General features: G+C 42.0%; 1 protein-coding gene across 1 annotated transcript; it reads right to left on the bottom strand.

The window, feature by feature from the left end:
- Window positions 1-5,129: 5,129 nt before the first annotated feature.
- Window positions 5,130-46,233, bottom strand: KL (klotho). The gene is made up of 5 exons (XM_044249573.1): window positions 45,415-46,233; window positions 15,337-15,847; window positions 14,115-14,383; window positions 7,948-9,049; window positions 5,130-7,403 (listed from the first exon to the last, which is right to left on the bottom strand). Exons 1-5 carry the CDS (start codon window positions 46,231-46,233, stop codon window positions 7,066-7,068), a joined length of 3,039 nt encoding a protein of 1,012 aa, XP_044105508.1. The 3' UTR covers window positions 5,130-7,065.
- Window positions 46,234-65,232: the final 18,999 nt, after the last annotated feature.

Raw genomic sequence — 65,232 nt, 5'->3', positions numbered from 1 at the left:
TTTTATCTGTTTTGCTGCTCTGTGGCTTACCACTCCTGCCCCTGTAGATTGAAATGTTTTATTTTGAAGCCTTTGGGCTACTTACTGGAGACTCATAATAACCATAATTTAAGATGAAAAAAAATAGTTATAAAACCTTCATGTCTTAAATGTAACAGCATGGCCTTGAAACACTGTTGAAATCTTGAAACACTCACAGTCTGATAACCTGGAGCTAAAATAGCCAAAGCTTTGAGTCACATGATCGAAACTGGCTGAAAAGTCTTAGGCAACATTTATGCTCAAGGCCATAATTAGATAGTAACTGCTATAATAGTGAAAGAAAACCAAATTTTACAAATTAATCAATTGAGATTTTAAACAGAAGAAAACCCACAAAACCATTCAGCCTATTCTAGCAATTTATTAAGTGCAGGGTTTCAGTTGCCAATAATTTATAAAAAATAAACAAGCTCATTAAAAGTTAATTCATTTATACCATAAAAGAAGCATATGGAAAGATTACTACCAAAATTAGAAACTCAACCCAGGAGTTTTGAATCACACAAAAATTTAATTAATGGGTCTGTAATTATTTACCAATTCAGCAACAAATATACAAATTTCAGTGTTTTTTTTTCTGTGTCATTAGATTGTTTCAAAAGAACAGATGGTACAAACATACCACTATAGGAACATCTTCTGCCAAATGATCTTCAGGATGCTCTCCATTCAACATTCACAAAATTCGGATCCAAGAAAATAACCCGATATTGCTAAATCACTGTGGGAATCAATTTTTTTTAGTTCGGTTTTACCAAGGGCATTCCGTGACGATGTATATTCAAAGTCACAAATAAAATAACAAGTGCTTCTGGAGGAGTCGTATTGACTGCCACAGTCCCCGGTTTTATGTTACTGAGCTCTGAATGTCTGATGAACAATAAATCCTACACATTTTAAGAGAAAGTGGAAATGTCCAGGAAAAAAACGGGTCTAGGGGCTCTAGACCCGTTTTTTTCCTGGACTCATATTTACTGGATACTTAGTATGTTCAGCACTGTGCTCTGGTTGACATTACTCCTATTTCAAAGATAAGGAAATTGAGATCCAGTGGCATTTACAAGGTGGGCCCACCAACTCCCACCCCTCTGCCTTTCTGACTCAGTGAATAGGTAGGTTGAAATTGTTTTCTTCTCTAACCTATTGGGTTGAAACAAAGTCTGGTCTATCAGTCACTAAGCCTTTTCTGTTGTGTAATAATTATGTCACAGTACAGATTTCACCTTCTTCTTGTGTCCTATCACAGACATTATGGTATTTCCACCCTTTACTCAAGGTTCTTTGTGGTTTTGCTTGACCCCTTTCTCCTTGATATCAAACAACGGGTATTTACCACAAAGGTATGAAACAAAGATGTCCCAGGAAATTTACTGGAACAAACAAAACTCTACCAATATTTAATGGTTATAAAAAATGGAAAAGCAAAATGGATCTGAGAAGAAAAAAGCTACATATTCTCAGAAACTCTAAGCATTTTAAGATGACATAAAGGAATTCCTTCTAGAAGATGAGTCCCCTGGTGTTTATTTGCACAGAAAGAACTTAACCCGATATAGAAAAATTCTTGCAAATAGTATGAATACTGACTGGTCAAGGACAGTGTGAATAGGAAGAAAGAAGTTACAGGCCTCTCCCTTTGTGATTGTTCTGGGGGTGATGATTTAGGATAGCAGTACTACTGCCTTGTTACTCAGAAAGACAGGTTATCAACGGTAATCACATGGAAGCTCGTGTTCTTTCCTCTGAATACATAGAATTGAGCCATTGTAGCATCGAACACACAGAAGTATCTGATTCTTGACCGTCAGTCTTTCTTAAAATGCTCTCTGGAGAAAGGTGATGTCAGGGAGCTAATTCTGTTAATTCATGTATTCCGTCATTCAGCCATAATTTATTTAACTCATCAACATTTGTTGAAGAGTATTTTGCATAAGATAGCGGGCTAGATACTGAAAATCAAAACAAAACAAAAAGACATAGCCTCTTCTTTCCTTCTAGAACCCGGGCTCTCTGTCAAGGTTGGTCCATGTCATCTAAATTAACGTTCTCCTTCCCAGACAGAAATTTTGAGCAACATTGTTCAATATTAAATATTAAATATTAAATGGAGATGCTATAGGACAATATAATTGCTCTATTCACTCAGAAGAAAGGCATTTTGAGAGAAAAAATGGGATAGATTATGTAAAAACAAAAACAGTTTAATTCTACCACTTGAATTTGATATTCAAAACTAGTTCCAGAATTCTTCATTCCACATAGAATTACTTTTTGCATTTAAATTCAAGTTAGTTAACGTATAGTTTATTAGTTTGGGGGTAAAGTTTGTGATTCATCAGTTGTATATAACACCCAGTGCTCATTACCTCAAGTGCCTGTCTTAACGCCCATCACCCATTTACCCCATTCCCTACCCACCTCCCTTCCAGCAACCCTTCATTTGTTCCCTAGAGTTAAGAGTCTCTGTTTTTATCCTATTTTATTTTCCCTCTCTTCCCCTAGGTTCTCTGTCTTGCTTCTTAAATTCCATATATCAATGAAGTCATCTGGCTTACTTATTTCACTTAGTAAAATTCCCTCTAGTTCCATCCATGTCATTGCAAATGGCAAGATTTCATTCTTTTGATGGCTGTGTAATATTCCATTATATATAAATGGAATATTACACACACACACACACATATATATATATATATATATATATATATATATATATCACCTCTTCTTTATCCATTCATCTGTCAGTGGACATCTGGGCTCTTTCCATAGTTTGGCTATTGTGGACACTGCTGCTATAAACACTGTGGTACATGTGCGCCTTTGAATCACTACTCTTGTGTCCTTTGCATAAATACCTACTAGTGCAATTGCTGGGTCTACAACAGTTCTATTTTTAACTTCTTGAGAAACCTCCATACTGTTTTTCAGAGTGGCTGCACCAGCTTGCATTTCCACCAACAGTGTAGGAGGATTCTCCTTTCTGAGCATCCTTGCCAACATCTGTTGTTTCCTGACTTGTTAATTTTAGCCATTCTGACCGGTGTGAGGTGGTATCTCATTATGATTTTGATTTGTGTTTCCCTGATGATAAGTGATGTTGAGCATTTTTGCATGTGTCTATTAGCCATCTGTATGTCTTCTTTAGAGAAATGTCTTCTTGTGTCTTCTGCCCATTTCTTGACTGCATTTTTTGTTTTTTGGTTGCTGAGTTTGAGAAGTTCTTTATAGATTTTGGACACTAGATCTTTATGTTTTGTCATTGCAAATATGTTCTCCCATTCCATAGGTTGCCTTTTAATTTTATTGTTTCCTTTGCTGTGCAAAACTTTTTATACTGATGAAGTCCCAATAGTTCACTTTTGCTTTTATTTCCCTTGCCTCTGGAGATGTGTCTAACTAGCAAGGAATTGATATGGCCAAGGTCCAAGAGGTTGCTGCCTGTGTTCTCCTCTAGGATTTCACCCATTTTGAATTTATTTTTATTTTCCTACATAGATGTTTTAAAATATTTGTTTTAACCAATAGTTTAGCTTAATTATAAATTTCCTTGTCAGTTATTTCCATGTACTATAGAGCTCTTTTAAGAAGTTCATTTTTCTAACTTATTAAATATTTTGGGTATCTTATTATGCTATTAAATAACTTAGCAGAGCAAGGCTTTCTTTATAGACCTGCACTGTCCAATGGAGCAGCCATTAAGCCACATGTGGCTATTGAGCCCTTACAGTCTGGCTAATCCAAATTGAGCATCAGATGTACCACACAGGTAAAACACACACCAGACTCCCAAGACTTAGTATAAAAAAAAGTATGTAAAAATCGTCATCATTTTGATATTGATTACATTGAAGTTATGGTATTTTGATTATGTTGGGAAAATAATATATAGCATTAAACTTTATTTCTCCTGCACTTTTTAATTTTTTTAATGGGACTACAGAAAATTTAAAATATGCAGCTTGCACTCCCTTTCTATTGGACAGCATTGTTATAAATAGTATAAAGGTAAAACCTCCAAGGCATTAATAGATTCTAATTACTGTCTGTGGAAGACCAAAAATAAAATGAAAAATGTCTTTAATGAATCTGAAAAACCATCCTTCCAAACCCAGGCAAAAGGAAGAAGGCATAAGCACATGTGGTACACCTGGATCCAAAGCAGGGGCTGTGAAAGTAGAGCAAATACAAGTGTGGCAGAAATTAAGCCAAGAGGCCTCAGGAAACAACAGTTTACCACCTAATGTCCCTTTACACTTGACCGCACAACCTAATAAGAGATGCAGGAGCTCCAGGGGAACTGTCTCTATATAAGAAGAAAGGAAGGAAGGAAGGAAGGAAGGAAGGAAGGAAAGAAAGAAAGAAAGAAAGAAGAAAGAAAGAAAGAAAGAAAAGAAAAAAAAAGTAAATCGGTGAAATACCCAGGACTCGCGAGGGGAATATAAGAACTGACATGGAGGGCGCCTGGGTGGCTCAGTGGGTTAAGCCGCTGCCTTCCGCTCAGGTCATGATCTCAGGGTCCTGGGATCGAGTCCCGCATCGGGCTCTCTGCTCAGCAGGGAGTCTGCTTCCTCCTCTCTCTCTGCCTGCGTCTCTGCCTACTTGTGATCTCTCTCTGTCAAATAAATAAATAAAATCTTTAAAAAAAAAAAAAAAAAAAGAACTGACATGGAAGGAGGGTGGTGTTCTGACAGGAAGTCCCGCCTCCTGCCCCAACTCCCTCCTCCCTCCTGGGGTCTGGACAGACCCAAGGGGTGCCACCCCTCCTTTCCTGTGGTGGGAGCCACCGACCTCCTCCTAAAGTCCAAGGGTGCTCGACCTTAGCATGCTGCTCTCAATATAACTGGGTTGGCTGGTTTTAAGATGTCATTTCTCTTTGAGGCTTTGGTGTCTATTTTGTCTTTTTCAGCTCTTCCTCTATTTTGCTTTCTCTGTGTCTGAAAGTCTCAGCTCAACCACAGGGATGGGCCTGGGGCACCCTCCATCCCTCCCATCTTTCAGCCTTGCTGTCAGACCCACCACTCATATTCTGTGTAGTTAGGTCAACTCAAAAAAATTGTTTTTAAAGAAACGTGTCTGGAAGCCAGTTATATGATTATGAAGGAGGCAAAGTTACAGGCAGATTTATTACAATACTTCATCAAAACACCGAATTACTTCCATCCACACTCAAGGAAATGAAAATGATGTAGCAAGAAAATTTTTAAACATTTACAGTAATTAACAATAAATTAATCCAATCAATAGGAATGGTTAAATAAGTTGCAATAAATTCATAGAGTGGGATCACTTTACAACTAGAAATCGTGCTTTTGAAGACTAATGACAAAAGAAACACACATGATGAAAATTAATAAAGATACATGATTATTTACAATATGAGCCAACTCCATGCAAAACAAGATACATAGGCTCTATTATTGGTGGTGAGATTACAGGGCTTTTTTTCTCTTTACATATACTTTCTATGCTTTTAAATTTTTTACAATGAACATTTATTACTCTTAGAATCAGAAAAATATATATACATAGAAGAATCTATTATTCTCTAGTTTCTATTTGTAGTAAGAAGTCCAATTTTTAAAAGAGTACCAACAAAAGCTTATCTTTCATGGAAAAAAATCATACCACCTCTGAAGATGATACATAATACAGTACAGCATTTTATTATACACCATTACTCTGTGTCAGCAAGATTAGTTATGCTTGATATGATAGTGGTTTACCTTGCCTGATATGATACTGGCTTATCTATAAAACAAACACTGGGATCATGCACAGCAATAGTGAAACAGAAAGACCCTTGTCTGAAAATCAGCAAAACTTGTTTAAGGGGCATTAAAGGACAAGGCCTCATTAGCCCTTTCTAGAAATCAGTAGCATGTTTCAGTGTGAAAGTTCAAAGCAAAACTAGTTCAGAGTTAGTTCGAGAGAAGTTGCAGCCAAAATATTAAATAAACCTCAACAATCACAGAGACAAATCTTCCAGGGTTATCAGACCAAATGCTTTGGAGCCTATGAAGAATTAAAAAAGAAAAAAATTCAATTCAAAGAAATCTTGCCACATTCTAAAGAAGAGGATGAGTTATTATTTCATTCTTATTTGCTCAGGAAAGGTCACATCATTCATTGCAAGGAGTGCTCTAAAAGCAAAGGTTTATAATCAAATTAATCATAATATTGCTCATAAGTACTTTTTTCTCCTTTCCTCTTCCTAGAGCCATATAATATAATGCATTTTACAATCGGTTTATGCTTCCTGAAGAGCCCAACATCTCATGATTCATGTTTATTTTTCTGCAAACATTCAAAGTCCTCTATACGCAGACCCTTGACAGGGCCCCAGTAACCCAAAGCCCTCATGGACCGAAGGGCCTGGAGCGGGCCTTGAACGTCACATAAAATAAAGTTCTATCATTTGCTCTGCTAAACATATCATTAACCAGATACATAAATTAATATTAGCAGCATTTGCTATAAACACTGCTTTTAAAAGGAATGTTGCAGCATAGGGCCCTTTGTCATCTCACCTCTATTCTGCCATTTCTTTTTCAAGGGAAACCTGGTTCAACAGAGACCATTAAGCATATCATGGCAATTGGTTACTTGAGTATGGTTACTTGGGACTTAACTTTTATTCCAAAGTCTGCAATTATTACTTCAAGATAAACACTACATTAAGGAATGGGCACTGATAAGGTCATTCAATTCCTGTAAAAAAAAATTACAAAATTGTTCCCATTTCACATATGTTCATTAAAGGATGTTGCAGAAATCATGGCCCCTGACACTCACTGATCATCTTCCAAAAAAAAAAAAAAGAACAAACCCAGCACTATTCACATTATTCAATATTTTACAATCACATATGCTCATTTCCAAATGTCTGTCCTATGTCATATAAAATTTTCTTGAAAGTCGGATAAATGAAATCTATAGTTTTACAACACTGAGAAGTACAAATGGTTAAAAGCTGATGTATGCACATAATTATTTCAAAATAAAAGAATAGAAAAACGTCCAGGACTATTTATAACTTCTTCTGCCTTTCTTAGAGTAGTAGAAAATCAGAGAAAGAGAAATAATAAAAGCAAAAAGTAGGAAACCGATGAAAGCCAGCAAAGACTTTCGGGTATGAAAAAAGCTGCATTCGGAGCACAGGGTGAATTCCTCTGGACAAAATCTTCCCAGAGTCTCAGGACCGGGGAAGCCATTGTTGTCAATAATTTTCCTGTAATGTTTCATGGACGGTTTGGGCTCAAACTGATTTGCTGCATAATGATAGAGGCCAAACTTCGGAGCTGAGCGATCATGAAATGAATAAGCAAAGTATCCACAAAGATTGATACCATCCAGTATGTAGGCTAGAAAAACAAAAGGACAGAATGGTTGTTAAAATATTTTTGCACACAACACTTCACTCTTACACAGCATTAGGGAACGCATCATGGAAACTTTCAATACCATTTAATAAAACTAAATTAGGTTTAACCATAAAAGGCTTCTTTCATGAGAGGACAAATATTGAGCTACAGTCAGCATAGGAGGTTTTATATAATTCAACCTCCTATGATGAACTTGGGTTCAATCTTTATGCACACGAAGAAGGCATGAGCGCTGTAAACCCATCTGAGATGGGGGACAAAGGACTCCACGCTTTTACAGGCCCAGAACAGGTGTTAGGGAATTTTCCACTCTTTTTCTAGGGTCTCCCACTTTTAACTAAACTCCATTACCCCTGGGGGAGAATATAGGTCTATCTTGGACTTGTTCAGCGTGGCAGGGAACAGATAGCACTTTTCCTCGGAGAGCTAGCTACAGTGGGCGTATATGGTTGAGCGCCTATCCGGCATCACACCCTCGGGGGGCCATAGGCTTCAAGAGGCGGCTGTTTCCAGGACCCCTTACCTTTCAGAGCTTCGTTGACATAATTCTGCATGTAATACACCCTCAGCCTGTCTTGGGCTGCGAGCGGATCGTCGTCTATGCCATTGGCTATTATATACATGGGGAGGTCTCCGTACTTCAGCTTCAGCCAGTTGAGAACTTTGCGCAAGCCCCAGGGCACCACGGCCACCTGACCTGGAGAGTTGAGCCAAGTGATGTCGGTCATTTCCTGCACTTCCAGGTAATCGTTGTATTTCACTGGGTCTTCTTTTTCCCAGTCGACAAGGATGGTGGTGTAATGACTTACAGCCAGAAAGTCAAAGGAGCCCCGGATTAGCTTTTTTTCTTCCTCCGTGAAATACGGGAGAAGGAAATTGTTTCTTCGGTCGAGCCAGTCCCTCATCACACGTGGATAGTCCCCAGAGCCGAAAATGGGCTCGGCCAGCCAGCCGATGTCAAATTCCAAAACCCTCTCGGCCACTTCTTTGTCCTTTGGGGAGAAAGGGCAGGCGGGTTCGATCCAATCGGCCTGCAGGGCTATGGATATTTTCCCCTTCTGAGAGCCCCTGAACTTCTCATCGTACACGCGCCAAGCCAACGCGTGCGCCTTCAGCAGGTTGTGCCCGGCGCTGTAGGTCATGTTGCGCGTGTACGGCTCGCCCATCGTGATCCAGAACTTGACGTGGCGGCCGAGATCCCGAAAGCACAGGCGGGCGTACTCGGCGAACGCCAGGGCGGTGCGGGGGTTCTCCCAGGCGCCGTGCCTGGCCAGGGGCAGCGGCAGGCCGTGGTGCAGGGCGGCGGGCCGCCAGAGCGCCACCACCGGGGTGATGTTGGCGCGCACCAGCTCGCTGACCACGCAGCGGTAGTAGTGCAGCGCCGTGTGGTTCACCTGCGACTCGTTGCCCAGCGGCTGGATCAGGGCCCAGTCCAGCGAGAAGTGAAAATGCGAGACGTGCATCTCCTGGAGTAAGGCTATCTGTGGCCGGATGGCAGCGAAGTCCACGCAGTAGGACTTCCGCCTCTTGGTCACCACCCCGTCCACCTTAATCAGCCGCTTACTGTGGTGGACATCCCACAGGTAAACGTTCGGGTCGGTGAACTGAGACAGGGTGGTGTCCACCTGCCGGGAGAGGAGGAGGCGTTAGCTTCCCCTGACCACCCCGGGAGAGGAGTTCCGCGCGGTCCCTGCCGCGAAGCTAGCCAAGCAGGAGGAGCAGAAAGGGAGCCTTTCCAGCAGGAGGTTTAAACCATTTTTCCTCAATTGCTCAGCTCGTGAAGAAGAAAAAAAAAAAATCCACTTTTTAAAGCATATTTGCTTTACCTATAGTTCTAATTCTTGCACTGCTTCTTTAATGTTTCTTTTTTTTAGATCTGGGAGGTGATAGGTAAGGAGGGCACGTGGGGTGAGGAGCACTGGGTGTTATAAGCAACTTATCAGTCGTCGAACACTACATCAAAAACTACTGATGTTCTGTATGCTGGCTAATTGAACGTAATAATGATAATAAATGAAATAATTAAATAATTTTGAAAAGAAAAAATACAAAAAAAATCTGATTTTTTAAAAAAATCATTTTATATGACAAACCTTAATGATTCTCACACACCTCTGGTCTGTGTTAAGGAAGCAAAGTGCTTTTGAACGTTTGTATTTTAATATAAGAAATCACCAATAATACGAGATTCCTAAATTTTTAAAAAATGGACAAAAAGATGAAACATAGAATCCGAGCGAGTTAGAGTCAGAAAACACAATGATATTTAAAATCAAATCATGAATCTTAAAATCACGTTCTAAATTGAAGTTTGCTGTAGGCAAAGAACATACTAGATACGTGTAACTGTTGCTTTTTATCGGCGTTAGTGTCAAAAACATTAAATTCAATCTGATGGAGAAAGTGTTAGAGAATGTGGAAATGAGGAACAATATTGTCATTTACACATACTGGGCTATTTGAGCATAGTTTTAAAATGTTATTTTTCTGTGATGCTCAGGAGACCAGTGGTTTTCAATCATCTGATGAATTAGCCCCCAAAATGAAAATGAAAAGCAGATAGATTGTAAAATTGAACCACAAAATTCTCCCTCATGTGGAGGAAAAGGCATACTCTAAGTTCATTCTAAGGACCCACTGACTAAAGCAGTGCTCTCCTCTGAAACAGTCCTGTTAGAACAGGTGCCTGGGTTTTCCTGACCCTCGGAATACAAACAGGGGTCAAACTCTGGTTTGGAATCTCTAGCAGAGGTTTCTTTGCAAGTTGTGGCCTGAGCTGCTTGCTGCTTCTCTGGAGGGCTCAGTGCTGTGTTTATAAAGGAAAGTAATAAAACACCAGCATGTCACAGGGAAATTGCTTTCTCTGGAGAACTGTCCCTTGTAGATCACCCACGCATGCATTTCCCCTAGTACTGTGGGAATGCTGTGAGAAGTACTTTTCCACTGTGATGCACCCACAAATCTTGTTTCCTCAGCTTTGCAAGAGAAAATATTTGCATGCTCTTTTGAAGTGAAAGTGTTCATAGCTTGAAGGAATTCTTTGGATTATTCTCACAGAGCTCTGAGTTAACTAAATTTGTAACTTTTCTACCACAATTTTCCCAAAACAGCAGCTTTTATTCAGCTCATCTGCAAACAAATATGAGAGACTAAGGTATAATATCTGGGGGCGGGAGGCATTTATTTTTTGAAAATACAGGACACTTAGAAATGAGCACTTGGGCATAATTCTATCTAACCTATCTAATCTATCTAACCGTCATTAATTGGTTGACTTTTCTTAAAAAAAAAAAATGAAAAATCAAGTGGAGTCTTTCAGAAGAAATGGGCATAAAGTATGTGTTTAGTATATTATGGAAGAAATCTTCTCCTGATAGTGGCCAAGGTTAAAGAAGCTCTATGTCCCCAACGCGTAGCAGTTAAGTACCTGTGTTTTCTGTGAGCATTAGTGGTTATGGGAAAACAAACCTGTCGTCTGGGAAGTTAGGTCCAGTGACAGTGACAGTCCACATGAACAAGCCGGAGGTTAGACTTCAGACAGGTGGTACCCTTACTGGGATATTCTTTTTAAAGTTGTTTTTTTTAATTGATATTAGGAATTTATTTGTATTAGGAATTCGAGATGCTAGCCAGGAGGGAAGAAATGAATTTCCATGGTTGAAAAATTACTTCTCAGGACTTTAATATAATGTGTTAAGAGTATAGAGAAAAGCTTGTAAATTAAAACATATGCACACTCTCTTTGGGGCTGCCCTACAACAACCTTGGTTTTACTTTGCCAAGTAGGAAGTTCACTTAGGAAGGGCACTGCCAAAATAAAGCAAAGCTCAAGGGGAAAAGCAAAGAGAACAAGAGCAGTTGCAAGCTTTTCCCACTAGAGAGCTTCTGCAGAAGTTCACCCACCATGGGTTTGAGAGGGAATTAGTTTGTGTGTGGTTGGTTGTGTGCAGGAGAGACTGGAGAGGAGGGGGAGGAGGGAGGCTTCGCTACATGAAGGAGTAGGAACCCCCACAACAGATGAGATAAAAGGGCAGAGCAACCTCAGAGGAAGGGTCCAGAGCTGATGCGTGGCTGGCATCAGATCAAATTCTAACACAACCTCCCCTAAGGAGAGGAAAAAGCAATCCTCTCCCCTTCCTCATCACTGCCAGACTTCTTGCTTCTGACCAGAGTTTCTCTGCTCTCTCTCAAGGAAATAGGTCGCACCCTTAAAACTTTCTCACTACTTACCAGTTCCCAAGGCAAACACAGTCCAGGGATGGGGAACAGAGCAGGAATGAAGGGGTCCCCCACAATATCCCACAACTCCCACTGTCTGTACAGAGATGTTGGCAGAAAATTCTCTCCATGTAAAACTGAACTGCGAATTACCTGCCCAGGCTCAGGCTGCTGTCAGAAAACAGGGCAGAGCATGAGTCCTCAGGGACAAGGGATACAGAGCCCAGCTGGGAGTGGCACCTGGCAGGTCAGGAGAGAGAACGAAGACCAGGGACCAACCAACCCCCAGCAGGGGAGTAAAGAGGGATGGGGAGCTCATCTCTCTCCCTTTGTCCCCTTCCCCCGACCAGCACCCTATTTGAACCCCACCGTGGATCCCACTTCTAGGAGAGAAATTAGGAAAGGGAGGTTCTGGGAACAGAGGCTGAGGAAGAAGAGAGAAGAGGAGGGAGGAATCCTCCAAACCCAACCAATAAGGCAGAGCTAGACCTCTTCCTCCTGTGCTCAGACAACTTTGCTAACAGTGTCCCAAAGTTGTCTTTTAAATGTAAGAAGGGACTTAAGTCTGACACTGCCTTTAAACCAACTAGGTCTGCAAAAGACCTAAGAATAATATAACCCAGCAAAAAAAAAACATGTTAAGGATGGTGTTGATTTCTTTCCTTATAGGTAAAGGATTTCCTTTTGATACTTAAAAGAAAACAGCAACCCATTTCAACCAAAAGACCTTTCCTCAGATCCAAGCATTCTTCTAAATACTTCTTTTGACATGAAGGGTCACAGAATATGCTACCCCAAAATGTGACTGTAGGAGTTCAGGGCCTGCTACTCCAAAGTATGTTCCGCTGGTATACTGATTATTTTAAGCTTCAAGCACTCAAAAAATAACAAACACAGGGAAAGGCTTTCTCAGAACATCCCTTACCTGTCTAAAGACAGATGCTCCAAAAGGAACTCCGTTGTCATCAGTTCCCTCCCGGGAGTTTCATCCCCCCAGGGAAGATGGAGTCTTGTCTCAGAAGAGGAGACCAGAGGTCACCACAACACCCAGACACTTTGTCACAAGCTATTATGGTTCCCTTCTATACTTCAAAGGGCCCATTTGTCTTTCCTAAAAATTGTTTATTCTTCCCTAAGAGACCTATATCCCACCCTCACTTCTAGCCTTTTCTATTGAGATGGTATTTAAGCCAGAATTCTAAGTCACCTCAAGGAGTTACACATTTTTCTCTGAGTAACGCTAATGTATATGTATATGTTAATAAACTTCTATTTGTTTTTCTGTTGTTAATCTGTCTTTAATTATAGGGGATCTCAACTAAGAACTCAGAAGGGTAGAGGGAAACACCCAGCATGCTAAATGCCATTGCTTGTCTATGAATACCAACCTTTGTCTCTGTCTTGATCTTTTTTTTTCTTTTCCGCATAACAGAATTCATTGTTTTTGCACCACACCCAGTGCTCTATGCAATACATGCCCTCCTTAATACCCACCACCTGGCTCCCCCAACCTCCCACCCCTCGCCCCTTTAAAACCCTCAGATTGTTTTTCAGAGTCCATAGTCTCTCATGGTTCACCTCCCCTTCCAATTTCCCTCAACTCCCATCTTTATTCTCATACTGTTTAGTAGGACCCAACCATCACCCTGCTCACTTAGCACCCTACTCTGTGAACTCTGTTATATTATTTGTGTATCCAGCATCTTCCCTCAATAGACCTCTTTGAAAGCAGAAATCAACCTTACTCATCTCAATGTGCACTCCCCTCAACCAAACACCCCCAGCGATTAACAGAGGGCTTTGTACACTAAGCATCCAATAAGTGCCTACTAAAATATTCCATCAAACTCTAGAAAACAAATCCCTTTAAGATTGGAAAGTTAAAAATACTATTGAGGATTGCCTAATTGTAAGTGTTCATTAAATGTTGGTTGACCATTTTGAAGAACTTCCTTACCATTTCGATGACTAGTTCTAAAAATGAAATTTGGGGCAGTGAATCATTGGAGCAAAGGTTTTCATTGCGGAAGTGCTTCTGCAACAGCACGCAGCTCTGCCTCGGGAGAGCTCTGCCTGGTGTTCCTGCCTCAGGCTCAGCTGCTCCACTGAGATCTCAGAAAATTTGGAGTTCTGTGTTACTTCTTGTTTATGGAAGAACCCAGCTGCTTTAAAAAGCATTGAAAACCACCAAATTAAAAGGGAGTATTTTATCTTTTTACTATCTTTTCAGATCTTAAATATTCATATATTTTTAATTTGTTCCTCTTTGGGGGCTGATTTAAAGTGCAAGATGAAGCTAGGAAGATTTTTGGAGAGAAGTGTGCCATGTTCCGAAATGCCCTTAACGTGCTCACTCAGGAACCACGTCCGGCTGAAGAATGGACAATGAGCCATGACAACCTAATAAGGAAGCACTACTTACTAGTGATAGGGCTTGGTGACACTGCTGATTGGTTTTGTCAGCTGACTTACTTGAATGTAGTTGTCAACAATTCCCCAAGCAAAGTCACAGGGAAATGTCCCTTCTAGGGGTTGATTTTCAGGTAAAGGAGGGAAGCCATTTTTCTCTATCAGCTTTTGGTAGAACAAGGCTGACGATTTTGGCAACAGTTTCTTATCCTGGCTTAGAAAGTCGACATAGAAGAGCCCACGTCTGATGCTGTAGCCTCTGTGCCACTCGAAGCCATCCATAAGAGACCATGCCGTGTAGCCAATGACGTCTACCCCATCCAGCTTGATGGCTGCAAAGAGAAGAGAGGATGAGAACAACTTGACCAACCCTGACCTGAGTACCGGCCTCATGACTCAAGAACACTTAAGGGGTTTACTACTTAGGGAAATAAGTTACATATAATGCTTATTGTTTGGTAAACCAATGACCTTTCTTACTAATAGAAGGCTATCACACCTGGACAATTCTACAAATAAAAGTCTTCACAAATAAGATGATCTCCAATACATTTTTACTTGGAATATTTTTATTTCCAGTAGGCGGTCTTTGGGCCTGAGAAGATGTTTTGTTCCATTTTCTATCCTAGCATTGTGGCTGCTGTAAACTAAAATCTTTAAAAGCATGAACTATGCAATTTATTCTTCAGGAAGTGTTAGTATTCTTTTTTCTTTAAAAATTGTTCTATTCAGGGGTGCCTGGGTGGCTCAGTAAGTTAAAGCCTCTGCCTTCGGCTCAGGTCATGATCCCAGGGTCCTGGGATCGAGCCCCGCATCGGGCTCTCTGCTCAGTGGGGAGCCTGCTTCCCTTCCTCTCTCTCTCTGCCTGCCTCTCTGCCTACTTGTGATCTCTGCCTGTCAAATAAATAAATAAAATCTTTTTAAAAATTGTTCTATTCAAAACGAATAATAAGAACCCCAAAACATGTACAGAGATCTAGATACCCTGAGATTTACTTAATCCTTAATATAATCTAAAAATTTAGAGAAGTAACTCTGAAAATCAAATTATTTCACACATTACAACCCAGTTTCTCATTTCCAAAATGAGTTTTAAAAAATGAATTTAAGTTCCTCAAAGTCCCAAATGAGAAAGGTGTTACATAAATGCCTTCCTACTGTTGCCAAAATGATTTTCTGCATTACTATTAAAACTATAAATTCACACAGTTTATTACAGATCATCTGAAAGATTGTTTTTCCTGTGGATTTTGGCAGGAAATTAGAATTTTATCCCCACTCCTACCTTTTAAGGTTTCCATTATGAATTTTTTGAGGTAATACATATATTTAGCATCATCTCTCTTGGTGGTCCCTGAGACAAACCAGCCATTTTCCACAATAAATATTTGAGGGTGGTTATATTCAAGGTCAATCCAAGAAAGGAGTTGCCTCAGGCTGGGAGATTCCAATTGGCGGAACTTCATGTGAGGGTCCAATAATTGAAAACTCAAGGTTGGTCCAAAAGAAAGAGCAAAAAAGTCAGCTGTTCCCTTGATGAACTTTTTCTCAGATTCAGTAAAATCAGGCAAAAGAGATGAAAGATTATTCTTCATGCTGTCAGGATAGTCGCCATCAATGAATATGGGTTTGGCAAACCAGCCTAGGACAAAGTCAAGAGATTTTTGACATTCTTTGATGCTATGGTTGGTCATTCTTCGAGGATTGATCCAGTGGGAGCTTAGTGCAATGGATACCTGGCCTCCCTGAGTTGGACGGAAAGAAGTGTTGTAGAGATGCCAGATTTTGGCATGAGCCTATATAAAAGAGAAAAACCATGGTGAATCTATCTCTGATTGGGAGAAGAAATACAAAACATTTTTGAATCTGCAGCTCTGTTGGTATCTGTTTCTCATCAAGTCTAACCTCATGAATAACCCCACAATATAAAAGTCACCTGGAAACAATAAATTATTGTCGAGGTGGGTCAGCCCACAGAGAGCTGCTACCATGACTGGAATTGTTTCTATTATTTTTCAGTAGCCAATGGAAAATATGAATTTCTTATCTTGAATGCAAAGTGATTATTCATTCTTCAAAAAGTTAACGAAATAAGAATTTGTTATATCCTACCCTACTATTTAATTGACTTTAGATTATATAATTTTCCATTAGTAGGCTTCATGAGAAGAACCAGTCCTGCATTCTGATCACACCAGGAGTTTCTAAATAGGATTATATATATATTTTTTATCCTAAGAGACTGGGAATTTTCAAGTTAACTCAAGTTGTTGGAGTCAATTTAATATTTTGTGTTCATGCCTCACAGCTAAAATTCTAACACATGTTCCCACAATCTTTGTTCTTCCCTAAGCAGAATCAACACAATAAATTAAGGACTAACTCCAACATCTAACCTTGGCCCACCCTCTGGAACTCTGGGACAGTGCTGCTTTCCCATAGGACCTAGAGTGCAAGGTATAAGCCAAGAACAAAAATCACCCAAATGCAGCTTCAAAAAGATCAGATGTCCATTGTTAGTCAGTGTTCATCTGGGAGTTTCTTACATCAATGAAATGGGCTTTGCTTGCTTAAGATTAGCTTCATACTCCCGTAATATCTTACTGACTTCTGATAGCTTATTTTCACTTGTTTTCCTTCTATTTATAAAGACTAATGAGGATTACAGGGTTTTTCCTCCCTTTCTTGAATTAAGTGTCTCTTCACTTTTGCATTCCTTGATTTACTTCCCCTATTTTTCTACAAATGCAAATGCTGTTTATCAGCTTTTTACTCCCCTAATATATCCTCCCTGAAAAACCCCATTCCAGTTCTCTGTTTGACTCATTCTCCAAAATGATCATGCCAATTTCATCCCACTCCCTGGGCCTGAAGAAGCTCGTTCGCTCAAGATGCCAAATATCCTCTTCATCTTTCCTAAATATTCTTCTCGTGGTTCATTTCGGTGCAGGTGTCCAAGAATGATCTCATCACTGTTCTTATGAGTTCAGCCAAATAGTTCAATGGAATAAAAAACAGTTTATGTCTAACTTTCATTTTTAGTTTCTTGGTAAATATCTACAATGTTTCATTCCACTGAATATATTTTTTCATGACCCGAGGCAGCTACCCATATGCTACAAAGGAAATGGAGAATAAAAACCAAATCAGAAGAATAGTGGCCTTTGCCCAAGGGGTTCAAGAAACTGAGGCTTAGTCGTGCTGGGCTGCTGGCTTTGTGACATCTCCCACCTTTATCTTCCTCACCTCAGCCACTTGACTTCTGTCTTCCCCATTGTCAGGAAATCTCATCATGTCATTTAACAGTTAATCAGAAAAGAAAGGGAGGGGGCGCCTGGGTGGCTCAGTGGGTTAAAGCCTCTGCCTTCAGCTCAGGTCATGATCCCAGGGTCCTGGGATTGAGCCCCATGTTCGGGCTCTCTGCTCAGCAGGGAACCTGCTTCCCTCTCTCTGTGTCTCTGCCTGCCTCTCTGCCTACTTGTGATCTCTATCTGTCAAATAAATAAATAAATAAATAAACTTTACAATAAATGTAAGAGACATAAAAAACTTTGAACATATTTAAAAAAAAAAAAAAAGAAGAAGAAGAAGAAGAAGAGGGGCGCCTGGGTGGCTCAGTGGGTTAAGCCGCTGCCTTCGGCTCGGGTCATGATCTCAGGGTCCTGGGATCGAGTCCCGCATCGGGCTCTCTGCTCAGCAGAGAGCCTGCTTCCCTCTCTCTCTCTCTGCCTGCCTCTCCATCTACTTGTGATTTCTCTCTGTCAAATAAATAAATAAAATCTTTAAAAAAAAAAAAGAAGAAGAAGAAGAAAGAAAGAAAGAAAGAAAGAAAGAAAGAAAGAAAGGGAGGAGCTCCAGCTAGGCCTCAGGATGGAAGACCAGGGCACTTTCCTAACTTGGCCCAGTTGAGGCCCACAGACCCTCATGTCCTAAATCTAGCAGACATACCTTTACAGAACAAACACTGCGGTGGACAGCATAACGGTCCAGGTAAGAGTGAAAGCAACCCAAGAACTTCCTGATCTGGGTCAGTTTTGCAGGTGGCTGAAGGAAGAGTCATACAACAGAAAGGCCTACGCTAATGGGCCACTCCTCTAAACCCGGCTACTTTGACACAGCACAGAGGTTTGGCGAGGCAATGAATGCCCTGGGTCACATGGAGGTATACACATGGTCTTTAATGTCAGATACAATTCCTGCTCCATTAATTTTTTTGTGTGCCTTTAACCATGTTACCTAACGTGGGCAGGTGAAACTAACTTCCTTGTGTCTCTCACAGGGTAGTTATGAGGATTAAATAATCTACATAGAACACCTAATGCAGAGTTCGCATATGGTAAAATCTCCATGCATGCTTACTCCTTCTTTACCTAAAGGATGAGCAGCCAAAAAAGATAAGCCCAGCCCATAAAGCCTGAACACCACCTGCTGAGGAACTCAGTCAAAGAACAGCGAAGTGACGTAGTGATACCACCTGGGCTTTGGATGAGAAAACGCTTGGGTTTGGATCCCAACTCCCCCATCCATTACCAGGGTGAGCTTCAGTTACTCTGAACAGGTAGGAAATAGAGGGTGTTCTCCTGCAGGGACACGATGAGGATGAAAGGATAGGAGGCAAGTAAAACTGTCTGGTAAGTAGTTGATGATTTTAGAGAAGTATAAATTTGCAGCATTGGGAAGTTGATGATTAATTGTATGCGTCCACTTGCCTGGACTAAGGGACACCCTGCCCCCCAGATAGCTGGTAAAACATTTGTCAAGGGTTTAGCTAAGCTGTGCCATGGTATTGCTGCCTCAGCATCTGGTTTTTTTGGCCAAGTGGCCTTCAGGGACCTTAAGTGACACCAGGTTCTCCTGCAAGTGTGTGCCCCAGTCAGCAGCTTGCAGAGTCACAAGCAAATGTAAGTTCGTGACATGACCTCCCGATCCACCCTTGTGATCAGACTCCCCTTCCTCTCAGCACCTGGATGGCTTAGGGGCCCTTTAGATAGACACCCACCCCGTCTGTGGGGCTTACCAAAATCCTTTTTTTGTTGTTTGTATTGACCAGTCTGGGTCTAGCCTAGGAACCTTAATAAAGGCATGACTTTAGGTCCCGACTCTCTCTTTGTCTGCGCTCTCCCCACAGGGCCCCTTAAGGCCCTGTACTTTTTCTAGGACCTATGAGTCACAAACTCTTTATTTCAAGTTCTCTTGTGGTCAGTTGTTGAACTGAGGCTCACCATACAGCCCTGTGCTCCACTTAACAAATGTTAATTTAACAAACCATAACAGCATTATTTCTGGGTGTGTCTATGCGGGTATTTCTGGATGAGATTAGCATTTGAATTGGTAGGCTGAGCAAATAAGATCAGCCTTACCAATGTGGCCTGGCATCATCCAATGCACTAAGGAGCTGAAGAGAACAAAAAGGGGAGGACAAATGAATGGTTTGTCTGGAGAAGGCAAACTAATAGAGAAAGCATCTTGGATGTCACTTGTCTTAACCCCAGTGACACTCACCCCACCCCCCAAACCCTACTTCATCTCTTATTTGACTGCTCTCCGCAGCAGCCCAACTTGAAGGTCATCATGCATGGCAACTTCTCCAGGAAGTCCCCCACCCACACCAACCTGCCACACCCGGCTGCATGTCCCTCCTCTGGGTGCCCTCCAAGTCTTAGGCATACCTCTCTTGTATCACCTATCACAGGTGATGACACCTTCCTGCCCAGACTCCCTGGGTGTTCCCTCATCCCCTCCCTGGTATGTGGAAGTCCCAGTGTCTGTTGAACTGAACTGAAGCTTGTTTCATTCACCTCCAATCCATGTTCAGATGGTAGGTTTGAGTAATCAACTACTGTAAGGCAAAGCGTAGGAAGGTCACTGCTTAAGGTGTGGCAACAGCGAGGGATGATTAAGAGGGACATGGCTGTGTTTGTTTTTCCATTGCTTTCTAATTATTCCACATACGTTCATCTTACAAGTTTGTTATTTCAAGATTGAGATTTAATAAAGCTATTTGACAAGGACTCAAGGAAGTAATTAAGGGTATGCATAAGAATGTTCACCTACACACTATTTCTAAGAGCCAAATATTGAAAACAATTGAAATGTCCAATATTCAAAAATATTCATACCATATATGCATGTTTGAACACATTATGGTATGACTAAAGATATACTACTATTCAGACATTATAAATAATACAGAGAATATCCATTAGCATGTCAAAACTGTATCCAAAATACTAACTGAACAGAAAAGCAGGTTACAAAACAGTAAGGAGAGTTTAACGATATTTTTTTTTTAATCAAAGTAAAACACATACATAAAAACCTGGAATGATTTATAAATTGTCAAAAGAGGTTTTGTAGCAGGATTGCAGGTGGTATAATTCCCCTCAATTTGCTAATCTGTATTTTTTCATTTCCTACCATACACATGTATTGCTTTAGAAGTAAGAAAAAAACCTTAAAATTTAAGGAAGGAAAATAGCTCAGAGAAGCCAGATGGCCAGTCCTGCTGAAATGTCCATGACGGTTATATGAAAGCCATGATCTAAATAACATTTGCCTAATTGTTCTCTGTTCTGCCCTACAGTCTCTGCCTCAGTTCCTGAGTCCCAGACACAATGCACCTTGTGCGAAGGTCTGAGGTCACCGGGGCTTTTACGCCTCCATAGGTGCATCTCTCCCAAGTTTTCCAATCCCCGGTCCCTCCAGCTTCACCCCACTTCAAAACCCAGCTCAGCCATCACCCTTCCGGGAAGTTTTCCCTGACATCTTCCTTCTCTCTGCTCTTAAGTGTCCATTCCATGTGTTTCCACAGCTGACCTCTCTCAAAGACCTTCACCCTATTGTGTTGGATTCATTGAAGTGTCCAGATTATAGGGGTTTCCAAGACATTGACTGGGTCTTTCAGCTCTCTCTTCTCAGATTATAGCAAAGTGTCTGGGGCAGAATATGTATAATGAACAGATATGGAGGAATGAAGGCTGGCACTAAGAACCAGATCAAAGACTTTGGGACAGAAGCAAACATTTTTCTGATCCAGAATGGGAAAACTTTCTCCTAAGATAACCTGGGTTGTATTTTCTTTCTGAGACCTTGAAAGACAGAGAGCTTTCAGGCACACCCCATTAAGAAAATAAATTAGAAGGAATTTGGCTTGGTAGGCCTCTGAGAATAATACAGCATTGTCTCAAAATGCACTAATGACCCAATGTGGGGCATAAGACACTGGTGTGTGATATCTTCTTCACTTCCTTCCCAGCCTCAGTGTTGATTTTGAAATCTACATTCTGAAGAATCTATATTCCCTGAAATATATATGCAGAAATCCTTGAAATGATTGGAGATCAAACACAACAATATTATTTAAATACACCTAAAACGATGGGGCACCTGGGTGGTTCAGTGGGTTAAGCCGCTGCCTTCGGCTCAGGTCATGATCCCAGGGTCCTGGGATCGAGCCCCACATCGGGCTTTCTGCTCAGCAGGGAGCCTGCTTCCTCCCCTCTCTCTGCCTCTCTGCCTGCTTGTCATCTCTCTGTCAACTAAATAAATAATCTTTAAAATAAATAAATAAATAAATAAATACACCTAAAACGAGACCAGGTAGCAATACTAATAGATGAAAAAGTATACTTTTAGGTCAAAAATTGTTGTAAGAAACAAAGAAGAACATCACCTAAGGATAAGGGGGTCAATCTATCAAGAATATATTACCATTATAAACACATGCACATCAACAAGAGAACAAAGGTAATGAAGCAAAAATTGATACAACTGAAGGGAGAAATACATAACTTGATAATAATTATTGGAGACTTTAATACTCCACTTTCAATAATGGACAGAGAATCTAGACAGCAGGGTGCCTGGGTGGCTCAGTCAGTTAAGTGTCTGCTTTCAGCTCAGGTCATGATCCCAGAGTCCTGGGATCCAGTCCTGCATCCATCTCCCTGCTTAGCTGGAAGTCTGCTTCTCCCTCTGCCTCTGCCTGCTGCTCCCCCTGCTTGTGCTCTCTCTCTGTCAAATAAATAAATAAAATCTTAAAAAAAAAAAGAAAGAAAGAAAATCTAGACAGCAGATCAACAAGAAAACAGAGGCCTGGCACATTATTATAAATCAATCAGAGCTAACAGACATATAGAACAACTCGCCCAAGAAGATCAGATACACATTTTTCTCAAGTGCACATGAGACATTCCCCATAATTGACCGTATGTGAGAACACAGAACAATTCTTAGTAAGTTTTAAAAGATTGAGATCATACAAAATATCTTCTCTAACCACCATGAAGGGAAATGAGAAATCAATAGCATTCACAAATATGTGGAAATTAAAGAACACATTCTTAGAAATCAATGGGTCAAAGAAGAAATCACAAGGAACGTTAGAAAATACTTGGAGATGAATAAAAATCAAAACACAACATGCCAAGACTCATGGGATGCAGCAAAAGTGGTGCTCTGAGGAGATTTTACACCTGTAAGCAACTACATTAAAGAAAGAACTTAACCTTCAAATCAAGAACTTAACCTTCCACCTGAAGGAAACAGAAAAAGAAGAGCAAACTAAACCTACAGTTGGCAGAAAAAAGGAAATAATAAAGATTAGAGTGGATTTAAACAAGGTAAAGTATCCAATCATCTGACAAATTATCTAGACTAAGAAAAAGAGAGAAGATTCGAATATTAGAATCAGAAACAAAAGTGGGGACATTACTATTGATCTTTTCTGTATATCTACCTCCATAATAAAAAGATTATAAGGGAATACAATGAACAATTGTATGCCAATAAATAAGATAACCTAGATGAAATGAACAAATTCCTAGAAATACCCAAGTTACTAAAAGTGGCTCAAGAAGAAATAGAAAAAGGAGAAAAGTACCACTTTTTAATTTTTAGTTCTGCCTTTCATTGTATGATTTCCTTATTATTTAAGCTAAGACCTCTGGTGCAAGGTTGGATGGGAGAGATACCATGTTTATGGATTGGAAGATTCAACATTGGAAGTTACCCAACCTCCCCAGCTGATCTCTAGATTCCATACTATCCCATACAAAACCCCAACACATTTTTTTGTAGACATTGATGAGTTGTTTCAAAAATGTATATGATTATTCAAAGGACACGGATCAGTGCAAATATAAATTGCAAAAGGAAGAACAAAGTCGAAGCGCTCACTCATTCATTTGTCCAACAAATGTTGTCCTGGGCACCATTCTAAGATTCTAGAAATCAATAGGATTCAAAGTAAGATTCTGATCTCATGGAGCTTACATTCTAGGGAGAAAGAGATCCTCAAAATACAGCTGAGGAAGACACTAGGAGGTGGCAGGGATCGGAATAGAGAGGCACAATACAAAAGGTTTCTTTGGGCAGGGATGTTTGAGGAAGGATCTATCAATAACAGCATAAATGAAGGATGTTAAATAAGACCTGGAGAGAAAAAGCATTCTGGGTAGAGGACTGGGAAAGTGTAAAGAAAGATCTGAGGGTCTGGTGAGAATGTGGCAGTTTAGAGGAAAGCCATGTAGAAAGTAAACTGGGCACCTCCTAAAAAGATCAGACATAGATATTTAGCCCCCACTCCCACCTCCAAACCAAGAGGAGCCATTGCCAATGACTGACAGGTGTGGGAGCTCAGAAGTCCAGCTGGAAGGCAACTGTGGGATATACCTTATAGTCCAGAGGTCCCGAAGGGGATCAGGCTGAAATGGCAGCATCCCTTGCTTTTATTCCTTCCCTAGTTCTACTGTCATGCCCTCACTGACTTCTCTTGAAGCACTCTTCCCCCAATATCTGCTTCTTGGGGAGCTGAGCCTGCATCAGGCTGGGACCAGGTTGGCCCAGCCTTGTGGAGCTCAATGAAGAGTTTGGATTTCAGTCCAAATAAGGTAAAATTCACTAGATGGTTAAGCATAATGTTTAAGAACATCGGCTAAGTCAGACTGTTCTAATTCTGTGCCCTTATTAGCTGTGTGACCTTGGACACCTCATCTAACTCTTGGTGCCTCTGTTTCCTCAACTGTAAAATAAGGACATGAACAGCACCCTATGTTCTTATTCTTACAGGAATTAAGTAAGTCATTATCTAAAAAACACTTATAATTGTGACTGGTCGGGTAAGTCTATTATTCAAGTGTGGTAGTAATGTGATTTATGATTATTAAAAGATCACTGGCTTCAACGTGGTGCACAGTCTCTGGGAGGGCAAGATAGGAGCAAGGAAACCAGTTAAGTAGTTGCTGCCATGGAACAGACAAGAGATGATGCTGTTTTGAACCAAAGGAGATAATGAAAAGTGGCCAGATTTAAGCCATCGCTGAACTTGGTGATGAATCATATATGACTTGCAAGGCAGGAAAAGAATTAAAGACAACAGACAAAGCAGCAAGTAAGGGATTGGGGAAGGAAAGTGATCAAGTTCTGTTTGGGTCATGGGTCTGATATTTCGGTGAAGATGCCTGCTTGTGGCTGGGTGGATAAGTCAAAAGTTGGAGAAGACATGGGTGGATGGTATTAACAATCATTCAAATACATTTCAGAGACAATACTAAAAAGGTCACTTTTGGCTATCATTCCTTAGTTTTTTTTAAAAAATGAAATGGAATAATTCTTAGAGGATTAATTTACTACTACAAATAATCTTAATTAAATTGAGACCAACGGTTAAAGAACTGAAATGCAGCCCATAAGCAAAAAATAATTCAAACAGCTGGTTTATGGCTACTCCCTACCCAAGAAGAGACCTTGAGGTGTTGTCTGGTTCTAAATTAGAAGTATATTCTTTTAAGAAAGTTCAAGGGATTAAACAAATTTTAAATCACCATTACATGTCCAAGGACTTTCTTCAAAGGCACTGCCACCCTTTGTTGTTACCCAAGTATGCCAACTACTCAATGTTATTATTTGTAGACCAAACCCTCTTCTAACAGCACAGCTCTGCAGATTATGAACTGCAAATCCTTCAGAAAGGTTTAAAAAAAAAATCCTTCAGAAAAGATTTCAAGCAGCCTTCACAAAAGAGCATCTAAAAGAGCACAAAAATAATTTCCAAAACAGAGCCATCTATAATTTTATACACAAAGATACTGTAACCAATAGTCTCTGTGTGCACTTCCCCAAACGTTGCCCAGGACCTGCCTCAGTCATCAGGACCCCAACCTATGCTCGAGACCTCACATCCACCTTCCCTGACACACAGTCAGACAGATGTATGGAAACATGCAGTAGCTGAACTTATGTGCCTTCACTTTGGACTTCTTAGCAAATTAAATATGTAGAATTTTGACTCTGAGCACCAAGCCTTATTGCCTCTCACTAGAGTTAGAACTAGTACAGTTTCATACCCATGTGTGTTTCATATCTCATCACGTCCCAACCCAACTCTTTTGCCACAGGCAAGTCGATTTCTTGATACCCCTCATGCAGGGCTGTAGCTTGGATGACAACCCAACAATCCTGAAATGACTATTCTACTTTTCCTTTATTATCTAGAGCCTTCCCTGCCTTCTGTTTTAGATTTGTTTCTTCTAAGAAGTGTCCATAATTAACCCTGCTTACTCTTGGTGCTATTTTCCCCAGTTACTCACTATAAATGTCTACTCCTTCCAAATTCAGCTCCATTCTCATCTCCACTATGAAGACTCGTTTGGCTTCCTGCATGCATTTAGACATTCCTTTCCCACCACATCCTGAACTCATGTTTGGAGTAGATTCCATGCCTCTTCATAGCCCTTCATAAATTAGTGGCTCTTCACCAAAACCGTACACTCTTCATCAACAAGAGTTGTATCAAAACAACCTGAACACCTCACAATGTGAGATTATTTATTTACTCTTTTAGTCAAATATTTTTGGAGTAGTTACTATGTGCCACACATAGTTCTTAGATTAGGTGAAACAATCTAAAGGGACAAAAGAAAGGATCAGTTGAAATAATCCGGGACTAAGGGATTAAATGGAACATTATTTGTTAGCTACAAAGGATCATCAACTATTTTAATAAACTATAGTTAGCTAAAGATAACGTGTGTGCAATATTAACTAATTTATGGATTTTATGTGCACATATACAATAAATAGACTTAAGACAGGAATCATTTTCAACTTTCAGTTGAATGACCCAAGGCAGATCAATGAGATATCTTCACTGACATTTTTCGGCTAAAGTAGAGACAAGGGTCTCTCCTCCCTCTGGAGTAAATCTGGACTTGTTGGCATGGGAAGAGACCCTCTGTGGTGGGGTGTAAAGAAGCCAACCAGACCCAAGCATGCGAGCATGAGAGAGAGAAAGAAAGGGAGAAAAACGGAAAGAGAGAGAGAGAGATTGCCCCCAGCCATGGTAATAATTATCTCCAAGTCTAATTCCTAAAGTGTCTGGCACTGTCCTCCAGTTCTGTGAGTTATCCCCCCGTCCTTTGAATAAAGACCCTTTTTCTTCCTTAACCTAGTTATAGTTGGGGTTGCTCATTAGCCAATATAGAATTCCTAAATACACGTATAAACATAGGCAAGACACCTAGGCAAGACAAAGGCCTGGGTACCTTTTTTTTTTTTTTAAAGATTTTATTTATTTTGACAGACAGAAATCACAGGTAGGCAGAGAGTCAGAGAGAGAGGAAAGGAAGCAGGCTCCCTGCTGAGCAGAGAGCTCGATCCCCGACCCCGGGACCATGACCTGAGCCGAAGGCAGAGGCATTAACCCATTGAGCCACCCAGGTGCCCCCTGGGTACCTTTTTTTAAACCATGGCGTGATTCTGGAGTTTTGTATAATCATTTTGTCTGGATTTTTCCAAAGTACATTACATAAAAGGCCTTATTCATTTGTTTTCAAGCTTAAACTTCCTACAAATGAAGTAAAAAAAAATTTCATAACTCAGTTGGAGTAAATACATCAATAAATCAGAGATTAAGTTTCTTGCCTCATTTATCTGTACAAAACTAATCAACATCAGTTAATTCATTCTGTTTAACACTAAATCATGCTGCTATAAAAATCCTTCCAAGTCACGGATGCTAGGTTGTTAACAAAATATCCAGCTTGTGACCAGAATCCACCTAGTCCATTAATTACCATGTTCTGGGAGACACAGAGGAGTTCCAATCCCCTGGATTTTCTATCTCTGTTTTTCTAACAGCAACAAAATGAGAATGAGTAAGAAGCAAGTAGGGAGATCGCAGGCTAGAGGAGAAAAAGAGACAAGAAGATAAAGAATTCAGATAAGGGATGTTTACCACAGGGTCAGCAAAAGCATCCTGTGGTTCACCCATCAGATGGAATCTTTTCAGTAAACATCGATTACTAAAATCACCAACGTAATTCTATAATACCCTCATGAAACAGCTGCTCTCCGATTTCAACGAAATTGAGAAAAGTATTTTTCTCATAATAGTCAGCTTTATTTTTCTAAATGTTTTACCTCTGCCTCATCACCTAATTCTCCTGCTTGGAATTATCAACAGCAGATGCTATCTGACTGACTCTTTCTGAGACTTGGAGATCATTTATCAGTTCACAGGCTCATTTACGGCTGTTTGCTTTCAAAATAACTCAATTCCCCTTGCGGTAGAGAACACTTTCCATCTAAAGAGAAAGTGACATGTAAGCATGTGAGGGTTTCTGCATCGTCAGACAGAGTAAGAGTATGGAAATATAAACTATGTCCCTTGGAGGGCAGTCTGGGTGGCTCTGTCAGTTAAGCGGCTGACTCTTGGTATTAGCTCAGGTCATGATCCAGGGTTGTGAGATTGAGCGCTGCAGCAAGCTCTGAGCCGGACGTGGAATCTGCTTAAGATTCTCTCTCTCCACAATGTTTCTATTACCGGAGTAGCTGGTAGTAGAAAGTAACTACCTGCCCTTCTCTCTCTTTCCCATTTTCCTTATGTGGTAGCAGTTTCTACACAGTCTTAAAAAAAGACACGGTTCATGGCGGATTCCAGTCATGACATCAAGTTATGAGCAGCCACAGCAATTTTGTAAATCCAGGTAGACTAGAACTAATTTGAAATTATCAGAGTGTGCTGTGTAGAGTAAGGGTAGGTAAGCCCCACTTCATGAAACTCTCATTTCGGTTGCAAATGCGTCAACTTTCTTACTGTGGGGCAAGTTCCAGCTATTGAAAGTCACTGGTCTTAGTTAAGACTAAGTTAATACTTCCTTCCACAAGTATTTCTGGAGGATCTGCCTGCCCGACACAATTTTAGCACTTAGGGAAGCAACAGGGAACAAATTGGGATAAAAAGAATTGCCCTCGTGGAGCTGCTATTTTAGCAAAAGAGACAATAATCAGCGAACATAATAAACATCACTATAAAGAAGGTTGGAAGGTGATAAGTGGTTAGAAAATTCAGAACAAAGGAAGGATGGCCTGGGTGCCAAGGAGAGGAGATGCATTTTCCTGGTGGTGCTCACAAGAATCTTTCCTTTGTTTTCCCATTACACATGCTGCAGTGTTAGTCTTCATTTTAAAGCTCTATAGGGAAAAATCCAGATGTGCTCTTACTGGGCAAGAATCATGTCCATTAACATCTACCCTCACAGAACTTAAAATACCCTAATCCACAGAAAATAACAAATCAAGCAAAGGCATACTCCCCTGGACACCCTCAGAAAATCAGAATCAGAGAATGGGATTAACCCAAGTAGACCAGCTCAGGGAGACATCCAATTTTTCTGCCCCATTTCTGTTTTTAGGAATTTTTTTTTCTTTTACCATCTTCCTTTGTGATCCTAAATAATCCTCAAAGATTATTCTTTATCTGTCCTCCCCACTCCCCCAGATACAAGAGGCTCTCTTTGGGCTTTGGGCAGGTTCATTTACAAATGTTCTTCAAGGGATATTAATTAAGAGGTAGAAGCCCCTTGGCCCTACAGTGTTGAGCCGCTACTAAATCTGTCCTTTCCATCTGGAGATGGCCTAAGAAACCCAAGATGGCATTTTCAATAGCCACTATTATGCCAGAGGAATTCTGTTTGCTTGCTTGTTTTGTTGTCTTTTAATTGTTCCTATAGGGTCTTCCATTCTGAAGCTAAAAACCAAAACCCCAAAATTCTTCACATATTTCATTTGCAGTCCCTAGTGAGCCCTTCTCTCCACTAGGCCCCCAGGAAGTACTTCGTGTGCCAGGAAGTAGGTCTCCCTACTTCCTCAAAGGCCAGGTCTCTGGGAGAAGCAGTTTGGAATGCTTTGAAAGCAGAAGCAATGGAATGGGTGATCAGGCTTTGCTTCATTCCAGAAAGTGGCTCTGAGCATAGGCTCCAAACAGGTGGGAAGCTGATTCTGTGGAATTGAGGTCAGGTGGGGTGGGGAGAACATTCCAGGCAGACGGGAGAGTCAGAAGAAAAGTTCCCAAAGCACAACAGCAAGACCTTCTGCAGGACCTGAAGGCAGTGAGGGGCAGGGTCAGCCTTGAGGCCAAATATATTACGCACCTGCAAGGATGTTTCCAGAATAAGGAACTGAGGCAGTAATACTCTCTTGATCTAACCCCCCCCAATACCATAACAAAAGGAAAAATTTAAAGGGGATTAAACATGAAAGGAAAAGAAAAGCTTTTTAATCAAATTGTAAATGACATGGTTTTTCCTCACCCTCTCCCTTGTTTCTCACAGATTAGCGGTAAACACAAGGAAGCAGCAGTTTCCGTTATAACTCCTCCTGAGACAGTGTTTGCTTCCTTCCATTTTTCCGGAAATTAGAATCGCAAAGGAAAATAAATAGGAGCCCTGAATCGGCGGAACACGCTTTTTCACCATTATTATTTGTGGTATCATGCGATCATTATTTGACTGAGCAAATATTTACACCACGGGCAAGTTACGCAGGGCATGCAGCGTGGGATCAAAGCCCAGGTAGCAGAAAGACTGTGACACAAGACTGAAAATGAAAGGGCCGTGAGAAGGATTTGTTTAATAAAACACAATGGGGCTCCAGAGAAAGGAAAGACACCTTCTTGGGGAGAGGTCTACACCTAGGAGGTAGTTTCCAAACCATATACTGAAAGAGGTGCGGGTCCTGGGGAGATGGGAAGAGGCATTTGAGACACATCACATCACGGCGAGTGGAAAGCCTGTGAGGCTGCAGCTCGCGTTTTTCAAAGACAGCACCTCCCGCTGACCTCCACAACCATGACCTTGACTCGGTGCCCCCCCCCCCCCCCCGCACTGGTCTGTGTTCCCTCCTCTTGACCCTGGGGATTGTGATGCTCTGACAGAAGTAAAGCTGCAGGACACCATTTCCTTCTAGTTGGTTCTCTTGGGGTGCTTGCTGGGGGAGAGGAAGGAGCTAGCGTCCCCGGAAGAAGTCTGACTGACTTGGGACCCCCGCGTTGCTGGGGCTCACGGACTGTGCAACTGTCAGTCATGCCAGAGCCCAGACCCGCGGAAGCTTCAGTGGCGGCAGCGAGCACTTCCGGAACCCTGGCCCGCCCTGAGGCAGCCGAGAAGTCTTGGGGTGTTACCCAGCAGTAACAAGTGGAGCAGATAAATACGGTTTAGTGGTTTATTTAAAACATGAGTAATGGTGAGTCTCTAGTTGTTAATGAAGGGAGAAGCCATTGGGGACCATTTAGGGTTCACATTGACCTCCACTTCATAGTACCAATATGTGGACGAGGGAACTGACTCTTGTAGACATTCACCAGCCCAGCCCCAGATGAAACTGTGCCGGGGCGCGCACCGGCGACCTTCAGGAAAGCAGATCCCAGTCCCGGGCCCTGACAGCCATAGGAAAGCCAGCTAGACTCTCTGAGCCCCTCTACCAATTTACTTGCCCACCCCAACCCCCCCCCCCCACCAAATATACAAACGCCCTTCAGAATCTATAAGCATTAGTCAGTGGTACAGTTTTTAAAAAATTATTTTAATCACATATATTCATTCATGTAGTTTAAAATCAAATAGCACCAAAGGCCTGCCATGAAAAAAGTGTGTTCTCTACCTCGCTCTCAAACTCCCTCTCCTGCTCCCGGCAGATAATCGCATTTAACTTTTAGCTGGGTTTTTCTTGTAATTGCCATCATAGTCCTAAGTAACATGCTTATTCCAAAATTTAATAAGGCATCGTGATAATGAAGGGATAGTTCTTTCATACTGCCCCATTTTCCTCCTTTATCCTCCTAAATGTCTGTTCTAATTATTTAAATCATTAATCAGTATTTACATCAAGGTTCTTATACTAATATTTTTCATTGCAAAGCCAAATAGGACATTAATAACATTCCCTCCCCACCCCCACCTTTTTCAGACAGTTTTTTGTTTTCCTATGAACAAATAACCACCTCATTATTAAACTTGCAAAATACTCCATGTGTTTTAATGTTTTCCTGACTCTCCATCATAATCATTGCCATTTTACCTGTTCTATTTACTTCTTCACCTGCTCTGCTGGACCTTTCCACCTTCTTGGTTCCATCTGGCTAGATGCTGTCTAGACCTGCTCTCCTCCTAGGATTTTTCTCTATTTTTCATGGATTGAAGCCATACTCTTCTGGATCCAATTTCTTCCTATTACTTGCTCTGTAATTTTGCTGGTACATAGCTTCCACTGGCGTCTTAGGACAGATTATATTGAAGGTAAGCTTTCTAAGTCCCTACATAACTGTGTATTCATTGTTCTAGGAACTTAGTAGGATCTTTAGATATGAAGGTTCATGATCAGTTCTCATCTGGAGTACATTCTTATATTATTTCTTGAAAAATTTCCTGCCCTCCACTTCCGTATTTTCTTTTTGGAACTCCTCTTTGTCTGATGTTAGACTTTTGTAGTTGACCTTTTCAATCTTTTACTCTTGTCTTCAATATTTCCATTTCTTTGTCATTTTGCACTACTTTGGGGTCATTTCTTTGACTTTATCCTTCAAACTTTTTACTAAACAAGAATCACATTGTTGATGTCCAAGAATTTTTTAATATTCTCTGTTCTTTTTTGACTTTGTGTGTATTTAATTTCCTGCACAATCTGTTTTTCCTGGTTTGATTTTCTGTTTATTTCTTTTGTTCTCTCTGTTCCCCATTGAACACTTTCTTCAAATATTCTTTTGATGCCTGGCTGTCCGTTCATATTTAAGAAAAAAGTACTTAAAAACTGGTTTAAAAAAACTGTATGTATGGGCTCACCTTATAAAGAGCAAGTCATATCCTCCACAGATTGGCCGGGAGGTTAGTCATTTTCTTCCGGGACGCACCCAAAAAGTCAGAGGGTGAGATCCGTGCTTTGGGAGCCATTCAGAGGGGCGGGGGGACAACCTTCCCTTTTGCCACCAGGGAGACAGATGTTATCTGCTTGCCAAGTGAGGAGGCCACAGAGAAGTGACAGGAAGTTTGTAAATAGAATTCCACTTGAGCTACTTTGTTCATCTCTGTGTCTCACCCCCTCCCCTTTGCTCTGTGTAGTGCCCCGAACTTCCACCTCCCTCTCTTTCAAATTTTCCCAAAAGTAAACCTTCGGTCTCTGGCCTGGGAGTGGGTGCAGGGTGTGAACATTCTCTATGACTAAGTAATGATTCGACAAAAACCTATTTACGTCATTGAATAAAAGCTGTTTAAATGAATACTCATTATGTATTTCATACTGCAGGATGTGACCCCTGCAACTACCCAATCCGTACGTTTGGGAGCTTTATGCTCAAAAAATCCACCTGCCTGTATCACCTGGGTGTCACCTGGGTGACTCAGTCCATTAAGCATCAGGTCATTAAGCTCAGGTCATGATCCTGGGATCAGACCCCACATAGGCTCCCTGCTCAGCAGGATGCCTGCTTCTCCTTCTACTTCTGCCCTCCCCCCCCCCACCACTTGTGCTCCTGCTCTCTCAGGCTCTCTTTCTCATGCTCGCACTCTCTCTCTCTCTCTCTCAAATAAATAAATGAAATCTTAAAAAAAAAAAAAATCCTTTCCTTTAGCCTCTGTAATCACTCCATGTGGGGAAATCCCACTGTTTGTGAGCAGTTCTGCGGTGGGGTGTGAAACCTGGAGAAAGCCTCAGGGCTGGTGGAGGACCCTGGGCACGAAACGATGGACCAGGGGAGCTGGAGGCTTTGGAGTCAGGCCTCTCGCAGGTGAGCCAGATGCTGTAGGTCAGAGGTTGTGGACTTAAAAGTCATAGAGAAGATTTGTTTGGCCTTTGCCATACTTAAACAAGATTTTTGAGAGAGCTTTAAAAATTAGAAAACTTCACACAAAATTCTGAATTTCTAGCTTCTTTTGAAATCACAGAGAATCTCACAAGACCATAACTCATCCCTCCTGACGGGGATTCGGCTGCAGCAAATGCTCACCAAAGGCCCCAGGCTCTCCTACAGCTGGCCCACTCGAAGCAATTAAAACAACCTTTTCGCCCCTGTTGGACACTTTGCAGCTCCACAGCAGATCATGAATTTACCAAGATCCCAACCCATGTATCATTCTGAGATGCCTCAGCAGAACTGAATCTATAAGGGGGCACCTGGGGAACTCAGTCAGTTAAGCATCTGTCTTTGGCTCAGATCATGATCTTAGGGTCCTGGGATGGAGCCCCACATCACTGGGTTCCTTGCTCAGTGGGGAGCCTGCTTCTCCCTCTGTCCCTCCCCCCTCTCTCTCTTTTTCTTTCTCTCTCTCTTTCTTTCTGTCAAATAAATAAAATCTTTTTTAAAAAGGAAAAAAAAAAAAGAAAAGAACTGTATCCATATGAAATTGGTAATCCAAGACTACAAATTGTATAGTTGTATACATTAATTGTATTGTAGGTACAGGCACTCCATAAAATTTGATTGAATTTACTTGTATAAAATAGACGTATTTCTAAAAATAGACGTCTAAAATAGACGTATTTCTCAACATAATAAAATTGATATAAAAATCAACATTGCATTCTGAGGTCATAGACTCTGATCATTTCAAGTCTCTGACTTCCTTACACCTGTTGGGTCTCCTTGATTTTCCTGTCACCAGCATTTTTGGATCTTTTATTCCTTGCCCTCTATTGTTTTTATCCTCAGACTATGCTGTGTTCTTGAGCTTGAATTACTAACTGTTGTGAGAGGAAAGTACATCAGGAGTCTGTAAGCCATTCCAAATTCATCATCTCCAAGAAGGCCCGAGCAAAAGAATTTGCAGTTACAATTATGAAACAGTCATCAGTTACTTTGAGGGGTCGTGGAAAATACAATGCTTGAACAATGAACATTTTCTTAATTTTAAAATGGAAGAAAGTGTGGATTTTTGAAATAATAGACCCAGAACTGGAGTTATGTAATGGCTAAATAAAAATTACATCAGCCAGCACTGAGGAAGAGAAGATACTGGGGAAGCAACGTCGATTCATAACAGAAGTCTGCCCAATTAGCCTCAAATAAATTTTATGGTATTGCTTGGAATGCAATAGATGTATCTCTCTGTGTAATAATTTTCACAACTGCCAGAACTTCTTATGATATTCTTGAGATCAAAAAAAGAAAAGAGTTCTATCTATCTATCTATCTATCTATCTATCATAGTACTGTCTGCTTGAATAATCGAGGTTGGAAAGCTATATTTTAAGAGTATTCATTGATTAAACAAAAATTTACTAGGTGCTTACTGTCAAACACTGACAGATGTTTGCAACATTGATTAATAGGAGATGTCCCGCCGAAAGAAGGTGACTAACAACATCCCACAGAGTTGACTCACAGCCCTATTTCTTTTCAACATTTTTATCATCAAAAGGATGAAGAGTCACAAAGCATTAATCTGAAAATTTGGAAATGCTGCAAAAGAGCTCACTGCAACAAGAGTCCTACAGACTGAAATGCTGTAAATATGTGCTATAGCTAATAAATTAAGTTTTAAAGTGATGATAAAAATATTTCCTTTTTCTTTTTCTTTTTATGCAGCTTCTAAGAATAATCGCAGTTTTCTGCCCTATTCTTCCTTCCCAGTCTCCCCGGTCTCCCTTGCAAAGGTAAACACCACTGACTCCTCTGACTTTTGAAACTTACACATTTCCATACTTCCATACTTTCTCGACAGTATTCACTGACTTATGGGAGGTGAGGACTTTGCTCTCTGACCCAGGCAGTTCAGCTCTAGAGCAGGTTTTGGATTTGGGGTACAGCAGTCCTCCATTCTGACATTATTCTGCCAACATGACCATTACTCACAGCTGGGCTTTATAACATGGTAATTAAGACTCTGTTTTCTTTTTGTTTTCCTTAAAGTTAAAAAGGAAATTGCATTTTTGTTTCCCTGGTTTGTTTTGTTTGTGTGTGTGTGTATGTCTGTGCCCATGGCTAATTCTTCCCATACTTTCCAATAGCCTGTCAGCAGAAATTTCTACACAATCACATCAGTCTCCAATATTTTTCTTGGAGATACACTTCTAGAATCTTCTTCCCTGCTGGAATGGTTGTTCTTACTTTTGAGGTACAGTTGGCTTCCTGGGTTGACAATTCATCATCATGTTCCTGGGTCAGACCTACTATTTTGTCTTTTTCCTTCTTGTCTCCATTATGTTGCTCATAAAGGGTTCATGGAAGATTTATTTTTTGAAACGGTGAGTATCCTGAAATCTCATTATTTTACCTTCATAAATGGTTGGTGGTCTAAATAAATCTCAAATTCTGGTTGGAAATACATATTTAAAAAGATGTTTGGTTGGAAATACTTTTCATTCCCTTCTTTGAATGGCATCCCTTTCTGGTGTTTGCAGTAGCCATGAAAACACAGTGCTCAGTTCTGCTACAAGGAGTGTTGCTCCCCTCTTTGTAGCCTCCACTTCACTGGCCCTGAGGTCCTGCTTGTCACAGGCTACTCTCCCTTACGAATAAACATGGTAGGGGTACTAATGCAGACCCATTCCTGCAGGACGGTGACCCCTTCAGTAGGCAATGTTGGCTCAAAGGCTCCTCGCTGGCCTGGCTGGATCCTTCTCAGACCTGCACAGCCATCTGAGACCCTTTGCAGCCAAACCTATTTCTTGCCCACTGTCTTTCACAGGTGTTAGACATGTGTCACGGTCTAAAGTCTCCACCTTCTGTGGCTCCATCCTCTTTAGCCTTCACAGTTGTTTCCTTCAGTAGATGTTGTGCACATTTAACTCTGTCTTGACATTTGCATCTCAGAAGACCTAAACAAACACCAGTGAGGTTTCACTTCTTGGAAGGCAAAGAAAATGCCATTCTGAGTGATATTTAGGGGGTAAATAACTTCCTGGCACAAGATGGTATCCTGATTGCCAAGTATTTCATCAGTGGAACCTGGGGAAATGTCCTGGTGGAGGGGAATGACATTCTAGGTGCAAGCATCCAGGGAATGGATCGGTTCCTGCTGTACTGTACTGAGACGCCATAGAGAGATCATAAGACGCCAAAGGCCTTTAACAAGCAGTCAAAGACTGAACATAGAGGCAGAGGGTCTCACGGGAAGTTCACAGAGAGGCCCTTATCTCCCTCAGTCGAAGTATAGGCACAACTTAGCCTCAGACCTCAGACCTGGTAGAGATGCAGAGCTCCAGGGATGTGGAAATGCTTGACCAGGGTAGGTGTGTTATACCAGGGAAAGCGCCCTGACTGGAAAAACCTAACATTTCCCAGTCATGTTTCTCTGAAACATGAAGTAGTGGCTGGGATCTTCAGATTGTTTGGAATGCTTGGAGACTACAGAGATAGCCTTCCCTGCCCTAGTTAGACACAGCACTTTGCTGTGCTGAAGAGGCCTTGCCCTTCAAAGGCAGCAATGCCTCCTTCAGCAGCTGACAGACCACTAATGAGGATTAAATCCTGGGGTTAAAACCTGGAAACAGCCGGGCCTGACAGAGGAGGAAAGCATTATATACCGAAGTAGCTTCAAGATTTAAAATGTATTGGCAAGAACCCAAAAAGTACCACTGGGATTGAATTTTGAGGGCCCTTAGCTCATGGACTGGGATATAAGACAGGACAAGATAGAATACATTGACTAGGGTGCACTTTCTCCAAAAACGAGTGTTAATGCTTTGGCAAGGACTTAAGGAGGCAGGGCAAACTTGTTGCTAGAATGCTCTGAGAAGCCTAGAAAAAGTGATGGCCAGCGTTGAGTGGGCAGAAATACTTGAGCTTCCCTGACAGCTGATGGAGGAATGAATACAAGAAGCTGAGAGAAGTAGGCCTATTGGAATGAATGTATTACGTAAGGCCAAATAATCCACAAGAGTTCTATGTCTCAAACAAGCAGCAGAGGGAGACACGCCATTCACCAAGGCCATCAGGAATATGCTAGTGAGGGGGCACCAGCATCACTAAGAAATTTAGTGGCATCCAGAACCGGAAATGTGCACTGAACACTTGTGGCAGCTCAAATTTTTTCTGTACATCAGATTTTAAGAGAGGTCTTGGCAAATTCTAGCTTCTTTCCCTCCTTTTCCAGCTTCTTTCCCTCCCTTTCCCCTGATGTTTCAGCCATCTAGAGTCCTGACGCTGGGGGTGAATGGCCATCTCATCTCTTCTGTCTCACGGCACGCTGCTCTCCCAGATCGACACAAGCCCTCCTAGGTGGGGTGCCGGCACTCCAGCCCGAGCCACGTGAGCCCTTGCCTATGTTTGTAACTGAAGTTGTTCCGGAACGCAGACAAGCCCATCATTTATGGCCACCCTCTCATGGCATGGACACAACTGAGTACTTGTGACCCACACTGCATGACCCACAAAACCTAAAACCTAGCCCTCTGCAGAAAAGTTTGCCAGCCCCGATCTCACCCCCAAAACTCTTAGCCATGTCTCCTTTCTTGGCACCCCCACTGCTCCTGGTACTTATTATATTAAGATACTTATACATTATTTGACAACTGTTTCTCCCCTACTAATCTGTAAGTGATAGAAGGGGAGGGTCTTACCTTATCCTTCTTTTGGTGCCCATGAAAGACCTAGCACCCTTAAGCCACCAATCACCAGCCTCCCCCACCAACCCCATCCTCCTCTATACCTGGGGCAAAGCCCAGCCTCAGGGAGAAGACTTTTGTCCTCTGTGTGTTCAGGGAGGCTTTGAAATGGAACCCTGACCAGGAAGGGTGAAAAGGGCCAGGGGATTGGCTCACAGCCCCGTGAGGCAAATAGGAGGAAGCTGAGTCTCTCCGGAAGCCTCAAGAGAGTGCTTTGAAAATATCCATGCTAAGGCTTCTGACTGGCTTCAGATCATTTCAGGGAGGATGTACCTGAGCCCTGAGCAAAAGACCCTAGCACCATTGCTCATCTCTCCCAAGCCCCTGCAGAAAGGCCAGAGAGTGAGTAAAGAGATGCCAATACCAGGGGAGAATCAGGGTCACTGATAGGAGAAAGGGCTGGAGGGAGAAGACCACGTGCTGAGGAATCCAGAGAGATGGGGGCGTCATGCAAGAAGGAGGAGAAGCAACCCCAAAAGGCTGGCAGGACCCTGGAGGCCAAGTACATTCCCTAAGCCCCCCCAACCCAACTTCCCCTGTGACTTTGGAGCCATCCCCTGGACCCTTACAAAACGAACCTCTAAATATAGCCAGGAGTCCCTACTCTCTTCAGGACTCCGAGCCTGGACAACTCAGCCCCTTATCCTCAGTCGTCCACACCCATCTCCAGCTTCTTGTTAATGATCCTGGGACAGAGACATGTCTGAAGGCTCTGCTCCTCGTTGACCATGACCCAGGCCTCACCCAGCCCCCTCCGTGGATCAACTTTTCCATGTCCCACTTCACTTTATCCTCCAGTGTCAGAAGATACAGAGACCTCTCCAGGGTCGCATTTGTAGTCTAGGAATTCAGCAACACGTCTGCCTACCACACAGCAGACTCCCAAGAAATGGGCCCTGGCTACCTGTCCAGCTCCCTCTAATTCTCTTTGGTGGAGACTTTAGTATGAAGAGAAAATACTAAGGAAGAACAGACTGGCCTTTTCAGATATTTGAAAGGTTGTCTCGTCAAAAAGCAGTAGTTTTACTCTTTGAGGTTTGGAAAGGCGAAGAGCCAACCACGGGGGAGTCCTGTCCTGAAACCCTGAAATGAGAGGTAGGCTTCCCGTTCACTATAAAAAAAAAAAAAAAAAAAAAAAATCGAGTGGGTTACTTGGGAGGAGCTGAGTTCCTCTTGCTGCAAATAGTCGAGCAAAAGCTAAAGGACCCCAGTAGGTTCACCGTAAGCGGTTTGTTCTGAGGAAAAAATTGATCTGGGATTATCCTCAGTCCCTAATAATCCATTAGAATGGATTATTTCAATCCATTCTAATTATCAAATAAAGGCACACTATAGACAAGGAAATAGTATTTACTTAACCATTGTATTTAAGCTTTATGGATGTCCCTGTTTTCAGTCTCTTTTGAGTATTTCATCAAACCACAAAGATAATGGTTCGTGGATGATGTTCTGAAGTCCATACTTAAAACAAGAAATAAGTCTACTTGGAGACTAGAGTTCACTAAATATTCATCTTTAATTTAGTCATATATCAAATTATAGGAGTCATAAACTTTGGTATCCTTCTTTTGAACACCAAGTTGGGTCCAACAAAAGGTACTGGGTAATGTGTTTTATGTAAAAGATGATTTCAAAAGTGATTTGAATTGGTCAAATGCTATTGAAATAACTGCAAAGATTTCACTCCACTGGATACCACCCGTTGCAAATGAAGAAGTTAAGTGGGACAACAATTTCTAAAGTATTTGCCAAATTCGTTTCTTCTCAATAGCTTAAGAGGACAATTTCCTATGTACTTTCACTCTTTTTACTATTAGGATTTACAATAAATTCATACCTCACCTTTGCAGAGTTCTTCATATTTTTCAAAACATGTTAACATTCATGATTTTGTTTTCCTTCTCACAATATATCTGGGAGGCAGGCTGTCTGACAGAGATCGCCAGTTGTCCTGAATGATCTGTTCCCACCCAATTTCAACATAATTAGAATTATTTGCTGAGCTTCCAGTTCCACAGCGGGACAAGAATTCCCAGATTCCTTACACCACCTGAACAAGTCCTGCCAATGGGACGCGAGTGGGAGGGACGGAGCAGCCTCCAGGTCAGGCACTTACAAGGTTACGTTCTTCCCCTTACCCCTTTCTCTGTCACTGGATGAAAGGTCTATTATTTGCCCTGGAAACGCACAAAGTTCATATAGCTATCTGAGGAGGAATGTTTTCTCTGTTTTTCCTCACTGCTTTAAACTCCTCCCCCCAGACACTGTGAGAAAGCAGAGTACAAGTATTCAGTTTAGAAGAAAGAGAAAAAGGGGACACGTGAGTGCCTCAGTCCGTTAAGCCTCCAACTCTTGACTGAGACTCAGGGTTGTGAACTCAAGCCCCACATTGGGCTCCATGTGGAGCCTACTTAATAGATAAAGGGCAGAAAAAGACATGCTGAAATAAATAGAGATTATTTTACATCTGCATTTATTCCTTCATTAGAAATTAAATCAATTATATTCCTCTGTGCCAAGGACTGAGAGAAGCACTAAACATATAAAAATAGATACGATACTAGAGTCTGTGACTTCAAGGAGTCACAAATGAGTGAGCGATCCATACTGCTTGTTATCACATAATGGAAATATTTAGGTTGAGCCTTTCAAGGCTAAGTAACAGTTTACCCCAAGATAGAGAGGCAAAGAGATGTAGTGATCCTTCAGATTAACTTTGTACCCAGAATACATAAAGTAGAATATATAAAAAGTAGATTATCTGTTTAAGTATTTTATAAGCTAAACAGATATCTTACTTCTAAGTATATTTATCTGTTTAAGTATGGATTACAAATATAATTTAGCAGTTTCCTGAGAAGATGTGAATCCTGGAGGACAGTAATTATGTATTTTTACTCACCCACTCTTTATTTCTTGTCTTCCCAATAGGCACGTATTCTATTCTCCTCCTACACCTAAACTTTCCTTCATGCCTTAAAAAGATGACATTCATTGAAAGAAAGGCACATTTTGTACAAATTAATTTTAATAAAATTCTGGCTTAGAACAATTATGTTGTTTGAAAAATTAATATAACTCAGAAGCATTCTATACACCAAAGGCATGACTAACTATGTAGTCAGAATCACAGTTCTGCATTCATTCATTTTGTACTTAAGAAGTACACATTGACATTATTTGAATGCTGAGTAGTTTCTATTTTACCACTTTTCTACTGACATTGTTAAATATTGCTATGATTTTGAAATTATTAGTTCTTTTCCTATTCTTATAATGTTTCTTGGACTTAACTGTAACCTTTAAAAAACACTATGTTCAATCAGATATTCAAAGAGGAGTGAGTCAAGCCCTTTGGAAGATTTTCTGATGAAACACACTCGGGAATTCAGTACTATTCTACAAAATAACTAACTTTCAACCCAGTGGACTCCTCCTTCTATGTACCAAATATATTTTAATGAGAGGAAAATTGGTAAAGCGCTTCCCAAAAGCATGTGGTATATATAACTGGAGCATGTATCTGGCAGATAAATTGCCTTCACTCTTACTTGGAAAATGAAAAAAATCAGGCTGTTAAATGGCCAGGAGCCACATACTGAGTACGTACTGACCACCTACCTAGGACAAGATGGCACTTTAGGATAGATGAAGTGAACATGGTTTCCTCACTTAAGGAATCACCCAGCTAGTGGAAGAGTAGAAGAAGGCTAATGGTTATATGAAGGAGGCATCAGAAATGAAGCACAGTGGGATTCCAGAGAAGAAAGAGTGTGGAGCCAAATGGAACAGATGAGATGGTTCTTGAAGAAAAGGTGGGATTTTAATAAACAAGAGACTTTGTCTTGTTTGCACATGATGGTGTCCTTGAGAATGTCCATCATGGCACCCTGCAGGGTGCAAGGGCAGAAGCAAGGACACCAGCAAGGAAGTTATTCCAATTACCCAGGCAGAATCTGACAGGAGTGTGGATCTGTGGGCTGGAGGAAAAGGGAGAAGTGGTTGGACTCTGGATATATTTGGAAAGTAGGTAGGGCTGTAGGATTTGTTGATGGATTGAAGGTAAGATGTGAGACAAAGGGAAGAGTTAAGATGTGGGGCTCAACCAACTGAAAGAACAGAGTTGCCATAGTAGAGTTGGGAAGAGGAGAGTTTGCTTCTGGATGTGTTCAATGTGGCATGCCCATTGGGCATCTAAGAGGAGAAGGTGGTTGTCCATCCAAGCCTGGAGCTCAGAGCACAAGTTCTGGTTGGAGAATCAAAACTTGGAGTCATTAGGATCTAGAGTATTCAAAGAATTCACCTGGAGTCACTCTAGAGATGAGGACCTCCAGTGGAGCCCTAGGCCCTCCAATATCTAGAGGTGCAGTATGGAGGACACAGGAATCACCAGTGAGCTGAGAGGGGGAAGCAAGAGAGCCATGCTGAGGAAGTGTGTCAAGAAAAGAGAATAGTGTCTAGACATGTGCTGCAGACAGATCAGCTAAGCCAGGAGCCTTGATTTTAATGCATAGCCTGCTCAATACCAACCTTGTCTGTATTGGACACCATCAGTGTCCAAAGTATTCTCTCCTCATCCCACCTCAAATGAAAGATGGTGTCTTTTTCCACAGGTTCCCAGTACAAACATTTGCTAGACCCCTGTTTGGGAGGCCACATGTATCTTCAACTGAGTCCTGGTCCTCTCAGAAACCCATGGGCAGAACAAAAACTCAGAGGCACTGCTGGGGTTGGAGTCCCAACTATAGGCCTCAGTGTATTTGGGGGGACTTCAAGAACCATTTTCAAAGCTGTGAAGGCATAGCAGTCTCTCTTCAAGACACAAAGGAAACCTGTGTCCTCTTTCTGGGTTTTGCTCAGATGAGCAAAACTACCTGGGCTCCTAGAGCTCTGTGGGGAAACCCTTCTTTTAGTTCTGTTTCTCCTTCTGTCTCTGTCCCTCTTTATCTCTTTTACACACACACACACACACACACACACACACACACACACGGACTGCTTTTCAAGGTTTACCTCAGAACCAGGACCCAGAAAGAACAGGGAGACCTCCATTGTGAGCAGAGCCCCTCCCACCATTATTCATTCCGCAGTTTGTTTGTCCTGCCTCCTGCTGTCCAGGCCATCAGACACGGATTATTGAATGGGGGGAATGTAACAAGGGGAGGAAGTTTGGTTCAAATTCTCAGTCTCCTTAGGGGGTCTCCTTAGCCCACCTGTAAATTAGTGGCACAGAATAGGACAGAGAAGAGGTACTGGCTAGCTTCATCCTTCACCAGCATCAGATCTCCAAATGCAAAAATAAATACACATAAATATACATATTTATATTTATGTAAATATGTATTTATATAACTATTTATATATAAAGGGGCTTAGTGGCCTTGGCAGCAATATCTAAGCCCTGGCTGAAATGTTCTTTTACCAAAGTCAGCAGCATATGTTTTATCTTTTAAATAAGATAAAAACTTCCCTACCTCCCTCTCCCTAACACATCCACAAAGAAAGAGCATTGAAAACAGAACAAAAATATCTCATATGAAAAACTTAAGATACTGTCCTTGATGATGATGAGTTCCCTCTTCATAACATACAAGAATGATTGAATTCCAAACCAAAGAAATTTGACAGCGAAATTAATATTTTACAGCAACTAGCATTTTGTTTGCAGCATCGGCAAAACCAAGGGGCCACCTGTTACTAATTCCTTATGAATGCAAAGTCCACTGTGCTTCTGGGAAGGATGGTTAGTGTTTGTCAAGTTTTTTGTGTGAAGATACAAAAATTTAACCGAAAATCTCATCAGAGGGCCAAAAGTCAAACAAGAGAGAAACAAGAGAACAAGAGTCAAAAGCATGTTGACTATTTCATATATCAGAGTACCAGAAAGCTCCTACAGTCCCAATTCCTGATCTTATAATGCAATGCTCATGTAAGTTAATATAATAAAAATTGATGACTTTTGTATACACACACAGTTTATTACACACTCTAAAAACAGAACTTGTGTGATTTAAATCTTAAAGAGTGATTCTGCAGGAATGTTCTATTAGGTCCTCCAGCTGGCCCACAAATCTCTTATTTGCTTCTGGTATGCTCTAAAATTTGCTTATGATTTTTTCAGAAGAGGGGCCAGTTCTTCCCATAACTTTTCTTTCACCAACCATGAACATGTGATATTTAGGGTCTTTTGAGCCCTTAAAAAAATGACAGACTGAAAAAGATTCCTACCATGGCTCTAAGGTATCTTAATGAAAAAATATATACCCATATGAAATCAGCGTTTTCTGGTCCAAACAAAGCCAGCATTCTTCTGCGATCTGTGGTAGCAAACAGGAGCTGACATACAGCCTAATTTAGCCATTTTCACAACACTAGGGGCGGCTCAAGCACTGAGTCACCTCAATAACCCAATGCTGTTCTGTCTGATTATCTATGGCTTCCATTAAAAGTGTGTAGAAGTGGTTTTCATCTTGAATTTGCTCAAAATATGTGGCCTAATTCTCAATTTTAACTAGGTCTTCAGTAGGCTCACAACCAGAAGTTCGACATTTCAACACTTTTATTAAAATGTTTGCACATAAAAAAAGCTTTCTCTCATGATATGAAACTCTGTACGAAATGTACCAACAACTGACATCATTATAAAGGAAACTTCAAATCCATGAGACCTAATCTTGAGCACTAAATGAAGGAGAAACAGGAGGAATTACGATTTGAGAGGCACCTTTATTGCGGCATATCAATAATCCAGCTATCAAAAGGTATTAAGCCTTTGCACAAGGGTATCAGAATCAATTGTGTCAGGGTAATAATCTCGTCCCCACAGAATCCCTGAAACCGGAGAAAGGATCATGGAAATACAGGTGTAGGACACAATCTACAGCATTCTGTAGCTGACTCTATTTTTATGGCTGCCTCTGTTTAAGATTGTATAAGGGGTCTTCACACCCCTGATGGTTAGTATGGTTGATGGATGCCCTTGTACCTGCTGCAGAAAGAACTTCCAAAGGGTTGAAGGTTGGCTTGCCAGGAGATGTGATTTTGACAACTTCCCATTTGCTGCAGTGTGTACATGGGCCACACACACGGGACAGGTCTTATTGGATTAACACTGAACTCATGACATCTCCACAGACTGCCGCAGAGAGTAATGCTATCTGCAAGGCTCACTAACAAGCCTGTTTCTTTCATCCACCCTCCTCACTCTCAGGGTAGGTGCTATGAGGAAAGCGTTCCCTCCATACCTCTAGGGATTCCTCTGCCCCCTAGAGAAAGGAACTCCCCTTTCTCACTCCCCATTCCCAACTGCTTGGCTTCCCAGGGAAGCCCCAGCTCCTCAGCTCACTCCCCGTATGCGAATCCTAGGAGACCTCCTGAATGACTTCAAAGGGCTCGTCGTCTAGGCTGGAAGCTCAGGACCCCCACTCGCCCCTGGCGTCTCCAGAGGCCGTCTCCCCGCGTGGCCCTCTGGCTGGCCCCTCGAACTCACCAGGAGGAGGTTGTGCGCCACCAAGTACCCAAGCCGCGGGCTGCCCCGGACGCCAGGGGCCAGGCGCCCGGTGGCATAGCCATGCCAAGCCACCACGTAGGGGTTGTCGATGGTGATCCAGTACTTGACCTGGCCCCCGAAGTGTCGGAAGCAGAGCTCGGCGTAATCCCTGAAGTGGTCGGCCAGGGCGCGGTTGGCCCAGCCGCCGTAAGCGTCCTGCAGGCGCTGGGGCAGGTCCCAGTGGTACAGGGTGACCACAGGCTGCACGCCCAGCTCCCGCAGCCGCTCTAGCAGGCGCCTATAGTAGCGGAGCCCCTCGCGGTTGGGGGCGCCCGCGCTGCCATTGGGGAGCACACGCGCCCACGAGATCGAGAATCGGTAGTGGGTGACCCCGAGCTCACGCAGCCCCTCGGTGTCGCGGAAGACGTTATTGTAGCCGTCGCTGGCCACGTCCCCGGTAGCGGGCGGGGACGGAGGCCGGGCGCCCGACGGCAAGCCGGCTACCGGAGGGTCTCCCGGGAGCTCCGGGGGGTTGTGGGTGAACGTGTCCCAGATGGATGCGCCCTTGCCGTGCTGCTGCCAGCCGCCCTCTGTCTGGTAGGCGGCGCTGCCCACGGCCCAGCGGAAGCCGTCGGGGAAAGTGTCGTGGAGGAGGCCGGCAGCCTCGGGGGCGGGAGGCTGAGCGAAGCGGGCCCAGGTCTGCGCCCCGTCGCCCGGGTCGGCGTACAGGCGGCGGCCTCCCAGGGCCAGCAGCAGCAGCAGCTGCAGCAGTGGTGGCGGCTGCGGCCGCAGGCGGCGCGGTGGGGCGCGGGCGGACATGCTGCGAGGGAGCAGGGCGCTGGGGCGCCGCGCCGCACCCCCTTTATGCCGGCGCCGCGCCGCCCGCCCCCGCCGGCGCGCCCACCCCCGCTTCCCCGCGGGCCCCGCTGGCAATAATTACCTGCGAGGCGGCGCCTCCCCCAGCCCTGGAGTGGGGGTGGGCGGGGGCGCAAAGGGCGAACAAGTGCCGGGGAAGGGGCGCGGCAAGCCCGCAAGGTGCAGCGGGCGCCACTCTCGGACTTCGGAGAAGAGGCACCTGTTACCCGCTGCTCCCCGGAGGCGCGGCGGGTGTCTGGGGACCCACGTTCTGTCCGCGCCGCCTTCTCGTTCCCCTCCGCACGCACCCCTGGGAGAAGCCATCAAGCTGGTGTTCCTCGAGGAGGGAAGGCGGCCCACCAACTTTCCCCGAGTTTGCGCGGGTTCTGTGCGGGCCCTCTCGGAGTCAGCCAGCGGACAAGCACCTGCTTTCTCCTTGCTCCCTCTGGGAGGCCGAAAACAGTTTCAGACTGACATTGCTAGAACCGACTGGGAATTGGCTGAAATCTTACGGCGAGGGCAAGGTAGGGAAAGCCAGGTGGGAAATTGGAATGCTGTGAGAGAATGACTCGTGGCAGACTTTTCCTTAGAGTTTTTAGGTAAGATGCTCTCCTGGAGAGCCGCCCCAGTAGCACAGGGATGGATGGTCCCTCCCCAGGCCCCAGTCTAGAAAGGAAGACAAAGGAGATGCTTGGGTCTCCGTGACACTTTGCTTTACTGTCCCTCATATAGTTACCTTTTAACCATTTCAAGCCAGTACTTGTTATTAAATTAGAACCTGCAGAATTACTTGGAAGAATAATTCTTCCCAGAGGATGGAAGGTGGCGCCCAGAGGAAGGAGAAAGTGGCCTGTTCGTGTCATGACAGTTCTGATCGTTCTTATTAAAAGGAAAAAAACCAAAAAAAACAAAAACAAAACAAACAAACAAAAAAAACCCTAAAGAAACAAAAAACAAAGTACCAAGGTTTCGACTCTGAATAACTGTTGTTCACTTTTTTTTTTTATCCTTTTGCATCTGTTTTATGAATAATCACGTGGTAGCTTTCAGCTCTGAACTTAGCAAGCAACTTCTCTGTGGCAAGTTGTGCCCACAGCTGTGCTGGAGGCATTCGTCCCACGAATGCCACTTGAGCCTAGAAGGGAAAGGGCTGGAGGGATTTAGCCAACCAACCACTCCCACCCACTACAACAAAAGATTTTTCCAGTTGCTGGGGAACCTTTGAGAGAAGCTGCGGAGGCAGGATCCCCATTTGAAGGTGTATATAGATGGTCTATGAGTAACTGATGTCCATTTGGGGGCAGGCGGCGTGGGCAGCCTGGATCTCACCTTTGTAATCCTGGGTGGAACAGCCTTTTCTCCAACCTTAGGAATCTCATCTGTAAAATACAGGTTTGGGGGCACCTGGGTGGCTAAGTCCTTAGGTGTCTGCCTTTGGCTCTGTTCATGATCCCAGGGTCCTGGAATAGAGCCCAACATGGGGTTCCCTGTTTAGCAGGAAGCCTCCTTCTCCCTCTCCCACTACCCCTGCTTGTGTTCCTTCTTTTGCTTTCTCTTAATATATATATATATATAATATATGTAAAATATATATTTTATGTATGTAAATATATATATTACATATATAAAATATATTTTTTATTTTATATATATATAATAAAAAATAAAAGCAAAATGCATATCTGCCCTTTCTCCTTAGAGGGTCGTGAAATGCAAATGTGAAAATGTATACACAGATGACTCAGTCATGGAAAACACAGACAAACATAAGATCTTGCTAATATCCTTCCCTTCCTCTCCAGTCCTCACTCTGGGCACATCTGCACCCGTGCTCGATGACTAAGATCTTCACTGAGGTACATCCATTCTTGTTAAATGATCATCCTTGTGCTGTTTCTTACAAACGCAAAAGCAAGAAAGGTGTAAGTGTTGCTGACACAGGTGCTTTTATTAATTTCCTTTAAACGTAAGCACAACAAATTTATTCCAGTGGCTTATTAAATGGTCCCAACTCCAGCTAGCATATATCATCATGATTAGTAAGATTAAGCCATCAGACTGGCACAAGACTTATCATGAGCATTTACATTTTTAATAAATGTGAAATAACAAACAGTGACACCTCGACAATTAAAAATATTATGCCACATAATGACACAGGCACATTCACTTCCAGTTAAATGAAAAAGCTATGTCTGCCTGTGGGATCACATTTCCCTTCTGCAGCCCATGACTAGAGCATTTGCCGCATTGTAGCTTGTTAAGTTTCTATTAGAAATGCTTCATGGGGCTCCTGGAAAAAAGCTTAGACTTAAGCGTTGGCTTATTGATGTACGGTCTGTTTGCTCAGGGCAGATTGTATCTACTGTAACTTTTATTTAACCAACAGTTTAAAAAATGAGAGAGGGTTTTTATTTTTGTTTGTTTTATTTTGTTTTGTTTTTTGCAGTGGTAACTAAAAAGAAAAGACCTACTTGATTAAATGCTCACATTTGAAGTTCATCTCTTCTAAGGTGGACATCAGAACTTCAGCATTCGCAGAGATATTCCCAGATGATAGTTTATCAAAGAAGGAGATTCATGATAAAGTTCTGGAACTTGCTGTTTTTTCAAGATTCTGCTCATGGTTATTAAATTCTGGATTCCTGAACTGTGAATATGTGCAGGTGCCCCTCTTCATTTGTTCAGTTTTATTTTGGTTCTCGTGTCTCACAACCACCTTCAAATTCTAAAATATGGGTTTTGTTCAATGCTTTGTTCTCTGGCAAATAAGAGATTAATTCCCTGCTGTGCTTTGAATGTGAAGGTGGAGTTATTGATGCGTGAAAGGAAGGGAAATTTTTTAATTTACTTACTGACTTCTGCCATGGTGATGATTTTCAACAACCTAGATAAAGGTGGTCTTCAAGCTACCCATCATCATCCACATTCCTTCTCCAGTACCTCCTCATCAGAGCTCCTGTGGGCTTGCGGGACCACTGGAGCCCTCCCTGGCCAAGGGAACAGAAGGAAGTCCATTGACTGACAGGGGCCCAAATACAACACCAGCCTCACAAGCTCTCAGCTCACCAGCCATGACATTCAGCCTCTACAGGGAGGTACTGATAGCCTCAGCAACAACCTCTCTGAACAGCACCCATGGACAAAGCAATTGTGAGGAGCTTAAGACTTCACATCACAGGGGACACTGTCTGCCTTCAAAGGCAACACTGGACTGGAGAAAAAAGGTAAAGAATGTTGATAACAAATACATTGTTGAGCATTCACAAATGACCCACATGATGGATGTTACAGGAATTCAGAGGAAAGAGAAGTTAACCTATTTTGAGTTGGATGGAAAAGTTTCACAAAGAAATGGGACAATATTGGGGGTTTAAAGAGTAAAATTGGCAAGGATCATAGAGAAGCAAAACCTGGAAGAAAAGAGTGTTCACCATATATTTGTATTAAAACACCTACTTATGCAGGGCAATAGTGGACTGGAAAGGCAGTTATGGATTGGAGATTTGGGCCAGAAATTTTGATGCCATGGGATGGGGGATAAAATGAGGGTATTCAAAAAGAGACAACTAAAAGCCAAGGCTGGGGTGCTGGTATGGGTCTCCATCTGGGGGGATAAGGGGTGGAGTAAGAAAAAGGATAAAAAGGAAACAAGACCCACAGGGGAGTGCATCAAGTCACAGGATCATGAGGTTTTCAAGCTAAGGAAAGGACTTCAAAAAGGAGAGGTGATCAAACTTGTTGAGAAAAGACAACCGATCTAGAAATTAGATCATTTGCTGACGTTGAAGACACATTTTTATTGAAGTTGTAAAGAGAGCTCGAGCCAGGTTTTGGTGTGAGACATCAGGGAAAGTGTGTGGGACCTGAGGAGATGGAGGCCTCAGTACAGACTCATCTGAGACGTTGGCCAGGGGAAGGAATGAGAGAAGATGGTCACTTGAGGGGTTTGCATGATAGAGAGAATTTTTCAAGGTGAGGAACTCTGCACTCTGCACCTGTTTGTGCACAGAGGAGGAAAGGTCAAGGACATGAGAATCGGGAGTCCAGAGTTCATGTTTTTGAGGAAGTAAAATACTGTACAGCAGGAGCTGTGATCTCAAGTAGATGGCTGGAGACTTTTGAGGTCCCTGCATATTAAACAGGGAGACAGTAAAAAGACCACAAAAACTCCTAGGAGTGTGTAGCTGGAGTGCTGAAATGATAGAGAAGACAGCATGAGCAAAAGCCTCGCAGAAGGGGACCAAAAGCTACTAAGGAAGCAACAAAGGGAGCTCCTTGAAGGCTTCAAAACATCAGGAAGTGGGCTCCTGGGCAGCTGCTGCTCTCCTGAGCCCTGTGGTGCTAACAGGGGTGATGGAGGCAGTAGCCTGGACTCTGGCTGCTTTTGCAGACCGTGGGAAGTGCGCATGCCTGGGTGACTTCCTCTCTTCTGAGCAGAGCAGGGAGCCTGAGGGCTTGGAACCTGCACCCCTTCCCCTCTCTACCCCGTCCTTCTAAGTGACACCGCTGCCTCCATAGTCTGGAACTAATAATACCCCAGTTATACCCCAATACACACGTCCTGATACAAGGTCATGTCTACAGGCAGGGATAGTGGTACTAGGGGCCCAAGGCATTGAGTTACTGCAATCAAGATGTCTCTACTCCCTTTCTCAAAACTTCCATCAGTATGAGAATGAGACATATCCATTTGCAGTGAAATTGTTAATATATGGGAAGGAAATGAAAATGAAGGACTTGTACGTGAGTTTGCTGAGAGAGATATGTATGAGAAGTGAAATGATTTACCTGGCACCGCTCCAGAATGGTTCAAAGTCTGAGACACTGTGGAAGAAACAGGCAGTTGGGGGCCTGAAAACAGGAATGATGAGATCCCAATTTTCTGGTCTTTGCACAGTCTGGCATTACCCACTCCCTAGCTCCATGGGGAACTTATTCTCTTTGAAGAAATGGATCCAAAGAAGCTACAGCCTTGGGGACAGCACATATGAAAAAGAGCATGGGTGAGGTGTTAGGAGAGTAGATCAGATTCTGCAGAGCAAGAGTAGGACCCCCAGCCTTCCCCAGGCTAGCTGCAGGACTCCAGCAGAGCTTCTGACAATAAAGCTCCATCTGCCACAAGTCTTGCCTATGCACATAAAGCTTCCAGACAGCTTTTTGGTGACTCATCCTTGGATATAAAAGAACAGCCAAGAAACACCAGCTATATGAAGGAAAACTCCCCATGCAGCAGTACAAAACTGTCATTAATATTTTCAAGTAAGAGAAGATAGTACATCTACAGTGCAAATACAAGATAAGAATAAAAATAGGAAAAACAGAGATCCAAAACAGAACTCATGGAAATTAAGAATACTGTACCAAATAAAGATAATATTTTTTTGAATTTGGTAAAAGTATTGAAAAATAAGAAAATACCTTACAAACTATAAAAAAAATAAAGCATTCAAAAACAGGAAATAAAGATTCAGAAAAATTTAGATCCAACATCCAACTTGAAGGAGTTCAAAACAGAGAACAAACAGGAAATTCAGAATTGAAGTTCATGATGTTCCAGGGAAATGGGTCTAAGCTGCCCAATTATAATAAAAGACCCAAAGTAAGGCACATCATTGTGGAATTTCAGAATACCAGAGATAAAGATAAATTCCTAAAGCTTCAGCATTTAAACAAAAGCAAACAAAACAAAACAAAAAAACCCCCACAAGATCCAAAGTGGCACTGGACTTCTCAAGGGTAACATGGAAAATCAGAGAACAATGATACCATGCTTTCAATTTCCTAAAGGAAAATTATTTTCAACCTAGAATCCTGTGTCCCACCAAACCAGTAATTAAGTGTGATAGTAAAGTAGGCATTTTCAGATATCAAAGATGTTTTAAAAGGTGCTTTCAAATGCATCTTTTTTCTGAAGCTATAAAAATATGTACTCTGCTAATACAAGGAAGTAAACCAAAAAAAGAAAATATGAGTTGCATGAACAGAGGGTAGAAGGCAGATGAAATATGAAGGGAATTTATAGGATTATAGCAAAAGGAAGCTTCAAGATGTAGCCAATTAGAGTATAAGCATTCTAGGCAGAAACAGAACAGAGGGCTTTAAGAGGATGTCTTCAGGAAATAAACAGGCACACAAAAGGAACAGATAGATATCTGATAAACTTCATCGAGAGATTTTACAGGGTTTTAGGAGTGAAGGAGAAAACTTATCCAGAAATTCAAAGTAATGGATTTCAAGTTTCCGGTCTGACATGCAAACAGCTGAGAAGTCATCATTCCCATCCTCACATCAAGAAAAAAAACTTGAACAAACTGAAAAGCAACAACTCTTCTTAGATACATCAAAGACATGAGGTCACAGGGCAAACTGTTGCCCCCAGAACTGGAAAGACAGATGGGGTAATGTAATCACAGCTTACCAGAAACAGACACCCACAGCTGGAGCCACTCGGTAGGAAAACTTCAAGCTGTAATTGATAGTTAGCTGGAGATCCAGTGTGAGCAAGTTTGAGAGTTAAAACCTCTGAGGGGGGCCCCATTTTTCTGTAACATTTACCTCCAGGTACTCTACCAGAGTCTCTCTGTTAAGATGGGAGAAGAAGCCTCTTGTGCTTCTGGCAGAAGGAGGGAAAGTAACTACTCTGATATCACTCGTACCTCTCCATTCTCCTTAACAAGACCTGGTCTCAAAGGAAACTGCTATACCAGGGCTAACCATCTGGGATATACCCAATGCCTAGCCTTCCTGGGGGACAGGAAGTACCCAACTCCAGCTCCCACTAACCTTCATCCTGGAGGAAAAGAGATCTCCCAGTCCGGACCAGTAATAGACTGAGCCCCACTCGTGGGACTACAGAATGATTCCCCTTCCCCCACACCTTAACTTCTACATCAAAGAACTCCTATATAATTACTGGGGATCATAACCAACAGAACTGCAAGCCTGAGACTCGATTTAAGATGTGTATAGAAAAATCCAAAGACGATAAGAAAGAAAGAAAGAAAGAAAGAAAGAAAGAAAGAAAGAAAGAACAAACAACAGGGACACTGGAAGGAATATCAGTTTCTGATAACCACAGTAAACACAGACTAACTAACCAGATAAACATAAAACCTCCCAATAAAACCTCTCAGTTCCTTTGACTATATATATTATGTCCAGCCTTAGACAAAAAACTACAAAACTGCATGTTAAAAGGCAAAAACAAACTCAGTCTAAAAAGACAAAGCAAGCATCAGGACTAGATTCAAAGAGAGAAAAAAAAATGAGGCAATCCCTTCCTCAGGGAAAAAAAAAAGTTTTATGATAAATGAAATGTTACATATAGTATACTACCTGGCTCAGCTGTGAATTAATTTTACTCATTTACACTTTATATGAATATAATAGAGAAGTATGATTATAACTGTATTGGGCAATGGTATGAATGTTCAAGAGCAAGTAGCACAGGGCTCCTGGGTGGCTCAGTTGGTTAAGTGTTCGACTCTTGACTTCAGCTTGGGTCATAATGTCGGGGTTGTGAAATTGAGCCTCGTGCTGAGATCACATGCTGGGCATGAAGCCTGCTTAAGATTCTCTCTCCCTCTGCCCTTCCCACACCTAAAAAAAAAAATGATTAATTTTTAAAAAGGGAGAGAAAGTGGTACATACACATTATTTTTAAACATGGAGGTGAAATAACCAAGGTGGGGTGGGAAACAGCTGAAAGAGTTGAAAGGGGCAAACTTACGGGATTGGTGATTTTTTCAGTAAAAACTTTCAACATCATATCTTTTTAATTTGTATGCAAATTGAAGTATCCTGTCAACAAATTTTGGTCCAAAGTGAGAAAGGATTATATCTTTTTTTTTTTTTTTTTTTTTTTTTTTTGAGTAAAGCGATAGAAGTTTATTAAGTGAAGATACAGGAAAAGCTCTCAAGAATGAGAGGGGTCCTGACAGGGTTGCCAATGAGGGTCTTTAATAGAAAGTTAACCAAAGAACTTAAATCCTTTCAACGTTTCTATTGATAACACCTTCAATGGCTTACTTCTTTTTTGGGGTCTGGTTATTTTTTTGTTGGTCCCAGATGATTATCATAAAAGACAACCCCCTGCCTCACACCCTAGCCACCACTTCCCCCCCCCCACAGGACCCACCCACACCCCTAGGACAGGGTGGTCCAATTTGTCCCCTTATCTCTGGTTTCCCCCACACCTCCACATTTTTGGGATTTCTGTGTGCCTGATCACAATGCCCCCACTCATTCCTCCCCCTGGAATAATAATCCTAGCTGCCCTTCGGGAATGAGGCAATGACCACTCTGGCTGCTTCCTGCTGAGAGCTGAAAGGAGTGAAATTAGGGGATTGGTGATTTTTTGGGAAAACCTTTTAACATTATCTGTCATTTTAATTTGTGTGCAAATTAAAGGAAGTTTCAAGTCAATAAATTTTAGTACAAAGTGAAGAGGACTATCTATATCTCCTTGAGAGAAGAAAGGAAGAAAGGTGGGTGATGCTACAAGAGAGATTTGGAAGCAGAGATGAAGGTGTAGATGTACATTTTGAGGTGAGAGGCTGATGGGGGCAGTCAGGGGAATGACATGAAGCTTAAAACTAATGGTTTCTATCTTCTAGTAGAACAGAAGGCTAGTTCAGCTGCTGAGAGCCAGCAAGCTGGATGAGTGTGATAAAAGTAAAAGCCACAATAGTGAACTTCTTGAAGAGTCAACAAAAGATGACTGACTGAGACATCATTGAACAGCAGGATTAAAGCTACACAGCATGCATTTGTAAAGTATCTATACAAACCACATTTATCTCAAATACTTGAGGCAGTATTTCTGATTATCTAACTGCCTGTGTTTAAATTCACAATTTTATGACCTGTATTTCACTGGGAAGAGAACACAGCTATACTTTTTATATAATACAAAACTGAGTTTGCTCCTTCTTTGCATATGTCCTGTCTCTGTTGTTGATTAGGACAAAGGGCAATGGTTCAGACCTTGGACGGTCCAGTTAGCATCCCTCTGGTCCACTCAAAAGATTGCCACTCTGCCCCTGGCCATGGGCTTGAAATTGATGTCCTGAGTCATCAGGGGCATTAGTTAAAGCAGAAAATGAATTAATTAGTTGGGATTTATTACCAGCATAGAAAAATGGCACAAAATGCATTACTTTCAGTGTAACTAATAAAATTTGGATATAGGGTCTGTCCCCTTGAGCAAGTGACAGCTGAGTTGTTTATTCATCCTTGGCCAATAGTACTGATGTTGTACCCACACTATGTTGGTGATCTCTTTCTAAACAGAGAACCTGAAAGTCTTATTTTTTCATTAAGAGCCTCCATGTACCCTGGGCATTTTGATCTTTATAGTTTGTTTTCTGTAGTATGAATTTTGTGATCCTACCTTGCTCCTCCCCCTCTGGTTGACCATCCTCACTGGCTAGTCCTTGGCCCTCCATCCATCTCTCTCCCAACACCCATCTTCTGAGAGCTCATCTATTCCTTGGTTTCAGTTGTGAGGGTGAGTCACAAACTAGAATCTCTCTGCCATGATCTGATCCCTACCCTTCTGCACCACACCTACAGAGCCTGTCCTGTGCTTCAGCTGGGAAATTTCAAGCTCCCACCTCAAAGTCACTGTACTTACATAGGCAAAGCAGAGAACTCACAGGAGAACAAATATATTTTGTTTGAGATATATTCAGTGTCAGAGAAGAAATGTTAAGTGTGCAAAAGTAATAAGGAAGAATTTCTACCAATATAAACAAAGCAATGTATTACTAGAATAGAAATAGCGAAAAATAGTAAAAAATACTGGAATGTACAAAACAGCTCTGGAAGGTTGGATAGATGGAGAGATACAATAACTTAACAATGATTTCACATAAGCTTAAAAGGAGGGAAGGATTTTTTTTTTTAAGACTGGTAAAAATGGTCATTTGCTTGAAAAAATAATAAAATTACATTCCAAATTCACACTATTATAACAAAATAATCCTAATGGATTAGATTTAGCAAAGTGAAAAATTATATACAAATAATAGAAAAATATAAGAGAATATGTTTAGAATCTTGTGAAAAAAGCCTTTTCCAGCATGAAGCAAAACCCAGACAGCATAAAAGAAAAGACTGACAACCTTAACTGAGTAATCAGTCACTATTTAGAATTAGAAATAAATGACAGATCTGGAAGAAAATATTTGCAAAGAGTTAATAGCTGTCATCTGTAGAGTTCCTGTAAATAAACAAACACACAAATAAATAGATAAATAAATAAAGCAAGCAAGCAAGCAAGCAATGAATTCAGTGTAAAAATCATAAAAAAAATTATACTGGGCAGGATACTTGGGTGGCTCAGTCAGTTAAGCATGGGACTCTTGGTTTTTGACTCATGTCATGATCTCAGGGTTGTGGGGCTCTGCTCTTTTGGGGACTCTGCTTCTCTCCTCCCTCTCCTTCTGCCCCTCTTCCCCTCCTCTCTAAAATAAGTAAATAAATAAATCTTTTTAAAAATATGAATAGGCATGTCACAAAGGAATGTCAAATAAACATAAGCAAATAAGCACTACCAAACTAATGGAGATCAAAAAAACATTGTTAAAAGAAAGAGATATCATTTTCCATCTAAAAACAGAAAAAAGAAATCACATTTAGTATTAGATTGCAGGGAAGATGCATTCACATACTACCGATAAACATGTAGATCTCACAAATTTGTCATTATCTATAAAAACTACACACGCCCACACCTTATAATTCAGAAATGCCACTTCAAGGACTTTATCCTACAGCGATAGCAGCAACAAATGCATAAAGACATAAGTGAACAAATGTCATTTGGCATTGCTTGTGATAGAAGACAATAGGAAAGTCCCTAATGCCCTTCAACAGGGGAAATTTACATAAATTATGTCACAAATTTATATTTCTTTTTTTAAATCTCCTGGTTAAAGTTTGCCAAATGCATAACTCTGGGCCATGGAATTGGAGATGGGGATTTTTTTTCCTTTTTTTTTTTTTTACTTTATAAATACTTTCTGCCCATCCCTTACAACTAAGGCCAGGGGAAAAAAAGGAAGACAGCAAACAAAGGAAAAGGTGGGCTAAATAATCATGTAAGGTTTATCTCAGTTTTGTGGTACCAGCGGGCAGAGTGATGCTGTACGAATGGAAAGAATCACTAATCTCCCTACCTCTGCTTTTCAATCTATTTGTGTCCCAGAGAAAAGATGGGGAATATAAAGAGAAATAATAACATGGAGCTCATGTTCCTATGAAGGCAATATCAAAAAAAAGAAAGAACAGAGAGTTGAGGAGTGGACAAGTGGACAGGAGTGCAGAGAAAGGAAGGAAGGAAGGAAGGGGAGCGGGGGCCAGGTCTCGGTCATCATTTCCAGCTGTATCCCCTCCTTCTTGGTGACGTGGAGCCCAGCCCTTGATGGCAACAGGAGTGGGAGTGGTTTCCTGTTCCTGGAAGCTCAGCCTCCTTGTGCTTTGAAAAGTATCCCATTGTGTGAGTGACTTAATGTCCTTTAATAAACAAATCCCTTTTCTGTTTCAGCCAGCCAGAGTGGGTTCCCTTGTTTGCAGCTGACAGAGACCCAAGAACTAATCATGGGGCTTTCTCAGCCCGGTGCCCCAAGCTCATCAAAAACAGAATCTTAGACTTGGAAGGAAGCTTGCAGTCATATAACCTCATCTCCCACCAGGTACAGATGGAGTCTTCTCTGACCCCTTCATGCCCCCTGCCTGAATATTTCCTGTGACAGGGAAATCATCACCTGGTGAAGACTCTGCAGCATTGCTGGACACTGACCATAAAACCAAATATTACTGTTCCAGAGAACTAACCTCATGGTACCTTCTACCAGAGAGTCTTGGTCCTGTCCCCAGGAGCCAAGCAGAACCTCTAGCTTAGAGCAGCGCCCCTTGTGGTTTGGAGGAAGCACACACCGAACTGTCCTTCTCATCTATGATCCTGCTACACAGTGAACTTCTCAAGGACAGAGCGTGGGGCCCTCATGCCCCAAGAAGGCCTCCGTAAGTACTGGTGGAATGAAAAAACAAATGAATGGCAGTTTACATCTCTCCTTGGGGGCTGCAGTGACTACAGTAGGATTGACCACTCGCACCTCTAAAACCTATTCCTCCCAGCTACGGTCACCGAAGTGCCAACACTCAGCCCAGCTACCCACAGCAGAGGAGGGAGAGGCCTGCCCAGAGCCCTTCCGGAAGCATGACCTATGCATGGTGTTGGAAGAGACCAGGAAGGGCTGAGAGACAACATTGTGGGACAGGTCAGCAGATATTTAGAGAATCTAGAGGCCTAAAAGCAGAAGTAGGAGATGAGGAGACAGCTGTTGTCAGCTCTGAAGCTCCGTGGATGGAGAGCTGACCTGAGGCTGTGTCACCAGACCAGGGGGGAGGGGCGTGCCTCCACAGCAAAGTTCCCCTAGGGACAATTAGCCACTAGAACTCTAGAGGTGAGGACAGTCGAGCCTGAACTAGAATAACATGTAGGGCAAACAGACCCAAACCGAAAATGTATTTAATATTCAAAAGGCTTAATTCATTCATTTAACAAATATTTAAACAAATACTGATCATCTACTTTGATAGGCAGTCATATGGTGCCCACAAAGAGGTCCATGTTCTAATTCTTGGAACCTGTGAATAGGAAAAGGATTCACAAGGCAACAGAGACTTTTTCGCAGATGTCCCTGAGGATCCCAAGAGAGAGATTATCTTGGATTATCTGGGAGCTATGCCGTGAATTCTGTCCCCTCAAAAGTCACACAGGGAAGCTCCGCTCCATAACGTGATAGTATTTGGGGATTAAGGCCTTTGAGTGACAATTAGGTTTAGATGAGGTCATGAGGGTGGGGATCTCAGGATGGGAGGGCCAGAAACAGGATTCAAGGAAGATGGTAAGGTGATACCAGCAGAGTGGGTCGCAATGTAGGGCCATGAGGCAGGGAAAGGGAGGAGCCTTTTGAGGAGGGAAAAGCAAAGAGACACATTTTCCCCTGAAACCTGCAGAGGGAATATAACCCGGCCAACACTTTGACTTTAGAACCGTAAACTAATACATTTGTGTTGTTTTAAGCCGCTAAGTTTTGTGCTAAGTTATATCAGCAGTAGGAAATAAATATGCTTCCTGCATGCCAGCTATTGTACGATGCATTTGGCATTGAGCAGCGAACAAAATAAACAAAATCCCTACCCTCGTGTCATTTAAATTCCAGTGAAGACAGGAAATAAACAATATGTATATTAAGTAAACTGTTCAGTACAGAGCATGTTAGGAAGTGACAGGGGCTGTAGGGAGGTAAATGCATTTGTTACCGGGGTGAGGATGAGGTTCATTGAGGGGCAGCATTTCAGCAGAGACCTAAAGGAAGTGAGAAAGTGAGCCATGGACAAATCTGGACAAAAAATAAAGGACACAGAGAACAGGCAATGCAAAGGGCCGTTGCTCAGGGTGGGCCTGGCCCATTCAGGACCAGCAGGGAGACCATCAGGGCGGGAACAGAGAACTTTGGCTCTTACTCTGAGTACTATGGGAAGCTGCTGGAGGGTTCCAGCAGAGGAGCGACAGGAGCTCAAGTGGCTTCCGAAGGATCATTTTGCTGCTCATTTGGGAAAAGATGGAGGGTAAGGAGCCTGGGAGCAGGATGGTAACAGTAGAAGTGAAGAGAGATAGTCAGATTCTGGATATATTTGGAAAGTAATTTCCAAGAATTTCCTGACAGATTAGATGTGGGGTTGAGAAAGAGGAGTATAGGCTAACTCCAAGTTAAATTAGAGAATAGGGTTCGACCAGGAAGCAAACCATAGACTTGTTAAAATCCCAACTAAGAAGGTCAACATAATTCCATGACCATTCACCATGTAAATAAAGGAAGGTACAATTTTGGGGCCACTAAAGAAACTTTAATTAAAAGAGAGAATATTCTTGGCCTTAAATTGTGCGAAGTGTTAGCAAGGCTAAGAGAAACTCTTAGATGCTGTGTATATGAGTTTGGGGCCAACGAAGCTGATATAACAACAACAGTACAGGGGTTAAAACAATTTAGAAGTTAAAGTCGCAATCACATGACATTCCAGGGGGAAATAATCCAGGGTGTGTGCTAGTTCTGCCAACCCCAGCCTATGTTTCCAAGATGGCCCCCGTTATCACCATTTCTCAGCCATCAACAAGGGAATTCACAAGAGAATGTCCAGAGGAAATATCTCCGAAGGAAAGAACCAGAAGTTGCACTCATCCTCTCTTCCACATCCCACATGGCAAAATAAGGTTACATGGCCATACTGAGCTGCAAAGGGAGGTAGGAAATTAATCTACAGCTAGAAAGCTGAGTGCCCAGCTGTAATTTGAGGATATCTGTTACTCTTAGCAAGAGCCAAGAGTGGGTGCTGGCAGGAGAGTCAGCAGGCTCTGTCACACCATTCCTGAGGGTACCACTGGTTCAGCCTCTCTGAAGAGCAACTGGGAAACACGGATTAAAATCTTAAAATGTTGAATCATAATTTCATTTCTAAAAATTAACCTAAAGAAATCATTACGACATTTTACAAAGTGTTGAAGATAGGAATTGTAAATTAAATTTTAAACAATATAATGCTCTTGGAAACTGGAGAATTAGACCGTGGGCCTCACCTTGTAACTTTGGGCCCGCTTCCCTGTCTGCTTCCCTGCCCTGAATCACATGAACCTTAAAGTTTGCGACTAGACCACATCCACTTTTGATGCTGTGGGCTCAGCGTTCAATATGTATTTGGAGAATAAAGGAATGAAAGAAAAAAAAAAAAAGAATCATGACCATGAACCAATATTTAGCTCTAAGTATAGCTACTGATAAGAACTGAACATAACAAAAGAACTGGAGTATCTAAATATCTGGCCAGAGAGGGCTGGTATAATAAATTATTCATATAGTGGACAACTATGTAGTTATTCAAAATGGCATTGTGGTGGACATGCAATGATACAGAGAGTTTCCAATATATTAAGTGTTTAAAAAGCAGGTTTTATAGGGCATCTGGGTGGCTTAGTCAGTTAAGCTTCGGACTCTTGGTTTCAGCTCAGGTCATGAGCTCAGAGTTGAGAGATCAAGCCCCACGATAGGCTCCACATTCAGCAGGGAGTCTGCTTGAGATTCTCTCCCTCTGCTCCTCCCCCATCTCTCTCTGAAATAAATCTTTTTTAAAAAAGCAGGCTGTGCAATTTTAGGTAAAATATGATTTAACATATGCTTTAAAATTCTGAGACACATGTCCATACCAAAATGTATACCAAAAGTTTACCTTTAATTATTTTTCCATAAAACCTCCAAGGTATATCAAAAGGTATACTCAAACTATATACCAAGATTTTACCTCTAGTAGTTTTCTTTTTATTTCCTTATATTTTATAATATATATATTTTATTATATTATAATACAATATATAATTAGCATATATTAAAATAGTATATTATATTAATATTAGTATATAATATTATATTAATATACTATATAATTATATATGATATATATATCATATATAATTATATAGTATATTAATAATATATCATTTTTATAAACAAGGACACAATGACTTGTGTCTTGCTTACGAAGTAAAAAAAGTTTTTTCTCCAAAACAAAACAATTATTTTGCTTCCAAATCTAACCTCCCTGCTCATTGCCCTATTTCTTCCAGTAGTGATGCATTGTCCCATCTCCAGGTTAATGGCCTTGGAGTCATCTCTCGTTCTTCTTTTCCCTCATCTCCAATTTGCAATAATCAGATAGATCATGCTGGCTCTTTTCTCAAAATATCTCCTGTATTTGCCCTTTTCTTTCCCCTTCCTTCTTTCAACACCTTCCCCTTCCCCCTCTATAACTATTACCAAAGCCTCCCAGCTGGCTTTCTTGGCTTGAGTCTCTCCCACTCCAATCTCTGCTCCTTATTCTTCCAAAGTCTTGCTTTGAAACTGCTTAGAAACTGCTTAGAAACTGCTTTGAAACTGCTTAGTAGGTCCTTAAGGACCTACCTGACTTAGAGGTCAGCATCTGATCTCTTTCCCTTGGCCTTGAGGGCCTGGCTCCATCTGGCACAATCTACTGCTCCAAGTGTAATCGGAGAAGCTCCTTCTAAGCCAGCCACACTCCGGACTCCACTGGAAAATTCTCCTCAGCAGCCTCATGCCCCTCCCTATGCCCTGCCCTGGTCATGGACACATTTACTCCAAAATGACTCATTTAGTCACTTCCCCAAAAGGCAGTTGAGTTTTAAAGAATGAACCCATCTCAAATCTTAACTGCAGAATGTGTACACAGGCACTGAAAAGAAAACTGACAAGGACACTATAGGAAAGCAGAGTCACACAGGAGCCTCCTTGCTCCTCATGCCTCCTCCAGACAAGAGTTTCTCCATCATCCCCACAACTCCTGGGGCTTTCAAAGGGAAGCCATCAGATTGTGACATCTGTGGGTCCTTCACAACCATATGAGTTCCTCCTCATTCACTGAAGATCTCAGTGCCAGTCCCTCTCTCTACTACTGTTTTTGTCACCCTTAAGGTGATTTCATTATGCCCAAAGACTCTGTCTTTATCCAGCACTCTGGCCTCTAAATTCACTGCTCTCTGATGATCTGGGTCTCCAACCTACTTTTTCCACAGACATCCTTGTCAGACCCTAGACTTTGTCATTATCAGTAACTTGACCACCTCTCACATCTCAGTTTTAGGTGTCCTTCTCTCTAGCCACACTGCCATCTTTCAGTCTTATTCCCATCAGTACTTGCCTGGCAACAATTCTATGGCTCCACTAGGATTGGGAATCCCCAGCCCCTACATGTTGCCACTGTTCTATCATCCCAACCCTGCCCACAAACTTACTTCCCTCCTCCTAGAGCTGAGATTCCCTTGTCCGCCATGATAATCACACCCTTGCCTTGTTTTTCAATGCCCCTACCCTTCTCTCTTCAAAGTAGTAGCCTGCAAAAAAAAAGCCCAAAAAGTCCTGGTGAAATGCAACTCTCTATCTCTTTTTCTTCCACCTCCAAACAACTGGTAGAAAAGAAAAAAAATACCACCAGGCAGATTATCTCAAAATTTATTCCCACAAACCACGCATGGGTCTTGAGGCCAGCCCAGCCACCCTGCACATTTCCTGCATCTTGTCTCTTCCAGTTTCTAGTTCAGAGCCTCTTCTCTTTTCTCAAACTCTAACACCGCCTCCCCCATTCCCACTCTCAGATGCTGACCTTGCTTCTTTGGTCGCTGAGAAGACAGAAGCGATGGGAAAATAAATTTCACAACCTTGAATGACAAATCTACTATCCCACATGCATCTGTGCTTATACTCTGTCTTCCATCTTATCCCAATGCAGAAATGCCCTGCCCCTCGCCAGGGTCAACCTTGTCTCGTCACTAGATTCTCACCCCATCACTTTCTGATAACAGGGAACTCCATTCTTGTAGTTTCCCTTCTCTCTCCTCCATCATCATTCTTCCCCCTTTGACTGAGGGATCATTTCTATCCACACACAAACATAGAAACTTGGGGTACTGTAGCCAAGTGACACCACATTCCCCTCCATACCTCCCCAAGACCACTCCCTTAGCAGCAGTTCTCCTTGAAAGAATTATCTGCATTTACTCTCTAGTTCCTTTCTTTCCATTATCTTTCTCTATTAAATTTTTAAATGTTTTTAAATGTAGCACTTGACTCATCAAAAAATATATAAATTATATGTGCAAGATGTAACAGACTAATCTAAAGAGTCCACAAAACTGTCACCCAAGCCTAGAATTGGAAGATTACTAATGACTTTGATTTATATCTGTACTGCTTGATTCTATTCCTCTGGCCACCTTAATCTGATCCATCAGCAAACCCCATTGGACTCTATGTTCACAAATTACCCCACATCGGACTGGTGGGACTGGTGCTCACAATATAGACCACTATCGCCCTCATCCCAGCTGACATTATCTATATCTGGGATCAGTGCAATCACCTTCTCTCTGTTTACAGTCTTGCTCCCTGATTCTTCAAGCAGCAGCCAGATTGATGCTTTTAAAATGTAGAGTTAATCATTTCCTGATCAGTATCCCCAAGTGGCTCCCCATTATACTCAGAGAAATTCTGAATCTTTGATGTGACTTAGAAGGCCCTGTGGGATCTAGACCCTTCCATCTCTTGCTATTCTTACCTCATCCCATACAGAACTCCCAACTCTGCCTTAAACAGACCAGGCATTTTTTTTTTAAATTTATTTTCAGCGTAACAGTATTCATTGTTTTTGCACCACACCCAGTGCTCCATGCAATACATGTCCTCTCTAATACCCTCCACCTGGCGCCCCCAACCTCCCATACCCCTCCCCTTTAAACCCCTCAGATTGTTTTTAAGAGTCCATAATCTCTCATGGTTCATCTCCCCTTCCAATTTCCCTCAACTCCCTTCTCCTCTCTAACTCCCCTTGTCCTCCATGCTATTTGTTATGCTCCACAAATAAGTGAAACCATATGATAATTGACTCTCTCTGCTTAACTTATTTCACTCAGCATAATCTCTTCCAGTCCCGTCCATGTTGCTACAAAAGTTGGGTACTCATCCTTTCTGGTGGAGGCATAACACTCCATAGTGTATATGGACCACATCTTCCTTATCCATTCGTCTGTTGAAGGGATTCTTGGTTCTTTCCACAGTTTGGCGACCATGGCCATTGCTGCTATAAACATTGGGGTACAGATGGCCCTTCTTTTCACTACATCTGTATCTTTGGGGTAAATACCCAGTAGTGCAATGGCAGGGTCATAGGGAAGCTCTATTTTTAGTTTCTTGAGGAATCTCCACACTGTTCTTCAAAGAGGCTGCACCAACTTGCATTCCCACCAACAGTGTAAGAGGGTTCCCCTTTCTCCACATCCTCTCCAACACATGTTGTTTCCTGACTTGCTAATTTTGGCCTTTCTAACAG

This window comes from Neovison vison, chromosome 5 (assembly GCF_020171115.1).
Source record: "Neovison vison isolate M4711 chromosome 5, ASM_NN_V1, whole genome shotgun sequence".
Lineage (NCBI taxonomy): Eukaryota > Metazoa > Chordata > Mammalia > Carnivora > Mustelidae > Neogale > Neogale vison.
The sequence above is the reverse complement of the archived record's forward strand: the minus strand, read 5'-3'. Positions and strand labels throughout refer to the sequence as shown.

Bases quoted from the DNA above. Each gene is read 5' to 3' on its own strand.
- KL (XM_044249573.1), bottom strand. From the start codon at position 46,233: ATGTCCGCCCGCGCCCCACCGCGCCGCCTGCGGCCGCAGCCGCCACCA. The intron at 14,384-15,336 runs GTAGGAGTGGGG...TTCTCTTTGCAG, and splicing joins CATAATGGAAACCTTAAAAG to CCATCAAGCTGGATGGGGTA. The intron at 7,404-7,947 runs GTAAGGGGTCCT...TTGTTTTTCTAG, and splicing joins TGTCAACGAAGCTCTGAAAG to CCTACATACTGGATGGTATC.